This window comes from Rhinolophus hipposideros, assembly GCF_964194185.1.
Source record: "Rhinolophus hipposideros genome assembly, chromosome: 3".
Lineage (NCBI taxonomy): Eukaryota > Metazoa > Chordata > Mammalia > Chiroptera > Rhinolophidae > Rhinolophus > Rhinolophus hipposideros.
The window spans coordinates 829229-900468 of record NC_138049.1 but is presented as its reverse complement, the minus strand read 5'-3'; the positions used below and the strand labels follow the sequence as shown (position 1 = coordinate 900468).

Genomic DNA, 71240 nt, shown 5'->3' with positions numbered 1-71240 from the left:
GACAAAAGTGTGCAGCTGACAGAAATTACAGAGGACAGGTAGAGTTTCTGCTCAGGGTCTTAAAGGATTAACAAGAAGCATCGCACATGGTGAGCATGTGGGTACCAGGAGTCAGAAAATGTGATGGATGAGAGCTTAACATGTGGGGCGGGGAGAAAACCGGAAGGAAACTCCCAGCTGTCTCCAATTACTGACAGGGAGAAAGGGACACAGAATGACTGCAAAACCGAGGTTTGTTCACCAGGTTTCAGGTTCCTCCCAAGCTCCCCTTTCCATCTGTCCTCTTCTCTCACACCCCACACAATACCTAGGGAAAGTGACATTCCATTAAGTGGAAAAACAAACAAAGGAAAGAAAACGTTCTGGGGAATGGAAAAGGGACAGAATTGAAATATTCCTTCGCATGGTCCCCAGTGAATCTGAAGCAAGGAATTTCCGCTGGAATGTCAGTATTCCAGATCTTTCCAAACCAGCATTTTTGGTGGAATTACTGTGTAATTCCACTTTTTTCTACGGCCCCGTGACAAGGTCTTATTTCCATATAAAAGCATGACTATAGAGAGAAGGTTTGTTTTAATGTATAAATTCCAGGTCTCCCGAGAATTGTTAAAAATTCATTTAAAGAGATGAATGGTAAATAAGCTCCTAAAAGTAGTTTTAGGGAATAGATTTTTATTTGTTTGTAATGGATTGTCAAAAAGAAATGAGTAGCTGTTTTTTTGTTGTTATTGTTCTTTTTCTTTTTGGGGCATTTATTTAAATTTCCTAGCACCATAATCTTCTGAAAATTTTGCATAGCAAATAATAAATAAATATGTATTCTTTCAACATTAAAATTATTTCTTAGACTAAATTTAAGTTCTGCAGCAAAAATAAATTCTGGAGGTTGCTCATTTTAGGAGTGGAACTGTTAAGAGTCCTGACATTACACAATGATCCTTCTATCATAAACTTGATTATAACTTAAATAAGATGATACAATCTGGGGATTAGAGATGCTGGGAGATTGCAGCATTCTCCAGGGAGCAAACACACCCCCTCCTCCAGACCCAGGTGAGGAGATGCCGGCCAGGTGGTGCTATACGCAGACATGGCAGACAGTAGGATAGGTCGAGTCAGATAAAGAACAAAAATGAGAACTGGCGTAGTTGTAAGCACAAGTGTACGTGGTCAGACAATTAAGTTCGCGAACTTATTGCAAATATGTTGCTAACTTTTTTTGATATCAAACGGATTATTCATTATGAATTTGTACCAACTGAACAAACAGTTAACCAAGCTGACTATTTGGAAGTGCTGAAAAGGCTGCGTGAGAAAGTTAGAAGACCTGAACTTTTCGCCAACAATGCATGGCTCTTGCATCACAACAATGCACCAGCTCAGACGGCACCGTCTGTGAGGGAGGTTTTAGCCAGTAAACAAATAACTGTACTGGCACACCCTCCCTACAGTGTCTCCCCAAAAAAGACACCTAGCCGGGCCATCAGTTCTAATGCATCTTGGAGCAAAAATTAATATAAGACCTGGTATTATATTATATTATATTATTATATTATAATTATATTAATTATATTATGTTATATTATAATGTTATGACCCAGTCTTATTTGTATTATATTGTATTATGTTATGTTGTTATGTTATGTTATGTTATGTTATGTTATATTGTATTATACCCGGTCTTATATTAAAATAAAACCAGGTCTTATACTAATTTTTGCTTCAAAAGATGCATTAGAGCTGATGATCTGGCTAACTCAGAGGAAACATGATACTCACCTAATCCAGCCCCCAGTGACTTCTGTCTTTACCCGAAGATAAGGGAAATATTGAAAGGAAGACATTTTGATGACCTTCAGGACATCAAAGGTAATACAATGACAGCTGAGGGCCATTCCAGAAAAAGAGTTCCAAAATTGCTTTGACGGGTGGACTAGGTGTTGGTGTCAGTGCATAGCTTCCCAAGGGGAGGACTTCGAAGGTGACCATAGTGACATTCAGCAATGATGTATGTAGCACTTTTTCTAGGATAAGTTCATGAACTTAATTATCCAACCTTTGTATATTCAAGAATAACTTATAAGTATAATAATAATGGATAGTCTTTCCAATAAATTAAACAAAGCTGTACATTCAAGAATATACAAGGTCTGACAATTAAGTTAACAAACTCATCTGAAAAAGAGTGCTCCATACCTCATTGCTGAATGTCACTATGGTCACCTTTGAAGTACTCCCCTTGGGAAGCTATGCACCTACACCAGTGCCTAGTCCATCCTTCAAAGCAATTTTGGAACTCTTTCTGGAATGGCCATCAGACCAGTCATCGTATTACCCTTGATGCCCTGAATGTCATCAAAATGTCTTCCTTTCAATATTTCCTTTATCTTCGGGTGAAAAAAAAAGTCATTGGGGGCCAGATCAGGTGAGTAGGGAGGGTGTTCCGAAACAGTGATTTGTTTACTGGCTGAAAACTCCCTCACAATCAATTGCAAATATCTGAGGTAAGCAAAAGTCAGTTTCCTGAATGATTCTTAGAAAAATAATCTGGTCTGACTGACTATGCACACATTTTATCACTTCGATGGTTACTATTCAGATTTTGCGGGGACACGTGGTGAGTAGGGACTCCATGACTTCACATGTAACTCGTTAGGGTGCCATTCTTTTCTCATCGAGGTAAAGGGTGTTTCTCTTCAGCTTCCATGTGTCAGAACAAGTTGCCCCCCAAAGAGCACAGCAGACATGCTCCCTACCTCACTCCAAACGCCCCGTATGTGGATGTCTGTCACCCTGACCCCATGATGACTCCTCTTTGAAACAAAGCATCTTTATTTCCATCTGTTGCAAGATTCTTCATTACTCTGGTGAGTTTTTTTGAACCATGCTTTAGTTTATTAAATTTTAAAAAGTTGTTGGACACTTGGTTTGAATACTCAGGACAGGAAATAGTGGAACATTGCATCTGGCTTGCCTTTGTATCTCCAGCACCTGACTCAGTGCCTGGCAGACAGAAAGGGTTCAGACAAGAAAGAGCCATGGCCCTGTGTCTCCTGTACGCAGCTTTGCACTTGGGAGATCACATCACTGTGCGGAATTCCAGCTCACAGGCACCCCAAATCCTCTGCCCTTTCCCACGCTTCCTGCTAAGGGAGAGCCCCACCAGGTGGCTGGAGTCTCCTGCTGCTCTTTCTGTGAAACGGCTCAAGGCAAAATTCACTGCTGTCCTTTAAGAAGAGACAATGAGAAATCCTGGAGATCCAAAGTGTAATTCATCACAGAAAAGCTGGGAGCCCTCACCCCAACAATAATGGATTTGAAGGCTCAGGATAGTGTTGCTGAAAACATTCCAAAAGGATCGAAACTTTCGATATTCCTAACCCATGGAAAGCTCAGACACAAACAAAAACCCTGCTTCTTTCTATATTTTCCAAACACTATTCATTTCAGCTTTTCCAAAATGCTAGCTGAAGGGCAAAATAAAACAAAGGAAATGTGTTTCTCTTCAAGAGATGTTAAAATAAATACGTAATGATTTCTTGGTCAAAGTTTTCCTTTCCCAAGACAAAAATAATTTGAAGTCACATATGATAACGATTAGCGTTGCCTTTCCAGATTGTGAAGCGTGGTATCCCTACAAGTTTACAAACTGGAGAGTGAGATTGATCACTCAGAGATCAGGAGGAGGAAGCCAGCAGAAGTCGCTTAAATGGTCTGTACTTGGTATGATTCTGGACAGGGAACCACGCCTCCCTTTGTACCAGGCTGCACATGGGTCCCTCTACCAGCCTCTCCAAGCTTCACGCTTTCCTTCAGATGCGCTTTCTTCCTCTTAATCTGGCCTGTCCCTGCTGCTACCTCTGTGACTGCTGATGGAGTGGGACAGTGTGGTTCTGACATCCCTGTGGACCCGCTTTTTTTGTACCATTTGTCCATCGTTTTCAAAATGATCTCCTCAGTGCTCACTCTCTAGCCCTCACCATGAAATATGGACTTCATATTTTGTCTGGTATAGTCACCATTTTCCACCGACTATACCTGGAAATGGCTGTTTGTGCTCACTCGTCGCAGGCCTACTGTGACCCCACCTCTGCAGGTGTAACCAGGGACAAGGCAGATGGAGCCGTTATTTTCAGGGCGCTCAACAGTCTAACAGAGGGGACAGGCAGCCACACAGGAAATGTGAAATGTGTAGTAGGGAAGCACATGGCACACCCCCAAACACCTCCCCCAGTTCCATGGATCGGGATTCCCCTCTGAGGGGACGTGCTGCTGATCCGGAAGCTCAATGTCCTAAGAGAGGGCAGAGGATTCAAAGCACCAGCACCCACCACCACCGAGCTCCGGAGACAGTTCTTGCCAGAAGACTTGTTCTGGGACCTGTACTAATATACATTTAATTTACGTATTCAGATTTTTTAAAATGTGAGGTTTTAAAGAACTATGTGTAAAAGTTATATATGTGACTAGAGTGATTATCAAGTCTTGCTGTCTTTCTAAGGGCAAAGTAACATTGGGTAAAACTTTGACCTTAATCTAAACCAAACTGTAAAATTTGTATTTCACACTTTTTCTTAATTTACCAAATTGCCCAAAGGCCAGTGCACCTGTCCCTTCTCGGGGGCTTTGCTCCCCAAGCAAGGGAAGCTGTGTCCACCTCAGGCCTTCATGCTGCCTCTCCCTCTGCAGTCATGCCAGCTCCTGGGCCTCCCCTGACCTCATCCGGGACCTTCCGCAGCTTCTCTTCCTAGTGGCCATGCCCTCTCCACCTCAGGAGGTCCTGACGCTGCAGGAGATGTGGAAGGTACCAGTACCCACCCCACCTCACTGTTTCGGATTCAGTTTTCTGGGCCTATTTCATCGCTAACTTATCTTTTGCAGCACTCTCCACCATCTGAAATTATTTATAATAATTCCAAGAAAGCAGAAAATGTGTCTGTCTTATTTACCCCTGGACCCCACCCCCCCTCAAGGGGAGTTGACGTAAAGTGCACACTTGGTGGAATCTGCTAAATAGACGGCATGTTTCTCCAAACAGAACCCTTGACTGCAGGGCCGTCTGCACAGAAACAGACGTGGGCTCTGCAGACGCCTTCCCCCCACGGCAGCTGTTGCATACCCAGCAGCACGTTACCATGGTTACTCACGTGTGTTTGGCGGCTTTCTGCTCTCCTGAGATGCTCCCAGAAACCCATGTCTAATGGTAAAATATGTGCAGATTGGGTCAAATTATATCTCCCTTGCTCTCTGCAAGGAGTGAGTGAAAACACAAAACAAAGCAAAACAAAACCTCTGTTAGACTTATTTTAACTTATTTCAAACACAGGAGTCCTTTTGATATAATATCTCTTAACAATCAACAGAATTAGAACGCTGAGAAAGTACATTTTCAAAGGCACCATTAAAGACTGGATTGTGGAAGATGGTCAAGGTGTACGAGGAACAGTGGAAAGTCGCCACTGAGTTTTGTTGTTTCTTGGGGAGCAGTGTTCCTACACCAGCCTTGTCAGCGCTTGGTGCGGTGGCTCTGTTTAATTTCAGCCACTTGGTAGGGGTGCAGTGTTGTCTCCTAGTAGTTTTATTCTCATTTCCTGGGTGGCAAACGATGTTGACCATCATTCAGGCTCTTATTTGAAATCCACATATCTTATCTGGTGAGGTGTCTGCTCAAATATTTGCTTACTTTTTTATTGTTGTTGCTGTGATTGTTTTTCTAAATAATGAGTTTTTAGTGTTCTATATTTTCTGGATACAAGTGCTTATCAAAATATGATTTCCAGATAGTTTATCTTGTCGTTTCATTTGTTTAATTTTTCAAAAAAACAGAAGTTTTAATTTTGATGGAGTCTATTTTTTTATGTTGCGTGTAAAAAAATGTTTTTTAACCCAAAGTTTTAATGGTTTTCTCCTACATTTTCTTCAAGGAGATTTATACTTACAGTTCTAACACTGAGTTTTAACCAAAATGGCAACAGTATTTTCCTCTCATAAATAACTGTTTGAGGCAGTCTTACTGGTAACGTTTGCTTTTTTCTAAACTTAAAACAGAATATTAGTTAAAGATATTTGAGATTTAGCATTAGCTTTTGGAAACATAAAATGCCGCTGTTTTCACCAGTCTGGTTCCCAGAACCTTTTTCTCTTCAGTTTTTCATGGTAGGACAACCCAAAGCCCTGCCGCCGTCCTGCCTCACTATCTGGGTCTTCGTCCCCCACCACGTCGCCACCCTCACACACGCATGCTTGGGCCGTCCTATGGATTTCCAGGGCCTGTCTTTTCCTCTATTCCAGCACTTGGAATTGGGGGCATATTAGAGTCCTTGCCAGCCTGTGGCGCAGCGGCGACCAACTGGCAGGCTCACGTTGGCTGTGGGGACAGTGTGGTCCCACTGCTGACGGCTGGCTCAGCTCCAGCCTGCTAAGTGTGAATCAAACAGGGCCAGTGAGTCCCAGAGAGCAGACACAGAAGCGTCTCTTCTTCCTGTCTGTCACGCTGCAGCAATCTAAAATGTGGCAGGTACTCAGTAGGTGCTGAACAAGTGAGTCCATAAGTGCCATGCTTCCACGTGGTCAGACTTGATTTCATCCTTTTGAGATTACTCCTCAAAAACTCTCCAATACTGAAATGTTTAAGCCTTTTTGTTCACTCACTAGCTGACTAGGCAGCTATATTTATTTTGAAACTATCTCTTCATTCAGCAACTACGTTATCAGGAATAATGACCAATTCAAATTCATCACAGCTCTGTCTCCATCCTCGAAGAGAGGAACGCTGTCCCTGGAGACATTTCATCTTAGAATAAAACACCAAACAACTTTATCTTAAACCAGAAATTCTAAACTGTGTGCAATGAGGACATGACATAGTTGATAGGTGTGCCAGTTCACTCCTCCCTGTCACCTTGCAGGGTGGCCAGAAGGGCACGGGGGAGCCAGAACCCCCAGGATGGTGTCCTGACAGTTACCATCAACTTCAATGACACTGTTAAAGTATCATCCCTCCACAGGTGGCATGGCCTGGAAAAGCAGGGGACACCGCCACTCACAACGTAAGCCCAGATATCGTTCGTGTGACAATCCTGTACAAGATGAAAGCAACAGAAACGGACTCCTTTAATTTACAAAGATGGTGCATTTGTAGAATGTCAGGAGCTCATAGCATAGGAATGATTCCACAGGAATCAAAAAAGTTCAAACTTTCTATGAAGGAGAAGCCACAAGGAGAAATGCGTGGCGGAGGCAGTGGATTGAGAGGGGCAGCAACAACACAGGTGTCCACACCACTTCGTTGTCCTGGGGTCTTGGGGTCTTCCTGCTTGCGATTCTAAGTCCCGAGACAACATCCACCATGCTGACCGCAGGTCACATCCAGTTTCCTTAAAGTCACCGCCAAAGAACTGATCCGAGTGAAGGAGCGTCCGTGGAAGCTTCCAGCTTCTCTAGATTCTCTAGAGGGCAATCACCTGGATCTCCTCAGTCTAGACACCCAAGTGCTGAGGGACAAAGTAAATGCTGAGTGACAGAAGAGCAAGGTTCATGGCAAAAGGAAGTGTCAGCCACACATCTTTGAATATACAAGGGGTGGGTCCCTGTGACTTACAGACACGAACCAGGACTTGATGACAAGCATGACAGCGTGTCACCCCGGGGGTGACAAAGCATGAACAAGACACAGGAGTGCCCAATGCAAGGGTGATGTCCAATGACATCATCCTGCCTCTGATCGCTGGGCTTGCTGTGACTGCTCTGGTACGTTAAGGGGCCTCCCCCTCGTCCCTTACCATTCCACAGGTGCCCTTCCAGAAGCTGCATGCTCCAATCCAAAGGAAAGAATTCCCGAGACAAGAAATGACCCACCGCCCACAGAGACGCATGTTCAAAAGCAGTACGTGGGGAGCACTAAACATTCACGTCGGAAAGTAGTAGCTAGAAGGCTTTCATGAAAACTAAGTGGGACACGTAGAGTGGAACATCAATCACCTGTGGTATGTTGGTTGAGTCGAGCTGTGTGACCGTCCATTTCAGAAATGCAGCTGGGGCGGTCCATAAAAATATCGAAAGCACTGTCACTTTCCCAAACGCTCTCCATAAATCAATAGCATATTCTTCAGTCACCTTTCATGGATGTTCTAAGTTTTAGAGAATTGTAAGGACTTTGAGCAACTTTTTTTTATATTTTAGTATCTTGGTGTAGAATAACAATTTGTTTTTTCTCGTAAGATCATATACAGTGTAAAGCAATATTAATGCACACATAGAGAATGGGAATAAATTTAAAATTAGCATTATGTGCAAAAAAACTGGCAAACATATTGAGATTTCCCCTCTTTCATTAGCTGATATAATTGTAAGAAATACTAGGTGTGAGTAGCCGTAACTCATGTGGTCTTGTTTCTTTCTTTATAACATAGAATGTAAAAACTTCTTTTCTCTGTGAGAGAAAAAAGTGGAAGTTGTTATTTCCCATCACACACACGTAAGTACATGTCACTCAGAATTTGGAAGCATTTCATAGGATGCTGTGCATTGGTGTGGCCAGTTAGGATGCGATGGCGTCTCGAGAGATCACACCAGACATGTCTCCTGTACCCCTTGTGTTCCCTGGGTTCAGAATAAATTAAGGAGAATACTATTCTGAGGAGACTGTGCAAGATTGTTTTATCAAATCATAGCAGGACTTTTTCTCACTGACGTGAGCTTCGAAATTGAAAACAGGTCCCTGTGGCATGAAGAGTTATTTCTCCCTACAATGAAGTATGTGACAATGCACAAAGGCTAAAACCCCAAACTTTTAACCAAAGGAGGAGAAAAAGGTGTGGTTAGATATAAAGGCATGGGTTTTCATGTCTAGCACCAAATACATGATCCATGAAAGAAAAAATAATCAGTAAGTTGGCTCCATTAAAATTCAAAACCTTTGCAAAGACACAGTTAAGAAAATGTAAAGAGAAGGTAATGAAATACCTGCAATTCACTTATGTGACAAAGGACATATATTCTTATAATGAAGAACTTCCAAACTCAACAATGATGAAACAAACAATCCAATAAAAAAATTTGCAAATGATTGAAACAGAGGCTCCCATGAAGAAAACATCCAGTTGGAAAATAAGCACATGAAAGACACTAAATATAACTGGTCATAGGAAAAGTACAGGGAGATACCCCTACATGTCTACCACTCGCATGCACACGTGCACACAGAGACGCGTGTGTGCACATAGATAAGCATACGTGTGTGCACATACATGCACATGGCCCCCAACCCCCACTGCTGGTGAAGGTATTACTGTAAGAGGAAACGAATCTCCTCGCACACGACTGTGGGGCACAGCATGGCCCAGCCCCTCGGGAGAGGCTGTGGCTCCCCTCACTTAATAATAGATCACATGGTCTTTGTACGTGCTCTCTGGTCTACAGAGAACCTTCACAGACATCTCATCTGTCCTTCTCAGGAATGGCAAGTCTTTTTATCCACGTTTTACAGAAGAGGAAATTGAAGCTGTGAGGCTCATAGGGTCTGGGGGACCCCTGGCTGCAGGGGGCTGGGGCCAGGTCAGGGGGGCTGAGTGACTGGCTGATGGGGGGTCTGCTGCTAGAAAGGAAAGGGGGCTGGCCCTGGAATGTGGCTGGCTGCCTCCCCACAGAAGCTCGGCTTCCAGGAGCAGGAGCCCCTGAACAGAGGAGATGCCTAGGACATCAGGGCCCTAGGCCCTGAGCAGGTCCTTTCTGGAGTCTGAGACTCAATGTAGATGCCCGAAAGTGAGTGCCCCACACGGCAGCAGAGCCAGGGGCCTGAGGAGCATGGTCATGGGATCCCACGCAGAGCAAAGTGGAATTTGGCCTGTGGATTTGAAGGCAGGAGCTGCCTGTCACTGTGGGGCAGGCTTCGGGAGGTGGGGACGGTGGGGTAAGGCGGAGACTCAGGAACAGTCCCTCCCACAGCTGGACAGTGGGGATGATGGGGAAAGGCGGAGCCTTGAGGACCCTCCCCCCCACTCAGCGCTGGCGGCTCGTAGCATCCTGTCCCACCAGGCCAACCCAGTTTGCTCCTCCATGAAATGGACCTGATGACACCCACTTTATGCTGAGGGTGGGCCGTCACTGAAATGCTGAGTGACAGGGCACTGATGTCTGACACAAAGCAAACGGTCCGGAAATGAACAGCGGTTCTCCTTTCATATCCCCACTGCAGAACCCTGCCACGTCCGTACAAATATTGACTGGACATGTCCGTGTTTCCCTGGTGTGTGTGTGTGTGTGTGTGTGTGTGTGTGTGTGTGTGTGCATGCACAGACGTGTGTGCACGTGTGTCTGTGTGCGCACCTTGTCATTGAGTAGCAGGTTGGAGAACCCTGACGGAACACCTACAATCACTTTCTTGGAGCTCACTGACTTAGTGTGGTTTTTATAAAAGTCCCTGCTCTCTGTCCCTTCCTGGGTGTGCAGACAGCTGCATGGACTGTCCTGCAGACCCACAGGACCAGGTCCCGTAGCACTCTCTGTAAGTGGACGTGATACCATTTTCACCTGCATCACAGAGCTGTTGGTATCTGAGGGATATACCCAAACCAAAATGCTTAAGAACGCAGAAAGCACCCTGCAAATGTAAGGACGACCCCTGAGCTGGGTGCCTTGTTATGACATTCCCTGCAGGGTGTTAGCCCACCTGAAGGTAGGCAACCTAGCCTCTTGCTGGTGCTGGTCTGCAGGGAAACCAAGCAACCTGTGGACAAGAGACTGGAATGCTTTGGGAAATCTGCGTGCCTGGCATGTCCGCCTCAGCTAAGGTGACGTCTCAGGTGACTTGGACCCGCACTGCAGTTGCTTCTCTGATCATGGAGGCAGTCCCAAGACAGGCCACCATTTCCTCCACACTCCCCAGCTCTAAGGTGCCATCATTACAGCATCATGCAAGTGGCTCATAACCAATAGTAGATTCCAGGCTCATAACCAATAGCAGCACCGAGACGGCATTTAGTGTGTTTCCTGGAGGCCTCGTTCCACGTGCCGTGGGCAGGGCTGCAGAGTGGGGCCGCTCTCCAGTGGGGATATGGCTCTAGGAGCAGGTAGACAGTGGGCAGCAGAGGTCACGTGTGATGGGTTAGAACACCCACTTCAGGTTAGGGGCTCGTTTTAGCCCCATCCTCACCTCTCAGTCCGGCCAAAGTGCTTGGTTGCAGGACTCCATGTCAGCTGACCCTTGTGTCGCACAGACTTGAGTGATTCTTCTGTGGCTTCTCTTTCACAAGATGAGAGATCAGGATAAGAAGGACGCTGGTTGGGGGCCCTGCATTCCACATGACACCTGTCATAGTTCTGGTACTTTTCCCTTTTGAAATGCTGCTGATGTCAGTGCAGTCTTGGGTTACTTAGAAAAATAACCTTGCATGCTTTTCAGCTGAGCTTTCTCTTGTCTGTGCGGAATTAAAATGATGACCAACATCTGCTCTTGAAACGGGCTGTGATGGCCCTCTGTGTAATGCACGGTGACACTCCAACGAGGACAAGCAGTGACGTGACGCATCATAGATTGGGATTGGTGAGAGGCCAGGAGCACTCTGACCCCTCACTAGGACGGGTTGCTCACTTTCAGAACTTTGTCCAAACTCAAGAGCACTGACGGAGGCCAGTTGTCCTCTGCAGGGGGACCCGGCCTGCTTTGGTTGACCTCCTGTCTGAGCCAGTGTGGCACGGCAACATTGGGGTGTCACAGGGTGGGTGGGCCACAGCCAGACACTGACACATGTGAACCTGAGCACAAATCCATGACAGGCGGCACAGCAGGAGTCATTACTCAAGAGCTACTTGTGAGGCTTGCGGGGAGATAATGAGGCTAAGAGAGTCAGGCGGCTTGAGAAAGGTGGGTGCTTTATTCTGCGCCCCCGGGTGGCGTTCACCTGTCCGCAGAAGGGGCCGGTGAAGTCGCGCCCAGGGCAGAGGAGGGAGGCATGTATGCGAATTTTGGGGAGGGGGTTGGCTGAGTGAGGTGGCAGATGGGCAGACCCCCCCCAGCGCAGATCAGGCGTGACCGGCTGCATCCGGAGTTGTTTGTCGCAACAGCTGTTTGCCGCCTTTTCGGGGAAACGCCAGGGGCCCCAGTTTCCGTCATGCGAGAAGGGGTCTGACTTGGCAGAGGGGTCTGACTTGGCTCCTGGCCGCTGTGACCATGCCCGTAGCTGACCTAACACTACTTAACCAACGCAACTCAATACGTGTTGACAACAGTCTGCTTCCGTTTCCACCGGCCCAACTTCCCAGAGAAGCAGTTTGCCAGGTGTGCACGTCCCCAGCCGAGTTTGGCATGTGTGCACTCCCTCCCCTTTTTAAGCATTTGTTGTAGCAACTGTGTCTCATGCACCTGCAGAGGCACAAGCGTGAGGGGAAAAGGCAGTTTCTGGAAAGAATTAAAGGGGCCTGCTGCATGCATGCTGTGACTGGATCTGACGCTGACAGGGGCCCCGGCATGGAGAGTGGGGCTCCGGGAAGTGACACGAGTCCATCGCTGAAGGGCGGCATGAGCCCCGTTCACCCTACACTCGGAGCTCTCGCCAAAGACCTGCCCAAGTAGAGCATCACCTGTGATGAACCGCACACACCAAGCCCCTCATCTGACCTTGGCCTAGAATGCCAGCAACTCCTCCGTTTTCCTTGGTTCCTTCTCTACCCCGACCCCACCGACATACACACACATGCTGCTCTGAGCCCTCAGGGAGACTCGCCCGGTGGACAAAGGGCAACAGCTGCCAGGTGAGGATCTGCGGGATGCTGGCGCTGAACGGCGGGGTGGTGGATGGAGATGACAGTGTTTTCATCTAAAGGTCACTATAAACCTACGCTGCGGCCGGATAAAGCAGAAGCCCGGGGCCGAATCTAACGGACCAGCTGATCTGTGGTGACCGCTTCCAGCCCAACACGGTCGTGCGTTTATCCTACCCAAGGCTCTCAAACATCCTGCCGACATGCTACAAACTACAAAAGCTGGTGCGGTAGAGCCAACCACAAAACTGTTTTACACAGAAATGTAAATTTTGAATAAAATGCAATCATTCCTAGAGCACTCACCTTAAATAAATGTTTGTGAGGCAAAGCAGGTTCACTGTAAAATTACATTTTAATTGAGGAAAACATTTTCGCAATTTGTCTTGCTGTGTACTGTGGAGAGGCCACAGCAACCACCAAGCATGACTTGTTTACTTTTTCTTTTCTCTTATTAACGGGGCTCAGAATGTGTGGGGGATAAAATTGATTATATTTCCATAAGAACTTCTTTCATTCAGGTCTGTCATGATTTCCTTTCTCTGCTATACTGATATTATGCCATACAAATTAACTTCACAATCTTTTGTAACAGTTTAAATACTTTACATTTTGTTTGATTCACATTTTGCAAAGGTAGGAGTCAATCAGCTGACCAGAACAAACACATTTGAATTGGCAACCGTCTTTTTCATTATTAAATAAACTTTAAGAAGACACCTGAAGGGCTGACAAAGGTGCTAGAACCAGCGAGGAAAGTAAGCGAACATGACAGAGAGGGACCAGCACAGCAATGCAGCCGGGCCTGCCAAGGTCATTTGCTCTCTTTAAGGTATTTCAATCTTGAAGATGACAAAGGAAATTAAGACAAGATCTAAGTCACCTTCTACATAACAAAGAATCAAAACATCTTGAAAACAATGGACAACTTCTCTAAAATCCCTCTGCATGCTGCCTTTCAGAGCCGGCTCTCCTGGGAAAGAATTCTGGACCTCGGCCACTGGAAGCATTGGGTGTGGGTTCTCCGTGCCCAGCTGCACAGCTTTCCTCTGGTGTCCGCTGCCCACCAGCCAGGGCCAGCCATGGCGATGGGACAGACGTGCCCGGGGCGGCCCGAGGACTCCTGGGGGTCCTGCTCCCTCTCAGTGACGTCCCTCGACGCTCCGTGTCCCTGGGGTCAGCTCATGGCCATCGACAGAACACTGAAGCCGTGTAGTGCAGATATTTCCAAACACGATTATGCATTTTTCATTTATTGACAAAAATAAATTTATTCCCAGCCTTGGGGTCCATTTTGCATCTAATTTAAAAGCTGAGAATTCGCCTTTTGAGGAGAGTCATTGCGGTATATTTAGGAAGGAATAAGGGGCTGTCTTCTGGAATTTGTTTTTATGAAGATATCAGTTGAGAACTTATTTTCTTTGTATTTAATAGGAAATGGAAACTACATCTTATGGTAGAACATCAAGAGAGCTCATGCAGACACCCAGTTAGAAATAAGGCACTCTTTATATCTCTGACTCTCATTCGGGCTCCTTCCGCTCCTTCCGGAAGCTCGCTCGGCCCCAGCAATCTGTGGCTCTGGGACACGTGTCCCTAGGTGGCTGGTCTCTCCTTTGCTGTGGTCCAGGCCGCCAGGGGCCACTCACCCTCCTTTTCTGTTGTCTCCGACCACCCCTAGGTTTCTGTCTTTACTGTAGCACCTGATATGTCCTGTGTTTTTATTATCATCCCCTACTAGGAAGTAAACTGCATGGTAACAGGATTGTGCCTGTTTTGTTTATTGTTAGGGCCCCATTTCTAAAATAAATAGATGCTAATTTAAAAGCTGAAGCAATACGTGCTGAGCAAACAAATTAATAAACGCAGCCGAGCCACACAAGTAAGCAACCGGCACTCTAAAAATGCACATTGTGCACGTCCCATTTTCAGGTGACATGCACGCTCAAGGTAAAGAAGAAACCTTAACCTACGCCAGTGGGAGCAAGGATCACAGGCGATACTTTATGGCAATTGTGGTCCCTGAAATACTTCAGAATAGCTGAAACAAAAGCAGAAACAAGACTTCAATCAGAAGAGCAGGTTTCCCATAAACACTGACATTCTGTGCTGTCCCCACACGCAGTCATGGCTGGCGGTGTTCGTGAGTCCCACAGCCCCCACGGGTCAGGGGGGGCCCTCTGATGCTGGACTGCATCCTGCATCCAGGCAGCCGACCGGTGTGTTTTGCATGACCGCCGGGCACAGAAACACCGTGGGCAGCTCAGCCCCCAGGGTCCTCGGCAGAAAGCGACCTCTAAGCAGGAAAACATTTTAAGTAACAAGCCTCAAAATGGTTACTTTATTCTCATAAAAAGTGGAAGGACCATCTGTCTTGGCAAACACGAGGGAGTGGTTTTCTCCTTCAGAGAAGAAATGACAAAGACACATCCACTGTTTGCTGTACAAGCCATCTTTCCCTGTCTCAGCATCGGCCACCTTCCTTGCATGTGGCTGCCACAAGTCTCTGTGCCGCGTGTGGGAGTCAGGACTCATCAGAAGTGTCTCCTTGAAAGTGGCCAGGAAGGAGCAGATGTCAGCTTACCAGACAAGTGGCCAAGAGACTAAAATTAAGTCTCCCGTGGAAGCCCAACCATGTGCGCCCTCACCATCAACAAAAACACAGCAGCCATCAAAGTGTCCATGTGTTCCTCTCCGGCGACCCCATATGTCCCTTGGGTCTTCGCTGCGCCTGTGTCTACCACCAACGTTTCTTCTTGGTGGTCAGCAGTTGTGTATCCTTCCTGTACAAACATGCCCTAAGCTGCCCTGTCACACGCAGGGGACACCCGCCATCCCTCTCAGGTTGGAGCTCATGCTAACCCTGCCTTTTTCTGCCTGTACAGCTTCGAACAACAGTCACCTGTCCTAGCCTTTCTGCCATTTCTCTCAAAACCAGCCCGATCTTTCCATGATCATATCTGCCATGCAGCGCAGGCCACAGGGCCCAAGAGAGCCGAGGGTGTGTGTCCCCAGGGCCATTCGGAGATGGTGGGTGAGTGCTGAGGGTGCATGTCCAGACAGAGGTCCTGAAGCTCCGGCATCTAAAGAAGCAGATGGAACAGGCCACAAAGAGGCACATCGCGCTGCAGCCAACACTGTGGCAGCGGAGACACAGCCCCTGGGCTAAACTGTCATAGCTTCTCCAGTGTAAGAAGGTGTTAACATTGGAGCAAGGCCTAACAGAAGGCCCATGTCAGAGAAAGTCAGAACACGACACTGAGAAAGTGACAGGACACTGTCCGGGGAACTTCGGGTAGAAAGCTTTTCGCTAACCCTACATAATATGAAACATCCTTCTGTTTATTCATTTCACAAGTATCCACTGAGTGTGTCCTGTAAACCAAGAGCACTACTCCATCTGGAACCCATTTGTGAGCTGGCCCCACGTGATCCCTGTGTTCATGGAGCTTGGGGGGTGGGGAGATGGAGGGCAGGAGAAAGAGGGGGGAGAGACAGAGACAGAACTAGCCACACAGGGAGAGAGACATTTCCTTGATGCTACATGATGTGGAGATTCTTTTTACGATCTTGTTTTCCATCCGTTAAGGTCTTTGGTCCTTTTTGGTCAGGATGTTTGATTTCTTATTGTTGAGCTCTAAGAACCTTTTATCTATATTTTTCAGCTTTTTGGGAGTATTGTTGCCAATACAATTGTAAGATATTTAGAATGTATGACGTGATGATTTGATATATGTGTGCACTGTGAGAGGATCTCCCCTGACAGGTTTACTTTGTGTGTGTGTGTGACAGCATTTGGGTTCTACTGTCTTGGCAAATGTCAATGGCACGACAGAGGGGTATCAGCCGCAGTCAGCACACCATACATTACGTCCTCAGACCTCATTCGTCTTACAGCTCAGTTTCTACTCTTTTCTCCTGCTCCCTTGTGAATATTGTTAAATTACAGTTGCCTTCACTATTACATTCGCTCGGGGGGCAGCATGGTGGTGAGACCCTGAGTACTGTTTCTGTGTCCGCACCTGAAGGTAGTGTGACTGGCGTGGACTTCTAGGCTCACAGTCACTGCCCCCAGAACTCTGAAAGTGTTAGGACCCTTTCCTCAAACAAATGTTACCAATAGGAAGTCTGATTGTATCCTCTTAGGACATTTTTTTCCTCATTCTCAGTTCTGAGGACCCTCTCTTTTCTCTTGTTGCTACGACAATTCAGCGATGTATCTAGAGTTGTGTACATTTTGATTTGCTCTGATTAGCACTGATGGCTAAGGTTAAATACTTTGTAGTTCTTCAGTTTCATAAATCTTTTTCCTATATTTCACCACTGTGCATTTTCTCTGTTCTCCCTCTAAGACTCCCATTAGAAAGATGATAAACTACCTAAATTGAATCCCTTAGACTGTTATCTTTGTCTAAACATTTTTATGCAGTTTTTTTTCCTATGTCTTTGAAATGTTTCTCTCAATTTATCTTCTGATTCTTCCAGTTAATTTTTTCTTTGATAAAAATCCCGAAGAACTATTTTATCTTTTTAGAGTATTATTTTAATGGCATTCTTAGTCCCTCTAAAAATAATAATTACATTATTTATTTTAAATCATCTTCTCTCAACTCTGTGTTATTTTTCTGGGTCATTAATTCTCTTTCCTCATCTTGATTTCTTTCTTTTATTCTACTTGTTTTATGTATATGTGTAATATTGCACAATGTTTATATTTACAAATGGGACAGTGAGACAATTTTTATAGGTATGTAACGTGACCTGTTTTATAGCATGTCTGTTCCCACAATTGCATACTACTAAGTCCTTGTAACAAACAGGAAAATAATAGAAATATAAAGATAAAGACACATAGAGTTATATTAAAACAGATAGTCTCTCTGTGGATCTGTTTCTCTGATTACACAGCCTGCTATACCTTTCTCGTTGGTAAAGGAGTAATTAAGAATTTGATAAACTTGTGGGAGTTGATAACTGATGAACAGATGGGAAACCAATCTTTTGGCTTTGGGGCCTCAGGTCCTGGAAAGTAGGGAGTAAATAACTGGATGGGGGGACCAGGTGCGTGGAAATGGGAGGTAGCAAGATATGAGGGATGAATGTGGAGGCAAGCGCAGCCTTCTTCTCAGACACCCACTTCTTGCTCCATGTTCTGTGCCCACCTGGGTGCACTTGCTAAAGCCTCCGAAAAATGGAGTTCTTCTCTTCTGCACTCTGTGTTTCAGTATTTGAGGACACTCCTTCTCGCTCTTTTATCTGTCAACAAGCCGCCATTCCCTTACTACCTTCTGCGAGTTTGCTGGAATTTCAGTAGATAAGTCCTCTTTCCTTCTTTTCGCTGTTTTGGGTACGTGCTTTCCCTGGCATTACATGACACACTCAGGATGGAGGGGAGACACATGTGTGTGGGGACGCCTGCCTCCTGAGTTGGCATCTCCCTGGGCTGAAATGGTGATGATTAGTGGTGGTTCTGTTGCAAACAATCGCAAAGTGAGCGAGAGGGGAGAACACGCAAACAAAATTGTGGAGTATTCTTTTTCAAGATCAGGTGAAGAAAAACATTAGATGGTAGAAAGGTGTGTAATTAGGAGAGATTTTATTTTATTTGTTCTTTTTTAATGTTAATGAGTTCAATGTTTCCGATAGACCAATAGGAAGAAACTCACCAACTAGATAGCAAAGACTTTGTTACGATTTCATACCAGGGTTTAAGGGCTTCAGCTGGATTCCTGGAATTAGAACCATGGCTGGGCCAAATAAGACTTGTTTGGGCACCTAACTTACTATGTTTCTGTTTCCTTATTTGTGGGGCAATAAGGAGAGTGTGCAGGCCATGACGTTGGTGGGAGAGTAGATGAGTTGATTCATGCTAAACCCTTGGGATCGCGCAGGATAAGCTATCAATTAGAGTTAGTTGTTATACTTTTGCAAAGAGAAAGGGTTGAAAAGATGATTATTCAAATGAAAGTTTAAGAGCAGAAAATCAATTTTTTGTTCTGTTTTTCCGTTGTGTTTTTTCAACACCTTGAACTATTTCTGTGCATTTTAACAACCGTGTTAGCACATTTCAGGATGCCCCATTCTTTATGAGTTACGGATGTGGGCCAGAGAATATCTAATTATGAAAAATACATGTTCTTCAATTTAAAAACAAAGTTTACATTGGCAGTGAGCTAGAAATATAAGAATGGGGATGTGAATTTTGACCAGAAAACAAACCCATTACTTTCATTTATCAACATTTAAAATGATCTTCAGAATGAACTTATAAATAAACTCATACATTTCGTGAAGTCAAATTGTGATGTGAAAACTTACCCACTGAGTACGGAGCTCTGCAGTGTTCATAAGTGAAGCCATAAATGCCTGTTTCTTCTACACAATCCAAAACATCATCTTTGAACATGGGGTTTAACCAAATTCATGTTTCTATAAACCAAAAAATCCACTAAAACCTATAACTGAATGTTGCACCACAATGATCAGTGATTACACTTCCACTGAAACCTATTGGTTCATAGAAGGGAGGCCTAACTGTTGTGCGTGGCAGGCTCCTCCCTCTGTGTAACAGCACAAGTGACCGAGGCCCCACCAGCACCCTCTCGGGGATAATTAGACCGTTTGGAAACAGTGTCATCTGCTGTGGACAAGGGATAGCCTTGTGGAGAGCTACAGGGACAAGCTCCGCCGGTTTGGAAGTTTGCTGATGGAATAGGCCAGCGCAGGAAGTGGGTGCATTCCGGATGCATTACGGCCGAAACGTATCCTGTGCAGACTGGCATCTGGCAGTTGACGCATGGTGACCTGGTGACGAGGACAGAGGGCCAGCTGGGGTGAGAAGCACATGTTGACCTTCATAAGAAGGGTCTCGATTAAGTGGACAGAGCCAGTGCTGTGTTGTTTCTCTTTAAGAAGACACAAATAACATCCTGTGTGTCTGCTGCTGGGGATGGTCCATCAAGGATTCATTTCCGTTTCTGGTGACAGAGTCACCACAAGCCATAAACGCACTCCTCTGACATGGCATCTCTCACATCAGAGGCTCCTCGCAGGGCTCATGGCCCCAATGAGTGAAGCAGGAAGGACATGCCCACAATTGCCTTGCTGTCCAGGGTGACAGCCAGGCCCCAACGGGGTCACCAAGATTCTGATGTCCTCACCCTTTACCATTACTCCAGGGCGGGCCTATGTGACCAGCAAACTGTGGCAAAAACGATGGCACCTCTCTTTCAAGATTAGGTTACAGAAGACCTCACCTTCCATCTCACTCTTGGATGTCTCTCTGGAGGACAGCTGCCGTGTCACAGGGTAGTTCTGTGAGAGGCATGTGGACATGGCGAGGAGCTGAGGCTGTCCAGCGGCCATGCCATGAACTAGCTGGCCAGACCACCAGTCCAGCCGGGTCTGCAGATAACTGCAGTTCCAGCCAACACTCACCGCTGCCTGTGACAGACCCTGGCCATATTACCAGCCAAGCTGTCATCCATCCCGGCCCCGCAGACTGTGTGCTTCAGCAAACGTGTGCTTAAGCTGCTCAGTGTGGAGGCAAATTGCTCCATGACAACCCAGACATAAACAGACTCAGCAGCCTGGAGATGTTGCAAACTCGAAGTATATGTTTTCTGTTGAGATTTAGCTACTACCAAGGAAAGAAAGAGACAGAAGAGTCTAAGAGTAGTCCATCCATTTTTTTAAGTATATTTCACTCCTGTGTCCTTGATAAGGGGGCACTTATGCAAAAGTTCAGCCTTCGATGGCCTTTGGCCGTGTGAAGCGTCGTGTTTATTATGCATTTCGTTCAGTCTCTATGATTTCCCCCTGTGGCTGCGACTGGTAATCACGTATGTTGCCGCTATACAGTGAAGGGACAGGAGCACATGGCTTCCATCTGTACAGCCAGTCACCCCAGGCTGCTGGCTTCTCATCCCGTCCATGAGGGAGCAGAGATGACTTAAGGGAAAGTAACACTAACAACTGCCAGCTGCGGAGCCCTTTGCGCCTCACAAGCGTTGCCCTCCCAGCTGACCTTCTGTAGGCACAGAGTCACATCAAACCAGCGAGCCCGTGCATTTGCCCAGGAGGGCACCCCACCCATGCAAAGTCACGGTCACCGACAGAAGGAGCCACCGGCTGTGCTCCTCTAATCCACATCAGTGCCACGCAGGGTATCAGAGATGGAAACATGAGAGAGGAGACAGCACCAAGGTCCATGCCTCCTCCGAGCCTGGCACCATGGAGACAGCCGCTGGCACCACTCACTTTCTGATCCAGTCATCACAGAAGCCTTTCCCCCAAGTCTGACGGCTTCCTGAGCCTTCCCCTTGCCTTCACTGAGTGAGGAGTGTGAACTCAAGAAAGAGGAGAAGGCAGATACACGTACCGGGGAATGTCCAGAACCTTCCACCAGCAAAGCTCTGGGAGGAAGGAAGAAGGAAGAACAATTACAGCTTTTCCCAGGGCCTCGCTGCTCCTCTACTCCCAGCGGAACCCTTTCTCCTTGAGCGCCTTCCAGAGGAAAAGCCATTAAACCGATACTGTCTATCTGAGCTAGGCAAAGAAGAACACTCATCTTTTGTTACAAAGTGGGATGTGCCCATGTGCGGAGACTCCATGGGTTTCTTCTGCTTTGGTTGCATTTTTATTTTTTTAAGACAAAATAAAAATATCTCATACTAAGTTCTCATACTGTAATTACTGGAAATCATTCTGCAGCCAAGATTTTTTTGTCTATTAAGAAAAGAAAAAAAAAGAACATTGAGACTTCCTGCAGCTCTGGGAGCCGCACCAGCAGACGGGGGTTTCAGCCTCCTCCTGCCAAAAGTTTCAGCAACGTGGCAGCTGCTGGAGACCAGCGCGATGTGGGCTCGGACAGCCATGTTCCCAGCTGACTTGGGGCCTCTAAAAAGAAAGGGGACAAACACAGCCATCAGCTTTGACAACGTGAGACTAAATACATTAAAACACAGATGAGGGACCATTAACATCACAACCTAAAAGAAAAGGGTGTGGGTTGTAACATTCCTAACCAGTGTGAACCCAGAGCGATTGTTCTGCCGACCCTCTTATCACAGGACAACTGGGAATGTTCTTCTGGGGCCACTGCCAAGGGGGACAGAGTGTTCAGTAATGTCATGCTCTCTGGGAAGAGTTTGGTTTCTATGCTGAAGTCAGAGAAGAGGTCGGGGATTCTTTCCTCCTGCTGGGCTTCTAGGACTTTGCAGACTCTGCCTAAAAGGGCACAGGCACCAGGGAACCGCAGAATCGCAAAGGTCAAGTGGCTCAGCCAAACTGCGAAAGCCATTAACTAGTCCCCGTTCAAAGGCGTGATGGGTAGGAGACTCTCCTCCATCCATCACTGTTCATCTGTCTGCTGGAAGGAATGCGTGGCTGATGCAAGTTTTCAAAGAGAGAATTCTACCAGATTCTCATAACGGGCCCTGGAAATTCAGAGCTGATCATGCTACCAAAGTTTGAAAGTTGTTTATCAGTTAACATTATTATTTCTTCCTTGGAAAATAATACAGCAATATAGATTATTTTTCAGAAGCCCATAATGTCGCTACAAGGTGAGGTCCTGGGTGTTAGTCCTGTCCTTTCCTTCAGCTTCTCTCCAGTACTGCACAGGAGCCATTTCTCAGCTGCATTTTTTCCACGCAGGCCCTGCAAGCAGGAGCAGGCCACTACCCACAGCAGTGTTTCCGTGGGACAGTGCATACACATCTGTGAAAAGATGGTCACTGTCCCAGAAAACCATCCCTCCTGGTAGCAGCCAGGCCCAGCCGGAAGTGGGCAGAGAGGTGACCACCACCTGAGCCACACCACAGCCACCCTTGAGGCTCAGTGAGACCATGGATTGCTTCCTTCCAAATGAAGTTGGAGCAGAAGTGTGTGTCATGTCCACACGCCTAAAAGGCACGAGTTTTCCTTGTGCTCTGGGCTCAGCTTATGTCCTTGTCCCCTCTAGGTGTGAATTCAGACATGTTGCTGATAAGTGGTGCTGTGGGACATCACAGTAAAAGGAACCCGGTAGCCTGGTGACCCAGTGAAGCAGAGCTGTCTGCCCTCTCAGGACCAGCTGTCTTTCTGGGGACAATGATGTGGAAGACAGCCAACCGTCCACGTTGGTTATGAACCTGCATTTTTGGTGCCTTTGTTGTGCCAGTTGAGCCTGCATCTCCGCTAAACAAGGGTTTGCAGTGTTCTCAGCCCTCATGTGACAAGAAGGCAGCCCCACCATCTCTCCTTGTCTCCTAGCAGGTGAATGAGGCACACACTTCTAGTTCCAAGGTCTTAAATTTGAGAGAGGATAGACATGTTCTCAAAAGCCACAGGAAAGGAAGGTGAGAATGGGGATAAAAAATGCAGCCTGGTTTGTTGGCACTGAAGCAGTTGGCATTTGCAGTGTCCTATCTCTGCATGGCACTGGGGACAGAACTCTTCCTGTTTCAATAGCGAGAGACGTTATGAGGTGCCTCACACCATCCGGGGGTCTGGCAGTACCTAGAGAGCTGGAGGACGATTGTTTCACTGTTTGGGGAGAATTTGAGGATTTCCCTTTATCCAAACCCAGGGTCATCTGAACACTGTGGTCTGATTACACGCTCACAGTAGTCAGTCATCCACACTGAACAGAGAGCCCAGATCGGTTACCCTGAAGAAGTGGTCGCAGAGAGGTGCTGTGTTAGTCAGCATGAGCTCTCACAGCAAAGCACCACGCTCGGGGGTTTCTACAACAGACACTCATTCCTCACACTCTGGAGCCTGCAAGTCCAGGATCAGGGTGTCGGTGGACAGGCTTCTGGTGAGGACTCACGTCCTGCCTTGCAGACAGTCACCTTCTCTCTGTGCCCTCACATGGCCTTTCCTCTGCACATGGGTGAAAGGAGGGAGAGCTCTGGTGTGTCTTCCTCTTCTTATAAGGACACCAGTCCTATTGGATCAGGGCCACACCCTCATGACCTGACCCTTTATTACCTCCTCAAATGCCCCATCACCAAATCCAGTCATAATGGGAGTTACGGCTTCAACCTATGAATTCTGGGGAGACACCATTCAGTCCATACAAATATTGATCTTGGGACGACGCTATCTTCCTCTCTGTGACCCTGTGGGATTCACTGTGAGGGAAGGGGGTTTCACTTCTGCTGAAGCAATAAACTAGAAATAAGGACGACTCATGTGACCATCCCTATACTGACTCGTAAAATTTCTCGGCAGTTTCACAAACCACATGCCTCGTCTTTCTCAGCCCTTGGCTCCCAATTCCTTGGAGTCGGCATCTTCCCTCCAGCTGCGTCAGTGCTCTGCTGCCTGGTCAGGTCTTTGTTGTGACCAGCAGCTACATTCCCTCGCAATCTCAATTTCTGCACCCCACTGGTCAACCACACCCTCCTACCCCTTCTAGCTCTTTCCTTCTGGTAAGGATGCCAAAAACCCTTTGACTTATTGAGAGCTCGATCTTTTTAACTTTACCTCTTTTAGGATCAGGCTCTCGCACCCTTAATGTCTGGTCTCCCCATTTTACCCCATTCCAATTCCATGAAAAACCTTCTTTCTTGTAATCTCAACATTTTTGGACCTTTCTTGCTTTATTGACTTTCTTGGTTAGACCACAACTCTGATTAAATTACACTGTCTTCCAACTCCATGTCTGCAATTATGCAACTGGCCATAGCCAATGAGAAGCTCAGAAAACCATGCATTATAGACACGAACCCCAGCAGAGCGCTCTATGCTATCCATGGGCCAAACTCTGAGTCCCATGTCCACTCACCCTTCCAGTTGCTTAGATGACTATTTTATACCTTCTCTCTCTTCAACCTACACCAATTCTGACTCTCAGCTGCTAGTTGTGTTCTCCTGTTGTCTGAGAAAGTGGACGTCATCTGAAGAGCCTCACGTGTCCCCACGTCCCATCCGTATACCTGCAGCATCTGTACTGTGGATCTGCCTTCCATCCTGATAACCGGGATTGGCCTTCCTTGCCCCTATCAAAACCAGAGCCCTCTACTTGCACACTAGACCCCATTTCTTCTTGCCTACTCAGCAGTGTTCTGCCAACAAGTCTCAGCTTCTTTGCCTGGCATCTTTGTTTTTCTACTGGCTATTTTCCATCAGCAAACACACATGCTGTTATCTGCCCCATTGTAAAACCCTAGCAAAACAAAACAGAACAGAACACTTCTTGGGGCCACACTTTCCTGGCAGCTACCTCCCCATTTCTCATTTACCCTCTGCAGCAAATCTCCTTGAGCCATCTGTCCACTTCCAGCCACCAGTTTCTCTCCTCACATTTTCTCTTCTTCCCGGGCCACACTTCCATCCTCAATGCCCCACTGAACTTGCTCTTCTCACTGGCGCCAATGCCCCAACCTTGTTGAATGTGATGGTTAGAGTCAGTCTTCCTCTTTCTTGACCTACAGGCAGCATTTATATATCTGATCACTTCCTCCTGTCTGACAGCTCCTTCCTCTAGGTGTCCACATGGCTTCCCCTCACATCCTCATGTCACCTGCTCAATGAGGAGTCTCCTGCCCACACATTTAATATCCTCAACACTCCTCAAGCCCTTTCTGTCCTCCATACCCCAGAACGGGCTTCCCGTAGCATCGTCACCTCCTAACATACCATGTGATTTGCTTATCCAAGCTTACGCCTCATTGGCTATTCCTGTTTGTAGAATGTAAGCTGTGCAGTGAATTCTGCAGGATCTTAATTTATGTTTTAATGGGTAAATTCTCAGCACTGAGAAAAATGTATACACTCCATAGAAGTGGGGAAACAGAAGTCCGTGGTTGATGAGGGAATGACAGCTATCACCTACAGATCGTTGAAGGGCCACTATCTTGCAGGCACTGTGTTTCCCATTCATCCCCTGTTGAGTCCTTACACTCAGCAGCCAGTGGGCTTTGGTAGTTCTGTCCACAGATGAAGACCTTGGGGTTACATAGCCATTAACCAAAACCCAGGCGAATCCCATGCATGTGACTCTGTGGTCCCCACTCATGCATGATTCTATGCTCTACTCCCCTTTGCTTCAAACAGACTTATCCCATCATTCTTGCCAGTTTCTAAACCAGTTCTGCAACCCTCTTTCCTGAGTGTCTACCTCACCCTCCATTAAGACAAGCTTTGTGTCACACGTTGCTTCTGGTACAAACATTTCTGTCAAATAAAAACATGACGGTGTGTCCTCATCCACCTTATTCAGTGAATCTGGCACCGTGCAACTTCTGACTCTTCCCCAAAGTCAAAATGACCATGAAAGGAAAATGTTTTTAATCAATTCAGGATATCGAGGCAGTTACAACAGCACAATTAAAGACACTCAAAAAAGAGGACTTCCAGAACTGCTTCAGAAAGTGGCAAGAACGATGGGATAAGCATGTTTGAAGCAAGGAGGAGTATTTTGAGGGGGGTTAATGTCAATGTGTCTTTTATGGTAATAAATTATTTTATATTTAAACATTCACTGTATTTTTCTATCACACTTTGTATAAGTAGCTCTCCCTAGTAGTAGATACTACAATATGCATTTTTTAATTTTGATTTTTCTGCTTCTAATAATTTGCATAGTTTAATAAGTACTACGAACCACAGATATTAATAGTTACTGGGCATGCTCTCCATAGAGAGCAGCATAAAACATTGATACCAGTAAGTCAATATGTGTTTGCTAAAGCGGTCAGACTGTAAGATCTCAATTCCAAAGCTGTGGTGACCTTCCCAGTTGGGGAAGCAGCAGACCTTGATCTGCAGGCTCATGAGCACGCAGAGGCCGTGGCTCGTGTCCTACACGCTGAGACCTGCACTCGGCCTGAGAGGCAGCGGCCATGTGCTTATGGCCCGGGTCCTTCTCGTCCTTGCCAGAGAGGAAGAAGAACATAGACAGATGACGTAATGAAGGGCAACCTCATGAGTTAAGGTCATGTGAGCTTTCAGAGACACTGGCTCCATTTTAATTTGAGGATCTTTAAAAATCATATTTTAGCCAACAGATTTATCTCACAGAAGATAATTTCCAAGCCAGCCAAAAGCAGCAAATGCTTGCTTACTCTGGAAAGAATGCATCACGTGCAGAAGTGATAGCGTAGTTTTAGAGCACGTCCATGTCACAGAGCCCGGCACTTACCGGACGTAAGTTCAGGACATCAGCCGAGTGGGTGGGAAGCCAGAAGGTACAGTTCACAAGGCGCTGACCAGTCAGGTGGGTGGGCTGCTCCCCTAACACGCACCCAGGAAGAATTACATATATAATTTGTCCATTTCCTAACAGCGGTGCCTGGCATTATCCATGCCTTATCACTAGAGCAATAAGAAAGTACGCACAAGTGCAAATATGCAGCGACAGGCACAGCGCTTTTGCATGACTATTGCTTCGGGACAATCTACCAACTCGTTGACACCCTTTTATCAGTCTATCATTTTGTGTGATTTAGTTATATAAGAAATTGCCATGGGAACGGAGAGGGATTTTTCAGATCTATCAAAACCTGAAGATTACCAGTGGCGTTTCTTTACGTGAGCTCACCCACGCAGGCCTCAGCCCCAGGACGGTCCTCTGGCTGTGCAGCTAGGTCCTGAGCACATGCGGAAATTCACGGAGAGACCAAGGGAGCCACTGAGTTTATCAGTCGTACTTCAGCAGCGAGAATGTGTAAATCCCTTCCCACATTAGTGAGCAACTCCAACCTCTCAGAAATCAAGACGCATTTCCCCTTGCCTTTCACTCACATGTTTTGTCTTTTAAAGCATGAAGGCATCTTAGTCTATTTTAAGGTAGCCACTCGCCTGGAAACAGGCATGTTTCTACACATGCACTGACGATTTCGTGTAGGTGTGCTCTTTTCCTACTGTGTGTGTATGTGTGTGAGTGTGTTTGCTGTGAGTGAGGAAATACTCATAGCAGTAAATACTGCTCCCATGCCCCGGAAATATGTCAACCTACAAATATCAGTACACTGTCCTTTATTCAAAGCAGGTATTTGAAAGAGAAACCAAAATTTAAGTCTCATCAAGTGACTTGCTTCAAATCTGTAGTTATCTGAAAGAAAGCATGGTGCACTGGGGTCAAAAGTAAACAAAACTGTTTTGCTGTGTAAGTTTAGTTTTCAGGAAAATCGGGATGAATACAGGTTGGTATGATATCATAGAAAATACACACATATTTAGACAACGTAATGTATATGAAAGGTATACATGAGTTCGAGGAGCAGTCTTGATAGTTAAAACAAGAAGAATCCTGGGTTTCATTTAACACCTGCTTATTTTCTGTCATGTACTTCTGTTTTGTGTTTGTCTCTGTCACCATCAAAAGGATCGCCATCTGATATTTTGCTATGGCAGGAGACCGTCAGGCTTGGGAACTCTGATGCTGGACAGAGGTCCCTCGTGCCCTCCGCTGTTCAGCTTCCTTCAGAATGGAGGAAACGCTTCCCTGACCTGCTCATCACATAGGGGCGCCATTCCCACACGCAGAGCTGGACGCAGCTGGGCCTTGGTCAGCGTCTCAGGAGAGTACACGGGTCCTGCTGCCACAGCCCTGTGTTCCATGGTGGTGTACAGGCCGGGAGGACCCGGGCGAGGCGTGGCGTCGAGGACCCAGGGGCAGAGGCCCCAAACCCCATGCAAGGGCCAGGCCTTCAGGCCATGGAGTGACATTCAGGGTAGGCTAAGCTCTCAACAAGAAACTGGCAGGGAGATGCTAACCGACTTGTTGGTCTTCGGGGAAACCCCAGTGGTTACCCCAGTGGTCACTGACTGGGCTCGGGGTGGGCTCAGCAGGAGACTGCCTCCCGGCCCCGGAGCACCTGACACTGGGCTGGAGTCACAGCCACCGAGCCGATGTGGGCAGCCCAGGCCCTGGGTCAGGGCACGATGGAGCTGTGTCGGGCTCTCCAATTGGTGCAGGCTGAAGGGAGCCGGGCGCAGGGCTGATGGGGAATCAGTGCCCAATGTGATACACTTGGTAAACTGCAAAGAGAAGTTATTTCTAAGGTGGGACCACTGACTCCTTTTACTTTCCTGCACTCGTGTCCAAATGATGACTTAAGACCATCAAAATACGTGTTTGATACCTAGCACCTCAGACAGTACCCTGGTTTTCAGGGGCAAACCAGACACATGAGCACATCCACTGCTAACAAGAGCTTCGCAGGACATCTTACGTGTACACAGCTCTCTGCCGCAGCCTGTCCTGGCTTTTCCTCGGAGTCATCAAACGCTGTCGTTTGTCACGTGCTGGGTCCTTTCATATGAAAGTGTCTGTGCAGTAGGTGTCCACTTGTGAGGCGCCAGAGTCGTCTTGCTCCGCTGGGTCCTCTTCTCTCGCTGCCCCCGGGGTAGGAGGACCCGGCGGCTTAGCTTGCACCCTCACCACCTTGTCCAAGTGTGTGGACGGTGTCTGGAACAGTCGGCCTCAACAAGACACTGCTGACTTTTGAGGACTGAATTAGCACATTTCCGTTTATTATTCGAGAGCAGAAGCTTTTCTAAGACCACGCTTGGCCCGTCCTCTGTGGGACGCGGTTGCCCTGCAATGCTACGACCCCACACTCACGCACACAAGTTAAGCATCCCCCCATGCCCACGTTCACAGCCCTGGCGTGCAGACGCAGACATTTCCAGGGAGTTTGGCAATCGTTGGCGCTGCCCAGTCTCACAGCCCCTGACCACAGCCAGGAATGTCTCCCCAGCCAGCCCTGGTGGGTCAGCTCTCTCTCCCACATCAGCAGACCAAGACGAGGCAGGGTCTGGGAGCCTGTGGAGAGGTCTGTGTGCAGCCAGAGCCCACTGGCCCAGGACTCTGGGTCCTTCCCACCTTGGAACGTCATGACTGCACTTTTCTGGGAAACTTGGAATTCCGCTGTCTGACCACATTTATGTTTCTTACTTAAGGTAAGTGTTGAAACTTTCCATTGCATAACGAAGAAAAGGCTAGATATATTCTCACTAGCCATTAAGAGAACCACAAATGATTTGCTGACTTTCTTTTTTTTTTCAAAAAAATACTTTTTAAGTCATGTTTTGACAAGCTAAGTATTAGCTATTTCTGGGTTTTGAGCTTTTCTTGAATAAGAATCTGGACTTAAAATGTTGAGGACTATTTCAATTTACAAACCAAAAAATATACAAACACCGTGGAAAGATTCATACTGTGTAGCTGTTAAAAATATACAAAACTCGCAACCTACGAAGCTGCAAGGAAAACCCAAACTCAAAATAAGCTCAAAATAGGGGCTGCAATGACTGAAGTGGGTCTCAGAAAGAAAAAACAAACAGCAAAATGTAAAACCTTCAAATCCTGACTGCAGACAATGCTGTGTGGTCTCTGAAGCCCCAATGTGCCCAGTTCATGAGGTTTTGAGCTCGCAGAGAGGAGTTGGGTGCAGGAAGGAGAGCGGAGGCCTCCTGGGGGTCTCTGAGCGCCTCTGCTGGCTGGGGGTCCCCCACCTCACAGATGAGAAAGCTGAATGATTCAGCCAGCTGCACAGACCTACAGTCTGTGTCCAAAAGCTGCACTTCTTATCACAGAACAGGGCCTGCCTTTGACAAAAGTTAACCTTCTGTTCATGCATGGAAGATTTTTAAAGGAAAAGATTTACAGATGAGTATCAGGGACCCTGGTCCCCTCACTATTTTGCTTTGCAATTTACAGCTATGAGTACTTACCACCTCCTTTTCAGATCTTCATTTGCAAAAAAAAAGGGTAGTGTCACCTACCTGGACCAGGTCCTTTGTTATTAGAACTGAGAACATAAAGTATGAAAACGTGTTTTCCCCTTTTATAACAGAATCACGGTTTAAATGCAGCTTTACTCCACCTGGAATATTCTTGGACAGGAAGCTCCTTTTTGTCCTCACGTTACTGCTCACCACCACGAGGGAACAAGCACATGAGGCAGGGACGTCCAGAATGACAGAGTCCTGTCCACTAACCACCCTGAGCAGCTCTGGAATCCGGCTTCTGTTCGTCCTGAAAGTCCAGCTGGGACCTCCATCTGCCCTCTGGCTTTATTTTACGTGTAGGTCTACCATGCCCTCCAGCCCCGACATATTCCTAGGATGAGGCCACAAGCACAGCGCGTCACAATGCCCCTTTTCCAGCTGAGATGTGACAGGGTGGATTACATACTTTGCCTGGTGACACTCATGTCTGGGAATGTCCTTGTGTTGTTGCCCTTCTTAGCAACCCTGGCAGGGACTCCCATTTACCCTACAGGGACATGCTGGTTGCAATGAGGACCAAGGGCCAGGAGTCCATTGGAACCCTCCTCCGTTCAGCCCAACACAGACCCCATTCTGGGTACTGGTGAGTGAGGGTGTCCTGTGACTTTCTCATCCAGCTGCTGCGTCCACAGAGTGTTTGTGCCACGAGGACACCTGGCTCATCAGCCCGGGGCCTTCGGTCTAGCTTCCACCACGTGTCGACCAAGCTTACAGAGTCTGGCAACCACAGCCCCTGCAGCACATGGCTCCAAACACCCGCGTGTCAGAGCCCTGCCGGAAGGAAGTTCGCACTCCAGGAACCCTGTGTCCCTGCACTCCTGTGTCAGCTCACAGACACCAAAGACGAGTCCTGGGAGACAGCGTCTGAGGGGATCGGACCGTGGCAGGGGGCACAGTACTGTCAGAGAACTTACATTGCCTGATCAATGACCCAAAAACCCAAATGTGTGGAGAAATGTATCTCATTTTCATGCCTCACGTCTAAACATCTTTATTACACATATTACATATTTTTTGTTTCATGAGTAAAGTGTACATTTAGCTCCCTCCAACCAAAATTACTTGTCTGAGTATTTTGTTTCTAAATTTTTCAAAATCTTCTTGATTTGTGTATGTAGGTCCAGTCTTTTCCTCCATGTTTGTTCATAAAACCCAGCCATCCCCACAACCCAAGTCAAATCCAGGGCCCCCGGTCTCCATCCTGTCACCTCAAACAGCCTTTCTTATATCTCACTACTTCACTGTCTGACTCACTCCAGCTTATTTCAGGCAAATATGCTTGCTTTCCCTCAACCCCCTTCTCTCCCTGCATTTCTTTCTCATTTTCCCCCATAAGTGATTCTACCATACTCCTCAGAAATCCCACAGAGCAGTTGGAATTGCCAGAAAAACCCCAAACAATTGTGTTTTCACTGTCCCGATGAGCCAGCTTATTCTTCCTGCCCTGTGACAATTTCCTGTGTGTCCTTCTTGCATCTCCTCTCCTCTATGGAGACCTGAGAACGGGACAGGGGACATGCAGTGGGTACCAATGAAAGGCTCCTTGAGTTGCTGCCTTTTTCTGAATCATTTTAGAGGTGCCAAAACTCATTGCCTAGTCCTGTCCTGTTTGACACTACGAAGTGGCAGGAGAGCGGGATCACCCAACGACTGTGTCATCCATAATGGGTGTTCGACATATTGACACCTGCCGTGAAAAGAGCTCCCTTCTCCCCGAGGACCCCAAACTCCTCTCAGCTAACAGTGGACCAGAGCAACCTGTGGCCCAGCGTCCACGTTACCAGAAGGGAACTGGGCTCTTCCCTTTGGGGTTTCTCCCTTCCCCCCACAGGAACTTTTCTCATTCTTTTTAAAAAAGGGAGAGAGATTCATTTATAGAAAACCTTTTTACAATTTATTTTCTGTTATTAATCTTTAAAGCATAAAAATGAGGCTCTAGCTAAATGCAGGGTTTCAGTGGTGAAATGTTGACCATGTGAACAAATAAATAAATATTTACAGTCTCCGGCAAAACAAATGAAGTTTCATCAATCTGTACGAGAAGTTCGTTTAAAAAAAAACATAAATAATTTACAAAAAACTATGGCACATTGTAAATATTCACATCATCATCCCACACCACTGTGTCCTTCGGCCAATGCACAGAAACTACACAGTCCTCACGGTTTGTAGTCAATGCCTTCTCCCAACCCGGGTCGTCCTAGGAATGCAGTTCACAGAAAAGGAGAGAGTGTAGCAACACCAAAGAAAATCAGCCTCAAAGGAAGCAACAAACACAACTTTATCAAATGAAACATGGGCATTAAAACGAAGTTGCATATTCCATTTGACAACAAAATGAAATCACTATTAATAGGGAGGGAAGATTTGCTCACATCAGACAGACAAGACGAAATCGTCTGCTTAAACCCCTTATGTGGAGTGATAGTGATATTTCCTGCAGAAAGATCACACAACTTACTGCAAAATATAAATCAAACCTGTGTCTGTGACCGTGTGACTGACTGATGGGTGGGTCTGGCAGGACAGCACTGACTTTTCATCAACCAAGTTTTTAAAACCCTGTGTACAGCAGATACATAACAGTAAAAAGTGTGGGATTAAAGTCACTGGCAACAGCATATATTAAGGTTCCGTTATAAACTCTTCATTATTATTTATTTATTCTCTTACATTTTACAGCATGCTTTGTCATGACAACATAAATTATAAAGCTTTATATTTTGACAAGAAGATATTTTGCTGTTACTGTATCTTTATATTATATACTAGTTATGTGTATTTCTAGAAATTATACTACACGTGTTCCTTGGCATTTTTAAAATAAATTATTGTTGAATGGAACTGCATTCTGTATTCATTTAATAAATATTAACACATTTATAACTGGAACCTTAATGAAAGATGTCACCACATCAGGCGGAAGCCATTTCCCACACTTTCAAAGCCCAGACAGGGACTCAGATGCCAAAGTGTTTGCCGGCTCGTCCATCTGCTTGTCTGTTCTCCAGGAGCAGACACTGGGAAAGAAGCGCAAGCACAGATCTGGCGACCGGATGCAGAATCGAGTGACAAGTGGCAGGAGTTCTGTCAGCTCTACAACAGCACCAAACAGCACGTGAGGCCAACTGCAGTGACGGCACTTCGCTCTGCTAACCTGTCACACGTGAGGCTTCACCAGGCCCGCGTCTGAGCCACGTGGGAGCTGTTTAGCAGGGATATGCCTCCTCTGATAGAAACACATTTCTGCTGAGGGGGAGGGTCTTCAGTGGACAAGGGGTGAGAGAGGGGTCCTCATTTATTCTCAGAATCGTTTTTAATGTTCCAAGTAGTTAAGGGACATCCTCCATCACGTGACTGCTACCTCCTACCTCCTCCTGACTCTGAAAAGTCACTTCTCCCTTGAGTTGACCTCACAGGATTGTTATAGAACAGCTGTGACCCAAGATCAGAAACAACTGTGAGCAGTGGCAGCAGTGTGGTGACATGTTCCTGCTTAACTTATGAGAATGGTCACGCACAATATTCCCTTCAACTCCATATACACATAAATACAATAAGTAATTACAATTTATATGTAAATGTCTTTCTTTTTACAGAAACAAGAAACAATGTCATGCCATGTCAATCGTCACTCCACATAAAAGCTCATGTATCAGCAAACTTTTTTCCTGCAGTGTGTTGGATGTTTATCTCTGCGTCCCATTGATATTTATCCTCTGAAGGCACTTGGGCTTGGGGTGGATGACAGGAGGTGAAGAACCACTGGAAGTTAAGTTCAAGAACAGGAGGTGCTGCTAGAGAGAGAGAAGCTGGAAGTACCAGGGTGGACTGAGGTGTCTAGGTAACAGCATCTACAGTACGTGGCTGGAAATGCAGCAAATCTTGTTTACACATCTGCAAAACAGTAAACAGAATTAGGACAATGGGGCCATGGGTTCGGTTTCATTGTTTTACATACAACCATTATAAAGTAATTAAAATATTATTTTAATTGAAAAACAACAACAATATGGTTGAATGGATGCATGGAAGGAAGGAAGGAAGGAAGGAAGGAAGGAAGGAAGGAAGGAAGGAAGGAAGGAAGGAAGGAAGGAAGGAAGGAAGGAAGGAAAGATAGATGAAGGGATGGGAGGAAAGAAAGAAGGAAGGAAGGGAGGGAGGGAGGGAGGGAGGGAGGGAGGGAGGGAGGGAGGGAGGAAGGAAGGAAGGAAGGAAGGAAGGAAGGAAGGAAGGAAGGAAGGAAGGAAGGAAGGAAGGAAAGAAGTTATGAAAGGTCACCTAACAGGGGGAAAAGAAAATATCACCAGACACGATAAATCAATGTTCTGTGTTCCCTGCATCTCTACTTGATGCATGATTTTCAATGTTTGATTTTTGAGAAACATATTTGAGCTTTAATTACCTCATCTGCACAAGGGGGATACTTTCATGTCTACCAGAGGTTACGGAATTAGACCAGATGGGAACCAAGTTCCCTTCCAGGTCTATGATGCTTTGACATAAAAAGATAACTAGGGGCCAGCCCGGTGGCTCAGGCGGTTAGAGCTCCGTGCTCCTAACTCCGCAGGCTGCCGGTTCGATTCCCACATGGGCAGTGGACTCTCAAACACAAGGTTGCCAGTTCGATTCCTCGACTCCCACAAGAGATGTTGGGCAGCGCCCCCTGCAACTAAGATTGAACACGGCACCTTGAGCTGAGCTGCCACTGAGCTCCCAGATGGCTCAGTTGGTTGGAGCGCGTCCTCTCAACCACAAGGTTGCCAGTTCGACTCCCGCAAGGGATGGTGGGCTGCGCCCCCTGCAACTAGAAATGGCAACTGGACCTGGAGCTGAGCTGCGCCCTCCACAGCTAAGACTGAAAGGACAACAACTTGAAGCCGAACAGCACCCTCCACAAATAAGATCGAAAGGACAACAACGTGACTTGGAAAAGAAAAGTCCTGGAAGTACACACTGTTCCCCAATAAAGTCCTGTTCCCCTTCCCTAATAAAATCTTAAAAAGAAAAAGAAAAAGAAAAAAAAAGATAACTAAAGAGAACCAACCTATCTACCTACTTTTCTTTCCCTCCCTCCCTCCCTCCCTCCCTCCCTTCCTTCCATTTTTTGCAAGGCTAACAATCTAAAATTTCATTACGGCCCTGAAAGTCTAGAAAATACAGGAAGCTATAGGGCAGAGTGCAGAGAAGATGGGTGGGGACTGAATAACTGGAAAGTGTTTGTTCTACCAAAGGCATCCACAATTTACAACAAACAAACCAAAAGCAACTTGAGCTGACCAAACAAAACATCTGCCATGGATGGGCCACCAGCTTATTGCCCTAAAGTACAGCTTTTGTGAAGGGAAAGGAGCATGTGTGCCAGCCCCATTCTGAACTGCCAGCTGCCCCTGGACACTGTTCCCACACTCACCTCTGCATTCATATTTGAGGTCCGAGAAATAGACCATTTCTTGCGAGAAGACAAACAGACCCAGCCGCCCGCCAGCGTAGGTGTGGTCATAGATGGGTCCTGAGTCCGCCATGACCTGTTTCCCCTCGTGCACCAACACGCTGTGGACAAGGAGAGGAGGAAGCGGAGAAGGTGACGCCTGTGAAGCCCACTCAGCAGCAGCAAGAGGTCAGCTTTCTCCTTGCAATGCCACCAACAGTGACACTGCCTCGTCCCCAAGTCCCCTTCCTCCCGTAACCCCACCCGTGTGGGGTTCACCACTGAATCTGCCTGTGACAGCCAAAGAGCGACATTTTCTAGTCCCCTTTCCTGGCCCTCCCTCGGCCTGGGCACCAGGCTCCCCCCACGGTGTCCTCCATGTCATGGGCATGACAGCCACGTGCCCACCCACCACCTGAGCTGCGTGATGGCCAGGGAGGGAGCGCATGCCTGCGGCTGCCCGCACAGGAGGGAACATACACTCCAACAGGTGCGCTCCCCGTGGAAACGTCGCGCTGGCCACCAGTTAGCATCCCGCTCAGACCTGCCAGGACACACTACACACCCACCTATGGCCCACTCTTACTAACTAAGTTTAATGCTGCAAGAAAACTTAAATTTAAATCGTCCATATTTTTTTATCCAAAATCCACCACAAGTGCTGTCATGCTAAGAGAACAAGATTCTGTCGGACCAATGACACTTGTGAGTTTTCTTCCAAGATGCATTTTAAAGTCAGCCATCCACGTGTCAGAAACAACATGACCCTGTTCTCCAAATGCAGCAGTCGCTATTTTGGCAAGAATGAGGTCATTTTAACAGCTCCCTGTCCCCCAGGCCTGGGGCATCCATAGGGAGGACACGCTGTCCTCCTCCAAGTTATTTTACTAGGACGAGTTTGATTTTCTCCTCTTCAATAGTTTTGGTTTTGTTTTTTATAAACCAAGTGCTTTGCAATAGAAGATGCGGGGCAGAAGAGACAAGGCACTTAAAAACCCCCAAAACATGCTAATGGAGTTCACTCTGGCTTATCAGTCTGTTTGTGTTCAAACTGGCCATGCACGGCAAAGGCGTCCTAATGTGACAACCGCCTGTTAGAAATGTTGGTGGCTAGAGCTGCCCTCACCGTATGTAACCAGTCTTCGGCCTGTGGGTCAGGTGCCACCTGTATGCAGTGTAGTCTTTCCAGCCAATATTTTTGGGGTCGTGCCATAATGTACGGACCTGAGGGAAAAGCATCATTCTTGAGAACGATTGGCACCCGAAGTCTTAAACCCAGTTTGACAACACCAAATGGGAAATGACACATGACTGCAAATCAGCCCGTATGACTCGTGCATATAGTATAAACGCCGAGTGTTGATAAAAACCAGCGACAGGGAACTAGCAGCTCGGTGCCAAGGGCACAGGAACCAGAGCCAGACTCATGGGTTCCCATGCTGGATCCTCTGCTTGCTCAGCTTGCAACCTCAGACAATCCCAAAGCTTCTGCCATGCAGTTCTCCTTAGCGCTACAGGAGGACAGAAATGTCTTCCATTTGGAAGGGGATCGCCTACTGTGTTTCTACAAGCACCAGGCCTGCTGTCTTTCATGGGGGATGGTCTCAGGAAAAGATCATCCCAAGCACTGTGATGAGCTGCAGTTAACAGAAGCCAGGTGGGGGTGTCTTCAGAAGGGCTGGGACTGCTCCCCTGACAAAGCCTGGTGGCTGCAAAGCTACACCAACGGCACCGCCGCCCGCTCGCCTGGCCTCACCTGTCCCGCCGTGTTCCCGGTGTGCCACAGAGCGTTCCTCAGGTGCTCGCCCGTCCCTGTGGTGGAGTTGACCACCTTGAGGGACACGCCTGAGTAGCCGTAGGCCCGGGTGGGCTGGTCTTCCCAGTAGGTCTGAGTCACCTGCTTCCACATGACCACGTAGAAGCGGCTGCTGGACTGGTAGCCAAAGACAAAGCCCGCATAGTCGTCATCCCGGTCGGTGTTGACGTAAAACGTGCCGCTGAAGTCCACGGACCCAAACTCATCGAAGCCTGGATGCCAGAGGGAACATTCAGCCGTAAGTCCCAACCAGCCTTTACGGGACACCCAGGACACCAAACGGAGCTCAGCAGTGGGGGGGTCGCTCTCCTCCTCCACCCCACTCAGGTCCTGTTACTGTGGGATCAATGAAATGCACAGGATGGGATTTCAACTTTCCGGTCCTCATTGACTGAGTTACTGCAGAGCTTTCCTGTATCACGTATGTTTATAGACCAAGTTCAAACGGTAAGATGGCTCCCTGAAAATGAAATTCCTGGGACGTTGGTGAGCACACGTGCTCCCCCAAGTTCTGTCAAGCATATCTGGGCAGATGGTTTCACAGACCAAGGGAGGAAGGGGGTTCCCGGAAGGACAGAGCCGTGCCAGCCCCATGGCTTTAGAGAGCAGCCACATGCTCTGTGTGCTCAAGCGTGTAGCTGAAGGCTCACCAACAGCGATGCCAGGGTCCGAGTTAGCCGTCTGCACCAGCTCCTTGCCCTGATGGCGGATCACCCAGTTGGGGTCGATTTGTGTGGTGCCCTTGGGATCCAGGTGCACCATCTGGAAGTTCCTGAAGTCGGTCTCACTGATGGCGCTGTTTTCAGGGCACACGTCATCGATATCCAGGACACTGTCATTGTCAAAGTCATCTTTACAAGCATCGCCTCGCCCATCACCTGTCACCAAGGGCAAGAGGAGAAACGAGAGAACAGAGGAGATGGCTTGCCATTGGCCATTCTGTGTCTGAGAAAAGTTAGCACCTGATTCTCTGAAAACCCACGGGCAAGTGCCTTGCCGTGCTGGGCGGACTGATGCCTACAAGCCCTAGAACTCTTGGCTTCAATGCGCAAGGAGTCCTGACTCTTCACATCACCGCTGACAAATACTGCAGGAAGCCTGCCATCGTCACCGTCCCCTGGGAGCCATTTCCCACCGCGCTCTGAACTCACGGCGGGGGTACTGGACCTGAGTGGCTGCCAAACAATCCAGAAGGACCTCCGGCTTTTCCCATGTTTTCAGAATGTCTGTCTTTCCCTTTCGGACTCAGCCCTGCCTGTAGTCTATCTGGTGTTTCAAGCAGCACTCTCACACTAGCAAGGATGTCCACTAGGGAGATCTGGGCGCCCTTTTTGGAAGCTTCCTGTCCGATTCTCCAGCGAGGTGGTGGGAGTGGGGGGAGGGGCTGGGAGTGGGGGGAGGGGCTGGGATGTGGGGGAGGGGCTGGGATGTGGGGGAGGGGCTGGGATGTGGGGGAGGGGCTGGGATGTGGGGGAGGGGCTGGGGTGTGGGGGAGGGGCTGGGATGTGGGGGAGGGGCTGGGGTGTGGGGGAGGGGCTGGGATGTGGGGGAGGGGCTGGGATGTGGGGGAGGGGCTGGGGTGTGGGGGAGGGGCTGGGATGTGGGGGAGGGGCTGGGATGTGGGGGAGGGGCTGGGATGTGGGGGAGGGGCTGGGATGTGGGGGAGGGGCTGGGGTGTGGGGGAGGGGCTGGGGTGTGGGGGAGGGGCCCACTGCGCCCTCATTCACAGCAGCCCTCCCACAGCGGGCTATCTGAGGGCCTAGCACCTTAGGAGGAGGAGGAGATCTGACGTGCAACCGGGTCTCCCCTCAGTCCGCCGCTACCTGTCCCTCTGTTCAGTGAGACACATTCCAGTCTCTTCGCTCATTTGTAAGGAAATGAAACCATCCAGACGCCGCTGTGTGTCTGCCTGTCCTTCCCCAGGTTCCGCTAGGCCCCGGCCCCGCCCACGCCGGCCCCGCCCCACGCCGGCCCCGCCCCCAAGCAGGCCCCGCCCCCACGCCGGCCCCGCCCCCACGCCGGCCCCGCCCCGGCCCAGACCCACCCAGGCCCACCTACCGTCCGAGTCCTCCTGGTCAGGGTTAAAGACCAGCCGGCAGTTGTCCCTGTCGTCAGGCACCCCGTCATTGTCGTCGTCCGAGTCGCAGGCATCACCCTTGCCGTCGCTGTCATGGTCAGCCTGGTTGGCGTTGGGAATGTAAGGACAGTTGTCCTGGTTGTTCTGGTGGCCGTCCTCATCGATGTCCTCATTGTTGTCACACTGGTCACCCACGAGGTCATTGTCCATGTCGGTCTGGAGAGAGAGCATGGGGACGGCAGCGTTGAGCACTCATCCAGTGGAATGGGCGCCGCACAGCAAGTCACCTGTGGACGTTTGCACTGCCCCACATGTGAGTGGCCGGGTCGCCGAGCAAAAGGTGCCCCCTGAGGCCACAGCGCACTCTGTGCACGACAGGGGTGGGACTGGCATCTCCACCCCAGCTCCGCTCCACAGGGGCTGGCTTTACGCAGGGGAGACGGGCAGCATGAGCTCCAGAATCCAGTTCCTTTGACGTCATCTGCTGAGGCATGTCCTGAGCACTGTATCAGTGCTATGTTCTCGCTGCATCTCCCGAAGACACATCAGGGAATAAAGTCATTCCTCAGATGGCGTCAGGGAAAGACAGAGGCAACTATCAGGAGACACAGTCGCCCTTCAGACCGTGAGACGAAGGCCGCTGCTCGCTTGGCCTGTGGCCACTGAGATGGAGTCCTGCTTAGAGCTGAGATCAGTGAAAATTACTGGAAAGCCTATGTGGTCACGTCTTGGCACAGCTAACGGAAAGCCGGAGAGACATATGTATCTGTGGCCGGTCAGGCCCCCTGAGCCCTCCTCCTGCTCAGACACACCCGCCCGGCGCCTCGCCCGTTACCTGGTCAGGGTTATGCTCTAGAGGGCAGTTGTCACAATGGTCTCCCACGCCGTCGCCATCAGTGTCTCTCTGGTCAGTATTGTACACATAGGGACAATTGTCTCGCTCATTGAAGACATCTGCAGGCATCCAGGGAACACAGGGAAATGTGCTGAGTTTGGAAAAGCACATCGCCTTTCTTACCACATCAAATAACTTACAGCCAAGCTTTTATTAAAAGAAAATGATCTAAGAATATGATAAAATGGGAAAAGTGTTAGATTCATGAAAGAACATGTATCAGATTTCTCATTAACTTTAAATTTCCTTAGTTTAAACCAGAACCAGCTCATGGAGGTTTCTGGGTAATGCCACCCACGGGGAGTTTTTGAATGGTCATCACAGGGTCACTCTGAGCCTACCACGCTGAGTGTGTCCCCTAAGACCCATTCAGAAGATATGCACCGAGCGCCGGGCACTGCTGGGCTGCGGGTTATGCAGCCCGTCACCCATTCCCCACACTAGAGGAAAGGAACAAGGGCAGAGATCGACTGCGTTTTTAGGTGTGATATCCTATTTTAAGAAACCTGAAAATAAATCATGAATTCCATCAAGATTAGAATTATGAAAAAACATGACTGAACCCTGGACCTCAGTGCCACGGCTGTCAGTGACCAGGCACACGTGGCAACATCCCACAGTAGGGAGTCAAGGGAAAGTACGGAGGTGAGGCCGGACATCTGTCTTGTCCTGGCCAGGCTGGTCTTGGGGGCAGGGGCAGCCTGGGTCCAGAGCAGGTGAGAAAGGACCCTGAAGAAACGCAGGGCATTGGCACGTCACGGACGCTGGGTCTACAGGAAAAGCCCAGCGGCCAAAGCCCCAGGGACCAGCATGCTGGCCGCTGTCCTGGGGGCACTGGGATCTCAGGTTAAAGAGGGGGCCTATTGGGGCCGGACGTTCCTGTCTGTGGGTACCTGGAACTTGGGGAGCTTTGCAACGCATGACTCAGTGAATGGAGAGAAATAAGGGCCTGAACGTGTACACCCCAGGACAGAAGCAAATGTGGACATCGGACCTTTCTCAGAAGAAGCTGGGTGAGGAGAGAGGCCTGGGATGGGTGGTTCCTTAAGGAAGATGCCATGCTGGGCCCTGGGGGCTGTGCTAAGAGCCGGCCAGAGAAAGGAACATGACAAATCTGCACCTTCCTAAGGGTGGCCGTGAGGCTGGCCACCCCCTCCACTGCCCTCGGAGAGGCCAGGCTCCTGGGAGTGCGGCATGAGCCACGTCATCTTACGTCATGGCCCAGATGAAGCTGAGCCTGCACAGGCAGCCCTGAGGGGGACACACAGCTGCAGGCCCGCCTGACCGTGACCACAAACCCTCCTGTCACTGACCGTCCCCATCGATGTCGACAGAGCACGCGTCACCCTCGCCGTTGTGGTCTGTGTCGATCTGGGCGGGGTTGTGCACGTACGGGCAGTTATCACAGCGGTCCCCAACCTCGTCTTTGTCGTAGTCGAACTGACGGGGGTTGAAGAGAAGCTGGCAGTTGTCCTAGCAAGAAGCAGGGAGAATGTGAGCACGCCCAGGGAGCCCCACCGGACACCCGGCTCAACTCATTGTAAGTCACACAGGCACCTGCCCCGTCAGGACACTCCTACAGCTGACATGACGTTCCCTGCACCTCGTGGTGAAGACAGACATGGAAATGTCGAGTGAACGCATCAATCAGCAGATCAGTGAAAGTCAGAGGTGGCAAAGCTGTGAGTAAAGTGCGCGTGGTGTGTCTCGCCGGTGCTGATTGTGCACGGACGGCAAGTCATTTGTCCCGCATCGTCTCAGGAAATGGCGACGCAAGTGCCCCGCTCCTGCAGGCACAGTCCTGCCCATCCCAAGCGGGGCAGACACGTCCCTTTTAGGCAATTAACATACACTAAACTATTAAACATGTTTCTAGCGGAGCACCCAGACAGCTGCACATGCTACTTGGTCCACTTGCTTTTGTCAACAACAGGCATGTCTGTCAGTGACTGAATTACTGAGGCAGGAGTGCTGCCCCCGACACTCTGTGGGGACCGCTCAGCACCTTCCGCCCTTTCCAGTCCCGAAGCCCAGAGCAGGGGCTCCAACGGCTCAGCCGCTGACCTTCTCATCGCTGACGCCATCATTGTCGTCGTCGCTGTCACAAGCATCGCCAATGCCATCCTTGTCAAAGTCCTCTTGCCCGGAATTGGGCAACAGGGGGCAGTTGTCCTGTAAGCAGAGGAAGTGGCAAGTGACAAAGACGCCTCAAAGAGTCTGCGTTCTGGAAGGCAGGCAGTGAAGCCTGGGGACGGGCTGAGACATCGGGCTCACGCATCCGTCCCCAATAGGGCGCAGGAAAGGAAGAGACTCACAGCAACGCCACAGGCACCTGCTTTCCTTTCGAGGGCAGCCATGGAAATCACGTCACCACTCCCAGGGCACCGAGACAAAAGAAGCGTGTCCCGAGCCCAGGATCCCTGGGAGCTGCCCAACAGGGAGCACGCAGGAGAGAAAGGGACCGCTGCCAGGGACATGGGCAGACACAGCCTCTGTGCCCCCTCCCTCCAGGTTCACATCAGCAGCCAGGGCTCCTGCACCAGTGACCTCGTCAGCAGGAGGGGCAGCAACCTGCTCAGAAACTGCGTCAGGCCCCACGTCGCCTCCCCCGGCTCAGCTCTTCCTGGTAAGCAGACCACTTGCCTCTCAGTCCAACTCAGTTATAACTCAGACACGAGCGGCGGGAGGGAGCTGGAAGTACCAGAAGCAGGAGACGGGAAAGCGGGTGTTCCAGGCACGGGGACATGGGCACCGCAGGAGCTGGCCGGTGGCCTCTGGATGCACTCGGCACGGCCCACGGCCCCTCAGAAGCTGGTGCTGAGGCCACACGTGGGGCTGTTTCAGCAGCAGCACATGAGGATGTAGGGACAGGCCCTGAGGACACCTCTGCAGCACATACGTAAGAACCCTCTCAGTCCAGGGGTCACTTTCGCATCTAATTGGCCTCATAAATTGCATGTATAGATGGGAATTGTGAAATGCTGTTTTTCAAGTTATTAAATTCCTATATGAAATCGCACAAAAACGAAACATATCAGCGGTCCTTATAGCAGTGCAGTCCTAGTGTCACGGACAATCCTGTCATTGCCACCGTGGCCGGTGGCATCTGGCCCCTAACGGAAACCTGTCCACAGTCCCACCAACCAGTACCCTTCCTGGGGGCCTCCAGGCTGACGCCTGGCAGGCTTCTATCGCCCTGGAGATGGAAGCCCATCAGGGAAGCTGGCGGACGGCCCGGGGGAGCCACACCCAGGCCCCCTCATCCCCGAGTGTGTGTATTGCCTCCAGAAAGGAAACCGGCCTGGAGCTCCCCACGCCACGCCAATCAACCACCTCTGCACGGCCACTGGCCCTGAATGGAGCTGCACGCCTGCCTCACCTTGATGCAGTGGTAGGTGGCATTGGTGGCACACACCAGGTTCTTGTTGGGCCAGCCGTCCAGGTCCGAGTCCTCCCCACAGATGAGCCCGTCGCCCGCGTAGCCCGTCTGGCACTCACACTTGTACATGGGGTCGCTGAAGTGGCCCAGGTAGATGCAGTGTGCGTGCTTGTGGCAGCTGTGGGTCTTGTCCTTGCACGGGTTCTCAGGCTCACACAGCTAGGCATGGACGAAGGGCCGGTTAGGACGCATACCGAGACCCCAGCATCTCAGGAGGGCCCAGGCAGGGCTGCAGGGTCCCCTCCCTAGGGCTGCTGCAGAGATGGCAGCTGCCGAGCCAGCCTCCAGAAGCTCCGGACTTCGTCCCTCAGGAAGCGGCCTGAGGTCCCTTTCAGTGGCTTCACTGAAAGCTGCCCACATGCGTCTGAGCCTGCAGGTGCCTGTGATGCTGCCAACCCTGGTCCCCATGGGCCCTTCGCAGGGACACTCAGCTCCAGTTCTCTGTCCTAAATCCTGTGTGTGGGGCCACCGCCCGTGGGAGGGCTGGTGGCAGGGAGGCCAGGCCCCCAGCTGCCCCAATGGGAAGCAGCTCCTGCCGTCTTCCCAGGGTGTGGCCCTTTCTCCTCTCCCGCATCCCATTTTCCCAGGTCCTGGCCAGACTGCGTGAAAGCCGAAAAGCCTCACAGGAACACCAAGAGCAGCTCACCTGCTTTTCCGTCCTGGCCGCCTCCAGGCCCACGCCGAAGGGTTGGCTCCCTTTGTAGCGAGGTGGGCACGGCAGGCAGTGGAACCCAGGGTTGGTGTTGACACAGCGGCTTAACTTGCTGGTCGAGAAGCAGACGTCGGTGACCACGGCACACTGTGGGGACACGCAGAGGTGAGCCTGTGCCCACCCCCACACCTCCTCGGGCGCCCTCGCCCAGACAAAGCACCCACCTCGTCCAGGTCCTGGCAGTGGGTGCCGTTGCCCAGGAAGCCCAGCGGGCAGGAGCCACAGGACCAGGAGCCATCGGGGAAGCTGCTGCACTGGGCTCCGGGGAAGCAGGGGTTGGACAGGCAGCCGTCTGCAGGGAGGGAGCAGAGGGGGTCAGGACTAAGCGGGTAGAAGTGGGCTCGCAGGGCAGACACGCGTGCGTGCTGTCAGACACCTGCTTCCGTGCAGTGAGGCGGAGCTAGCCAGGCTATGCCGGTGACGGGTGTGTAGTGGCACACTGCACAGCCCCCTAAAGCTGCCATCCCCGAGAACACGCTGCGAGGTGGTGAAAACTTGGCAGCGGGCCCGTTCAGTAACGACCGTTGTTACGTCCAGGGCTCCACACTGCACTGCGCATCTGTTTTTACATGAAAATGCTGGCGGAACACAGCACAAATGTTAAAAGCAGGTACCGCTGTGTGCCCAGAACTGGTTTTTCTTTGCTGTGTTTTCTGTATATTTTGTATTTTCAATCAGAATAGAGAGCCAGCGGTTACGGCCAAGGCAGCTTGGCTGTGGCCTCAAGCACAGTGGCACGTGCCGCGTGCACACCCACCGATGGGGCAGCTTCTCCTGTTGCACATCTGATGCTCTGTGACGTCCCCCACGCAGGCCTTCCCTCCGTACTGCGGCTCGGGGCTGTTGCAGACACGCGTCCGCTCTCGGATCCCTCCAGCACAGGTGACCGTGCAGGCCGACCACGGGGACCAGGGGCTCCAGCGACCATCGACTGCAGGGAGAGAGAGGGAACGTGAAACAGGACAGCACTGCTGCGCTGGGGGCTTGAGGGGGAAGAGCAGGGGAGGGAGGCGGTCTCCAACATGGCAGGAAAGTGGGTAAGAAAACCCCTCCGTGACCTGAGACCTGGAGGTGAGGTACATGCGGAACCTTGGCTGGTCATTTTTACGTCTGGGACCAGCGGTCACACCACCTGTGTGTCCAGAGGCTGAGAACCGCTAACAGGGCTGCTGGCTGCTGGTGCACCTGTCACGTGCACACGGCACTCGCTCCGAGCGGTACTGTGATGGCAAGGTCCGTTGCCATGGGCACCAGGAGTGGCAGGACCGGCCTGCACACCTGTGCTCCGAGCCTTGGCACAGCCCAGGACCCAGGGCCCCACGGACGGCCTGGCAAGACACCCCCGTATGTTCTGCAGAGCTGCACTTGCTCGCCTGAGCGTGGGGAGGCCGCCCCGAGATACCTCCTCTGGCTCAGGCACTGCTCCCACCGTCCAGGTGCACTCCCAGCATCCCCAGGGCGCTGCCTCCAGTGCCCTGACTGTTGTTGGTCCTTGTGGAGCTGAGCTGACTCAGGCGGAGCCGTGCCCAGTGCAGGCGGTCTGCTCTGACACAGCAGCCTCGGGGACTGGCCACTCCCCAGGCTCGGCCCCACCCAGGTGAGTGGCCCAGCTGCCTGCACGCACCCGCCCCCACCGTGCCTGGGCCCCACTCACTCGGGCAGGGGACGCCCTGGCAGCCTCTGGTCTCGCGGCCGCTGCCCTTGCAGCTCTTGCCCCCGAGCTGGGGCACCGGCGAGTTGCAGAGTCGGATGCGTGTGATGTTGCCGCCTCCACAGGTAACGGAGCAGGAGGACCAAGGTGACCAGTGGCTCCAGCCGCCGTCCTGCCGGACTAGCACGTGGGAAGAGCACAGGGTGTCAGCCGCGGGGCCAGTGGGGGGGGGGAGGGCGCCAGCCAGCCAGAGCCTCCCGGGAAGGGCAGTGCGCAGCCCAGCCTCGTAAACCCAAATACCAAGAGCCGGGCGATGCAGGCCCACCCGCCCGGGGACGGCCGAGTGGCCTCACTCACTGCGGTTGTCACATTTGCCCAGGCTGCATGCCCGTGTCTGGATGGACGGCCCCAAGCAGGTGTTGCTGGTGACGTCACAGGACCGCCCTCTCTGCTGGGTGCCAGGCCCACAGGTGGCAGAGCACTCCGTCCACTCTGCCCACGGGGACCAGCCTTCCTCACTGTCCACTGCTGTAGAAGGGGACACGGGCCCCGTCAAGACTCTACCAGTGATGGGCGCAGGACGGAGCCACGCCACACCACAGGACCCATGCCCTTGGGACACTGGGTGTCAGCTTCCGAGGGAGGAGACGCCCTCGTGGTGGGCACTGGCCCCAAGGGCAAACAGCAGGAATTCCCGATGTCTGCGCCCAGGCCAGAGCTCAGGGGCTGCTCCCCAGGAGGGCCCTGTGCTGGACGCAGCTGGGCCTCAGTGGGAGGCGCGTGCGACGACCCCAGATGTCACAGTGGCCATGTCCCCGCTGGTGTCGGGAGTGTGGGTGGGGTCCATGTCAGGGCTGCACGAGGTTTACTGGAGTTGTCAAGATTTCCATTTAACCTCCATTGGCTGATTTATACATGGTAACGACACTTGTCCATTTTTACTAGGAATTACAGGTCACTAAATTCAGTTTCAAATAATTTAAATTGGGACAAGTTACATAGAAAGCAATTGCCTGCGAGTAAGATTTTCACAGTTAATTAATTCAGTCCCTACATGAGAGAAAGGACAGTGACTTTAATGCAGAACTCTCTGGTAAATAGTAAAAGGTGCTGCACTGTCACGCTTGATAATAAACAGTGCTATTAATTTATTTCAATGATTAAACACCCCAGAAAGCAAGAAGAAAGAGAAGCATGGCTGAGGAGACCTGTCCTGTGCCACTCCGCCTCAGTGCCGTGCCACCCGTCCTAGGATCTAAGGGGGCTTCTTGGTGGCAGGGCCTGGGGCGCCCCGGCGGGGTCAGGCGCCCTGCCGGGAGCTGACCTCTGCCAGACTGAGCCGCCGCGGCAGGTGTGTGCCATGCAGACGCCCTGAGCAAAGCTTTCATGCCAGGTGGCTTCAGGATGCAGGAGCCTCTGCCATGTGGGGACCTGAGGCTCTGGGCGCGTGTCCTGCCCTCCCTGCGTCAGTGTCTGATCCCAGGAGCGAATTTCTATGACTAGAACGCACTGCTTGGATGATGATATCTGGCTTCCATTGGATTCTACACTATCGTCCTTCCGAAGGGTGTGTGTACAAGGCTCACGCTTCGTCCTAACACAGGCGAGCGCCAGCTGTGGCTGACTCACTGGTGGGTATTTTCTCAGGACAATATCAGAGCTGTGTGTGTGCCCCAGTGGCCCCCGGGGCTCAGCTTCCGCACTGAGGAGACGGGCCGGCCTGAGAACCCTGGCCCCGGAATCCAGGGCGGCCGGAGCTTCCGGGTGGTGCCCGGTGAGCAGTGAGGGGACAAGGTGGAATCCAGTGCTCTCCTGCCCCTCCCTATGTGCTCTCACTGGTCCAAGCCTCAGCCTGTCTGATGAAACAAGGAAGGTTGAAGCAATAAGCACTAAGTGGCAGGGATGCTGGGGACAGTGGCACTTACAGTGGAAGCAGGAGGGACAGCATTCACCCTCCACCAGAGACGGGTTGGCGCAGGTCACAGGCGGACAGGAGATTTGGTGACAAACAGTTTTAAATTTCTATAAGAAAAGAAAGGAATTCATGGAACACTCATTTTAAAAAATAAAGCTTGGTACCAGGCTAAATAGGAAACGGTCACCAGAATGTCCACAGCTCCCCACATCACAGAAGGCTCCGACCACGTCTCCCCTTAGAGCCCAAGCTGCCCTCCACGTCCTTTCCTCCTTCCGCCATCACTGAGCAATGAGAACACAACAGAGACCTTCTGGACAGGAGGGGAGAAGGGACGGCCCGGGGCCAACTGGTATTGTCTGATGTCTGAGGCCACCATCAATGGAGACCGAGTGACCGGAAATACAGAGAAGAAACCAGTGACCCGTCTGCCATGTGGTGGGCAGTGACATGCCGTCCCCAGGTCTCTGCTGAGTCTCAACTCACATCCCTCAAAGAATTGAATGGCACTAAACACAAACTAGCGGGATACCCGGCCAGCTCTGTCCCAGCTGTGACCACCTGGGTGACCCTGGCGTGTCTCTTCACCTCCCTGGATGTGGGTTTATGTGCAAAACAGTGAGGCTCCTACACTGGGGTTTCCCTACATTCCTTACGGTCAGCCATGGACCACACGGTCTCCTGGTCACTGCGACATGCTGGAAGCTCGATGGCGGCTGAGGGACAATGACGTCTGCAGAGAGCAGGGTTGCTGGGTCTCACCTTGCAGGTACACTTGGTACAGCTGTCCACCACCCAGGTTTCGTTTTCCGCAAAGAACCGGCCATCCTGCCAGCAAGCTGACACGTTCCTCGTCTTCGGAGGGCCACCGATGAGCTCCCACAGAAACTGGTTATCATTCGACTGGAAAATCGAGGTGGGGTAAGTTCAGACAAGAACACCACGTGTTCGGTCACCATGCTCACGATGAAAACGTCCCTTCTTCCACTCAGCCCTGAACACCGCATGCACACATGCTCTGAATGTTCGCTGCCTTTGCGTGTTTGCTTAATGCATCCCATCCCTGAGGTCCGTCCTGTGTCAGTGAACGAAGCCGCCTGGTAGTGCTAGACGGTGGGACGGGAGGACCACCCCCCACCAGCCAACTGCAGCTGAAAACTAAACTTCCACTCATGAGTTCATCCCGTTGATAAATGGCAAGGACAAGCACAGACGTGATTCTTGCTGTTTTGTGGGGGAAAGATACAAAGTTTTAAAAAATCAAATACATGAAAATTAGAGAGATCATCCCCTAAACACGTGTGCTGTTCAGCTCCCTGCTCCTGCTCATGTTAAGTGGGTACATTTCCCCTACTGTGTTTCCCTGAAAATAAGACCCAGGCAGACCATCAGCTCTAATGCGTCTCTTGGAGCAAAAATTAATATAAAACCCAGTCTTATTTTAATATAAGACCCGGAATATAATATATATAACGTAATATAACATAATACAATATAAATTACCGAGTCTTATATTAATTCTTGCTCCAAGAGACACATTAGAGCTGATGGTCTGGCTGGGTCTTATTTTCAGGGCAACAGGGTAGTGGCAACTTCTGATTTGGGGGTAACAAGCCCTCTGAGAATCGGGTGGAAGACACGGACCGTCTCTTGCAAAAACCACTCAGAAACACACCCATCTGCTTTTCTGTGCAACTGCAGGGAGTCACAAATTCCCTTAAGCCCTGAGTCCAGGTTAAGGAAACGTGTCCCGAAGCTCATCTCAGTCTGAGGGTGAGAAGCTGCGGCGCCTGAGGTCCCTGTCCCTCCCACTGCTCTGTCCTGCGCTGGCTGCAAGACCGCCAGGGACTGCCAGGGCCATGCCAGCCAGGCCGAGGCAGCCCAGCGGGGGACATGCCACCTGATCAGCTGTCAGGAGGAAGCCTTCGTCCCGTGTGAAGGTCGTCCCCAAAAAAGAGGACGCTGCTATCAGACCTGAGGATTTGGGAGTCCCTCCTCCCCCGCAGACACGGGCACCCCACAGGGGTCACTGAGCACTGGGCACCGAGCGGCACTGCCCTCACGCCTGCCCCCATCCCTGACCCAGTGCCATGCACATGGTGCAACCACAGCTGCAGTCACTTCCTACATGGAGGTTGCAGGAAAACACAGCTAGAGGACGTCCGTATTGTTGGAAACCTCTCTCTAAACTTTCAATCACAAGTTCTACAGCGTTTGAGACGCTGTTCTCTCGGCCTTGACATGCTGTGAAGATGAAGTCACACGTGGCTGTGGTCATGTCACACCTTTAGGTACAGGACAGGCCACTGTGGCTCTCCCTCACCACACTTCAGCCTCTAGATAGAAGCATCTCCCCCTGTGTGTATGACCCTGACTTACTGCAGAGACGAATGTCCCCAAGCCATGACCACATCTGTCACTCTGAATCCCTCCTCCGTGTACCCACCCTGCACTTTGAACAAACGTCCCGAGACCTGCCATTTGAACAAAAGTCATCCTCCCGCGTGTCTCAGCCCAGCCAGTGGTTGGCGAGGTGGGATGCGAGTTGGGGGGTGGGATGCGAGTTGGGGGGTGGGACACGCGTGTGGGCCACCTCGCCCTGGCACCCACCACTTTCCTCAGGTTGTCATGCAGCTGGTTGACGATGACACGCAGCCCCGACAGCTCGCTGACCATGCTGCCCAGCTCCTCGCAGGAACGCTCGCACACGCCCGGCCTCTGGTCTGCGCCCTGGCCCACATGCCCGGTGACAACGGTGACAGGTGGGCTGAGATGCAGGGTGTCCGTGTCTTCACTGATGGCGTTGGCTTCGGCTGAGGGGAAGCAGAGGGCAGCAATCAGACGTGGCCCCTGGGCACAGCCCGGCCATGCCCGTTGCCCAAAGGGAAGGCGGGTCTGCTTGTGTCCTCGCTGTGGCAGGCTGGGTCCTGTGACCCAGGAGTCACAGGGACAGTTGGGTCCTGTGTGTTTAGCAAGGGGCTCTTCCCCACTCATGACCCCACTCTAAGTCAGCGTTCACGGCAGACCACGGGAGACAGAGCTGTGGCCTAGGAGCAGGCACACGTGGCGGCCCGGGCAGCGTGTCCCTCGTCATACGTCCCTTGTCTGTCCCTTGGGGCCTAGCAGCTGCTTCCTGTGCAAAGGGAGCAGAGGAGAACACCCCCTTCCCTGGCAGCTCCTGCCTTCCCCCAAATGCTTTCCAAGCCTAAGTTCTGACAGCACCTCTCAACTCCTCACCCATCTCATTTTCCACCAGAAACACCTTTTCTTTCATCTGCTTCTTCTGCATTAAGTCCAATTCAGATGTCCACATGCTAAATAAGTGATGCTATCCTGACTCCACATTCCTTTTCCCTGACACTCTAGTCACCTGTCTGCCGTGACCCTGGAGGGAAAGGCAGACTCCCTCCCACAGGGTCCCAACCCAGAGACTCTATTCTCAGCCCTGGAAATAGCAGTCGCTCTGAGGTCCTCATCCCCAGGGCTTGTGTGTCTATGACACAAAATACAAAACCAATCTGAGCAAGTGCCGAAGCAGGGCCACCCGCAGATGATGCTGGCGCAGGCATGGCTGTGCCCAGGCCCAGCGTCTCTGCAGCCACAGCCCAGCCCAGCGTCCGCTCTGCGGTGGCGTCACGTTTCAAATGCCTCATTTCTCTCCCATTCCATGGTTGACCTGTGACTTGTAAATGTGTAATTCTGTCTGCCGTGCCGTTATTGAGCTGCTAGTACTTGGTTCTAAATCCTTGTCACACGTCTCTCTGATCCGGGGGCTTGCTCACACCCACTAGACCTATCACCTCACAAAACCATAAAACTCACACCTACTGGTAACCGTATATACAGACTGAAGGCAATACTGGCTTCCGCCAGCCACCAGGACTTCAGTGCCTGGTTCAGGATGGGCCTGCACCCCACCCCCCCTGGACAGGCACTGTCACTGTGGCACCAGCGCCCCCAGGGAAGGCACAGTGGGGGCTGGGATTGGGGCTTGCGTTAGAGCAACTGCCATTCTCCTTCCTTTGAGGGTGAAACGTCTCCCTGTCCTTTCCTTTGTCACAGTGACGTGCCGCCTACCAGAGGGGACGGCTCGAATGAGGGTCGGCTTTCATTTCCATCCAGCAAGGCTGTCTTCTGTCAGGGACCCCACAAGCCGCCCCCTCCATTCTGTGTCCTTGTGAGCCTGCATGGCGGGATTAATGTCGGGTCTTAGCCGCGTCAGAACTTTTGCTCCTTTAATGACCGCACCCCCAAAAAAGAGGCCGAATGTTGGCACGTTAGCCAGAGCTGGACACACAGGAGGAGATTTGGTCGTGAGCCACAGGGACCCGGCCCACGAGAGTTCGGAATTGAGGATAAGTGTCACAGGAATCACTAAAAACCTCTCTTCCCTCCAGAGTGGCCAAAAATTGTGTTTGCTTCCTTGTCACCCTGCCTGGTACTTCAACATCTGAGAACTGTCCAGGGGGACAGGTGGGTGGCCTTAGACTGAAAGACACCTCGGTCGTCACTCTGGGCAGAGTGAGGCCGAGGGGCTGGACACCTGCCCAGTGTGTCTGCAGTCTGGACGTTTCCATCCAGAAAGAACAACTTATATTTGTCACGACTTAGGACTGACCTGAAGACGTGGTCTTAGTGAGAATAAGGCACGTAGCAGATAAGAGACTTTTCTTTGGGGACTGTCAGAGCAGGTGGGTAGCAGCTTGGCTGCTCGCAGGTGGTTACACCTGCGATTAATGGGGCCTCCCTGCACCTCAGCTCCTTCATCTCTCAGATGAGCAACGGCAAGCACCCAAGACATACAGGTATTTAGAAGATCAAAGGACATGGGAAGAACCCGGCCACTCAGTCAACTAAATTCTCAAGAAAAAGTTGCCAAATCCTCACTGGACGTGAATTTAAAATGTACCTAACGGACCGTGTGGATCCGGAAGCCCCATAACAGGTCTGCACGAACACTGCAGATGGGGTGAGAAATCGTCCACAGACCAGCCCGACGGATGCGTGGGCTGTTAGCTTAGTAAGAAGACGGGCGTGTGGGTGTTCACACAGTAACAGACTAGAAAACTGGCATGTGTTAAAATCACGTGAAATGCCAGTGATTTGGTTTGGGGCTTGTAAATGGATTTACTTGGACTAAAATTTATTCAAAATTAATCCTTCAACCCATTTATCATTTTAAGATATCAATAGGTTTAAATTGACGCGCCGACTCGCAGACAATGGTGGCACTTGATTCAAATACTTCTATTTAAATCCCCACTCGCCCACATTCTCACACACGCGCACACATGCGCACAGACCCCACGGCACAAATCTACCCAACACAGGAAATGAACCAGGAAAACCGTCATTCAAAACACACCTACCTCCCTGGTTTTGCTGGCAACCTATCTTGCTTAGAACGTCTTCCACTGCATTTTCAAAAACTAGGTAGACATTCTGAAGCAAGCCCTGTAAAGAGACACGAGGAGAGAATCAGAGCGATGGGTCAACATCTAACATTTGACGCGAAGCTCAGTGACATTTTAAAGATACAAGATGTAATCCTGAAATGGTGGCGACGTCTTCTGCTACGGTTTTATACTCAGTAGGCTTGAAATCTCTTGAAAATGGCTTGTCCTGTACATGCCTCTTCTGAGACGTTCTTAGGCATGACACAGACAGTGGGAGCTCACATAAGAAGCAAGTGCCGCACACAGAAGAATGAGGGTGGCCCCAAAAGAGGGTAAATCTGCCTGCAGAACACTCAGGTGGGTATTCCAGGTGGTGCTTTCCTCACAGGGGACCCTGGTGGTTGCCAGTGTTCTGGTATTTGGGCCCAGGTCTTGGAAACATGCATTGGTCCAACCCTAGGTGCAGACAACAGGCTGAAAGAGCCGTTCTTCCCCAGCATGCGTGGAATGCAGGTCACAGAGGGCCGCTCGCCAGCATCTGTGGCCACCGGAGTTTCTGGGGGGCCCTCAGAGAGTCATCCGATAACAAGTCAGGTATCTCCAGGCCTTTTACGCAAATAAAACATATGCTTATTTCCCAAGACTACCCACATATCTGGGAGAGAACGCTGTATCCACACTCCATTGTAGCTTCTTAACTGGCTGGTATGGAAAGATCCTCCTCTAGAAAATATTTTAATAAGATGAAGATGGAACTATTCCCTCCTAAATCAATAAATAGCCTTTCCTTAGAAATAGCATTGTTCGTTTGTTCTCCCATCATCTCAATAAGAAGCTGGAATCTGGGAGTGGGTTCTGCGTCCTAAGTCAGTCTGGGGTTGCCAGAAACATCAGAATGGGGTTCGCACCCTGATCATCAAATTGACCTCGATCTGGTAATGGGTGACTGTGCAGGTAAGAAGGTGCAGCTGTCACGACTCGCTCTGCCTACTCCCGGTTTAGAAAAGTGTGTGCTGTGTGTGCATGTGTGTGCATGTGCCCTGTGACATTGGTGGCGTGAGCGGCTGTGTGTGCCTAACCCAGCACAGGGGCAGCCCCCCGCAGGACACCCCAGTCGCCCTGCCGCCCGAGGAGCTCCTTCCCAGGCCTTGCCGGGTCCCTGGTCTACGTACCCGGAAGTGACTGTCTCGAGCAGAGCCCTTGGCCACGTACATCCGGCTCTTCTCCGTTTCCAGCTGCTCATAGAAGGGCTCGTCCAGAGTGAAGCTGTCGATCAGGTCGCAGCCCACGTACAAGCTGAAGGTCTCGCCTGTCACCTGCACGGTGACATTCTTCCACTGGGCGTCAGCCAGACCCACGTCCTCCAGGGAGACGACGTGCTGGGCGCCGTCGATCCAGTAGGTGAGGTCCAGCGTGTCCGCCAGACCGTTGGACACAATCTCGAACTGCCTGTGGGCGGCACCGGGGCCGTCCAGGGCCAGCAGCGTGCCCCGGGACTTGCGGTCCTGCTTGAGGCTGGCCGTCAGGAAGAAGCCCTCCTTCTCCCGCATGGCCCGGGCGATCTGGCTGAGAGCGTCGGCGCTCACTGGCGGGATGTAGTCAAAGCGCAGGAAGCGGTAAGCCGGGGAGCCAGGGTCAGGCCCGCGGAACTGCTTGGCCCCGATGGTCCTCCGGTTTATGTTGCTGATGCTGAAAAGGTCGAAGGCAGTGTCCTCGTCCTGCTGCCCAGCTGCGTGACAGAGCAGAGCAGGGCGGTTGCCAACGTGCAGGGCCAGGAGCCAGGAGAGGCTTCTCACAGTCCCCGCGAACGTGATTCTTGTGCTGGTGGATTAATGAGGCCGCCCCATAGCCCACTACCCCTCCCTTCCCCACAGCTGGGGCACTGCAATATTCTAGGTGAAAACACCATCCTCTCCCCCCAGGCTGCAACCCCAAGTGTGGTCCCCAAAACAGCGGCTGGCTGGGGAGCTTAGGCTACAAGCAGGTAACCAACTGCATCACCCTGCGCTGTGTCAGGTCAGCTGACCCTTCCCACCGCGAGACTTCCGGGCAGGAAGCAGGGCCCTGAGTGACATCCTGCCACCCGTCCCAGATCTGGTCCCCGAGCAGGACTCTGAGCCTGCTGCGCACGCCTGCTCTTCTACCCCAGCCCTGGGCTTACGAGTGACCCTGTCTCCACCATTCGACTGCCAGAAAAAAATTCCTGGAAAAGAAATACATCTTAACCTTGCTAGCCACGCGTTTTCAGAAAGTAGCTGAATTACACGCTGCTTTCTTATTGAGACCATCTGGGTTAAGCAAAGCATGTCGGTATATTTTATTTTGTAGAAACGCATTCTCCCACTTGTAACAGACGCTACAGACAAGGCCCTGGGATGGTGATGGGTTTCGAGCCTACAAATGAATGGCTTTAAGTCACCATCTAAACTGCTGGGGACAAAAGTGATCAGACCTCACCAAAATCATAACATATTTGGCAAAATAAAACATTATGACACAGTGTTGCTGAGGGAACTCTGAATGCCACCACCTTCGACAGAGCCATTTGGCAATGGACCCCAAATCCTTAAAATAATTGCAACCTTTGACTCAGCAATTTTACTTTTGGAACTCATCCTGAAGATGTCATCAGAAATGCTAGTGAAGATCTATTTACAGTCATATTCCTTGTGGCATCATTTACACTATGAAAATAAAGTCATAACGTAAGTGGGAAGTGGCCTAGAAAAGTAGAGCTTCTCTTCTGATGGACTATTGTATGGTCATTAAACATGCTATAAAAGAATAAACACATGGAAAAATACTGATGCTATATTTTTAAGTAGGAAAAAAGTGGAAAGAAACAAAGTTATACGGGTGCTGGAGATACAGCATGTAGTAAAAAGGCCAAAATGTGCCCGGAAAAATGTGGTATCTCTAGGTGGGAAGGTATTTTCCTCTAATACCTGGATTTTCTAAAAGAAATCATTTCCTGTTACATAGACTCAGATATAAACAAATATTTATTTAAAACAAGTTAAGGGGGGGCTCAGAGGTGAGAACCTCCAGCCACCAACATCACCGTGGCCCTTCATCCTTCATGCGACCCACGCCCCAAAGCCAGGTGGCCGGAGGCCTTGTCCACTCACCATGAGCGGCACAGGAGGCCACCAGGACCGGCAGGACCAGCGACCAGAACATCCCGCCTCTCAGCCCTGACGCCTGTGAACAAAGTGGAGACTGTCAGTCACCAGCACACTGCAGCTCCGGTGGAGACCAGAGCTTTTACTCACATGACTATTTAAAAGCATTTGTATATCAAGCTATAACAGATGGATTTGGGGGAAATAAAAGCTGCATAAGCAATGTGCTTTTCAAATGGGATGCTTCTAACTATTTTTTAATACTTTCAACGAGTATTTGTTGACGAGCTCTGTGCCAATCACACGCTAAATATTCATGTGACTGGCCCTTCAGCATAACCCAGGAGGTAATTCTGTTCTTATCATCTCCACTTTGCAGGTGGCCAGTGGAGGACTGCAGAGGTCACGTGCTCTCCCCAAGCAAAGCTAAGGAGAAGTGTGGCACGACCTGAACCCAGGAAACTGGAATGTAAAGAAACACCAGCATGTTGAAACTAACCTGGGAAGGTTTTTTGTGTAAACAGCCAAGAAAAGAAGTTGTGCATAACGTAACTAAATAGAATAAGAAGGACATATACGTGAGAGAAATAAACTTCGTTTGGTTCCATAACCACAGAGAGCCTCGCATTGTATTTAGATGTCATCTTCACTCAGCTGGGCTCCTCCCGCAGGCCTGCTTTCCGTTCTGGGGAAAGCAGTTGGCTCGCCTCAGCACAGGCTAGACCCAGCCAGCAGACCTGGCCGGCAGCTGCTCACGGCTAACCGCTGCGGGGCCAGAGCCATCCTGGGGTCTCCGCTTCCTCAGCCCCACTGAGCATGTGGTCAGCCAGCCCCTCCCTGCCACGTGCTGTCCCCAGCCCTGCTTCCTGCCCCATTTAGGAGATCACAGCTCCTTGGGGTCTCAGTGTGGAAGAAGCGCAAGGACTCTGCCTCTCCAGAAGTCTCTGGTACTCCACATCCTGTGGATGTGAATATCTTCAATTATACTTGACATGCAGTGCTGTTCAGCTTCAGGTGGGTACACGGCAGTGGTCAGGAATTATAACAGCTACGTGTATAAGGTGTCGAGGGGTAGCAGATTGGGGGGTTATCACTTTGTGAGGGGTGTAAATGTCTAACTAGTACATTGTTTTGTACTTCTGAAACTAATTAAAAAGAAGTATTTGGTAAACTGGAAAAGTCCCCTTCCCGGGGGAGAGACACCCTGCAGAGGAAGAGAAGGGCAGTGCAGGACCCCTGGCTTCCCTCTGGGTCCAGAGGCCGCCTTGCAGTCTGCCCCCAATCCATCCAGCACTTGGCTGTTTTCTGGCCGCCCAGGGAGCCCCGGGCCCGTGGGACGTGAGGCGGCTCTCTGGGAATGGCCTCTGTGCAGCCTGAGGCACCCGTGGAACCTCTCTGTGCTGGTCTCCCCATCTGCCGAGCAGAAAGGACTCCTTTAAGTACCTCCCTCAGGGGCGCTGTGAGGAGTAAGGCAGCCAGTTAGTACCAGTAGGCGGAGGACTCATCAGCACAGTGAGTGCACACACTGGGCAGGGCTCCCCTCGGGAGCACCTCCCCCGTGACTGCAGTGTCCTGGCAGTGACAGCAGTGTGGATGGTAACAGGAGCCTTCAAAGGGTTAAGGGACACGCCGGGACACGTGTTAGGTACTTACAGTGCCTGGCACTCAGGGAGCAGTGGGCAAGCACCTCTGGGTCCCTTTCCCTGCGTCTGTCCCCTAAGGGCAGCAGGACGGCTGGCTCTGGCCAAGGCGGGCTCCATCCCCACTACAAGTTTGACCTTTCTGGATGCCCAGCTTCCTCAGTCGGCTTGCACAGAGTAAATGGGCTCTGTTCTAACCAAAGCAAACCGTCTGGCCCCACAAGCAGAGGCCTCACAGAGCGTCAGTGCCCTGCCACTCGCCAAACGAGCCTGAGGGTCCCCTCTAACCTCACCGGCTGATGACCACCAGGAAGAAACGGCAGGACCAAGCGTCCGGGATGGTGGGTACAGCGTCACCACACCCGGCCGTCAGACTGCAGCACTTCTCCGGTGTCCTGTCATGGAGCACACTCCGGTACCCTGGGCTAGTGTCACACAGTGAGAGCGGCACTTACGGCTGTATTTGTTCCCTCCAAGGAGCTATTTCCAAAGACTGAGCCACAGGATGTCTGAGAACGTCTAGTCACAGCAGCAGTCACAGCAAAAACCACTTTCCCTCCACCAGGTGACATGACAAGGCTGCGCTGCTCCAACTGCCCCCGGGGCCCAGACAAAGCGGCTTCCACGGGCAACCCCCACCGTGCGGGCGGCGCCCTCCGGGCAGCGGGGCCCCGGACCTGCTCCTGCCGCCCACGGGCCGCGTCCACAGCACTCCCCGGCTCAGGGCCACGCGGCGTCTGCACCGCGCGCTCTGTCCCACCCTCGGGAGCCGTGTCCCTGATTCCCCTCCCACGGCTCCTCAATAACAACCGCGTGCAGGCTGTTTACCCGGCAGTGGGCACGGCCGGGGCAGGAGCCCGGAATCCACGGACCCTCAGCCACGCAGGCGCCCGGCGCTCTCCGCGCGCGGCTCTGCAGCCCGCGCGTGGGACGGACGGGTCGCGGGCAGGTGGCCGCCGCCGTCCCCACGGCCCATTATAAACCTGCGGGGCGTCTCGGCGGGTCCTGGGAGTCCGAGCGGCCGCCCCGGGCACCGAACCTCGCGAGTCCTTACCGCGCGTGAGAAGCCGGGCGACGCAGCGCAGCGGACTCGGCCTCGGCGGGGCGGGCGCAGGGGCCGCGCGCGCTTTATAGGCGCGGGCGGGCGGCCGTCACGCCCCCACGCGCGGCCCCTCCGAGGGTGACACAGCCCCTCCGGCCGCACCCGCGCGGCACCTGGCGGGGCCACGCCTCCCTCGTGCGGACGCGGGCGGGGGGGGGGCGGGGGGGCGGGGGGGCGGGGGGGGGCGGCCCGACGGGGGGGAAGCGCGAGGCTGGCTCCCGCCCTCCAGGACGCGAAATGCCCGCGCTATAAATACCCGGCGCTGGCGGCGGCCGCTTCTGCCCGAGACAAAGACGGCACGTTGCGCGCTTTAAACCCGACGGGCGCTGCAGGGAGCCAGCGGCTGCTGGGACCCAGGGGGCACTGGGGGGGGGGCGCACAGAAGCGCCTGCGGCGCACACAATCAATTAGCCTGGGGCTGATGGGTTCATGTACACGGAAACTAATGTATCACGTGCAAAATAATAATCCAACAGGCAGCTGACACGCTGTAGTTGGTGCAGCTACAGCCCAGTAGGTCTGGGAGACTTTCTTTCTCTCCGAATGGGGCTTCTCTTGCTCAGTCTGGCTCTACAGGGCGGCCTCTCCAGGTGGACACCCAGCCCTGGATGAGTCCACTTAGCACACACTTTCCCACTGGCACCAGGCGTCCTAAAAACCCCCAGGGGCTCAGCCAGGGTGCTGTGCAGAATAAAGATTCCAGAAGTAAAATAAGCAGCAGCAACCAGACAGATTCCCCGCCACTTTCCAGAGGTCACACACCACCAAGGCCAGGGTGGGCTGTGACCACAGGGAGGATGTGAGCAGAGGGAGGGGTGGACAGAGGGATGGGGAGGGAGACACAGGCAGGGGACACAGGGAGGGGGAAGGGGACAGAGGGAGGGGACAAGGGACACAGGGAGGAGAGGACAGTGTGTGCCAAGTGCGCGTGCCCGGTCTGTCCTCGCCTCCCTCTGCCTGAGGTCCTTGGCGTTCCCTGTCCTGGGTCCCTATCAGGTGGCTGCCGACCAGCTCTGGAGTCTTTGTGGGTGTGCAAGGACTTGGCCGGGAGGGGTCGTAACTGGATGACAATCCTACTCCCTGTTCACATTTTGGACAACATCAGTTTCTGATGTACAGAAAGAAAAGAAACTTGACTCAAAGAAAGCCTGTCTCATTTAGGGTCAGACAGATTCTTTTTGGTCAGCTAGTTGGTGATAAAGTCATTTGAAAAATAAAATAAAAAAATCTGGACTCTGTAACTAAGTTGATTTATCTCAAATTCCAAAGAAAATTATATTAAAGTCTAACTACTATGCTGTACACCTGAAACTAACATAAAATAATATTGATATCAAAAAAAAATGTTGATATCAACTGTAACTGAAAATAAATAAATAATATAAAAATAAATAAATAAAATGTTCTTCAGAACATCAAAAAAAGAAAGAAAGAAAAAAGAAAAAAATGCATAACCCAGTCTCCCTAAAACACTTTCCAGTGGCTAATTGTCAGATTGCCTGCTTTACTTTCTTCGTTTGCTTATAGGTGGATTGTCCCTGTATCCCTTGCAGGGTTTCTGAAAGCATCTCCTCTTCTCCTCATCCATTTCACGTGCATTTCATTCCCGAAGCTGTGCCACAGGGTCCTGCCTGCCTGGCATCTCAGAAATGTCCGGGTTGGGGAATGTGGCTCCAGAATGTGACAGCAAAACCGCCTGCATATCCATTGGGAAAGATGAACCCTGAGGAATGACGCTGGATGTCAGAGGAGCCCCTGGCGACGAAGGACAGACATGCTGGGGTTCAACAGGCAGAGTTTCTTCCTCTGATCTCCATAGGGCAGAGTCAGGGAGGGCCCCTGGAGGAGACAGAATATGAGCCAACTGGACCGTTACATGTGCCAGGTGGATGTCCCAGGAAGGACACCAGGCAGAAGCTGCCGGTGTGAGAGAGACAGACAGGGCACCCGTCCAGCAGAAGCCGCTCACAGGAGGGGCAGGACACAGCCCCAGGAGCTGCAATGGGGTCCATAGGAAATGGAAGCAGAGATGCCCAGGCTGGGACAAGGCTGGTCTCTGTGGCCCCACTGTGCACCGGCACGGAGGGTGGGTCCTGGAGGGAGGATCTTGGGGGGAGGGTTCTGGAGGGAGGATTCTGGAGGGAGGGTCCTGGGGGAAGGGTTCTGGAGGGAGGGTCCTGGGGGAAGGGTTCTGGAGGGAGGGTCCTGGGGGGAGAGTCCTGGGTGAAGGGTCAATGGGGGATGGTCCTGGGGGAAGGATCCTGGGGGGAGGGTTCTGGAGGAAGGGCCCTGGCCAGCTTCTCCTGGATGAGGCAGATGTGTGATCTAAAATCAGAAAGCAAAGTCAGGGTGGTGGTGGGAGTGTCTGGGATTCTGTGGAAGTCCGCAGACATTTGAGTAAAATACCGGTTTTCAGGGCTGGGTTAAGTGTATGTAAAGAAGAGGAGTGCCCACAGCTCGGCCATGCGAGGCAGCCATTCTGTGGGTGAAATCCTATGCTCCCCAAATCCACGACCCACAGAAGCTGAGAGCGTGAACGTACTGGAAGCGGGGTCTGTGCTGATGTGCTCACGTGAAGACGAGCTCATCCGGGAGCAGGGTGTGGTGTCTGTAGGAGACAGTGCACGTCAGGCACACAGGGAAAGACGGTGTGAGGCCGCCAGCAGAAGTGGGAGCAACGTGGTCACAGGCCAGAGACCAGCAAAGGCTTTGGCAGCACCAGAAGCCAGAAGAGGCAGGAAGGAGCCTCCCTCGAGGCTTTGGAGGGAGTGTGGGCTGCAAGTCCTGAGCTCAGATTGGTGGCTTCAGAATGTGACACCATACATTTCTGATTTTCAATCCATCTCTCATTGTGTGCTTCATTCCTGCAGCCCTAGGACACTCACACAGTTGCATGCAAGGTTCCGGAAAGTTCCATCATCAAGGACTTCATTTCTAAAGTGGTCAGTGCAGTGCTACTGGACACTCCCGTGACAACGCCACCTGACTGGTGGTCAGAGGTGAGGTCTGGGGAGGGGAGCAGGCTGACCTCTGCCATCCAGGACAAGCAAGGAGGGAGACTGGAGATTGTCAGGACTAGGGCAGTGCAGGCTGTCACCAGCCCTGACCCGTGAGTGTTTCCATCAGTGACTGATGCCACCCAGAGGGGACCCCCAACTGTGGTGGAGCTGGGACCTGGGACAGTTAACACATCAGATAATGACAGCCTGAAATGGCCTAATCTAATCACCGAAAAGGAGTCAAGGTCAGAACCAGTGGTCGGCTTGCTGTGCACAGACACCTGCCTGGACCCAACCAACATTCCTAGAACCTGGAAATCCAACATCCACACTGGCTTGGAAAATAAGGCGTAATAAGCAAGAGACATGGGGTGGCCACTGCCCAGCCCTCACCGGGAGCCAAGGACAGGCCACGGCCACCCGGGGTGGGTAGGGTCCAGATGGAACAGCTGGAAGCACCCGAGGTGGCCGGGCTGGGCCGAGGGCATGAGGCGAGGGGCCAGGTCGGGAGGGGTGGGCCGTGGAGGTGACTGCGGGGGGGACAGGTGGGCCGTGTGTGTCCTTGTGGTGCAGGCCGTGCCTTTACCAAGCTCCCAGTTTGTCCCGCCCCCACCTGATGTGTGACCCCAGCCACATCCCACACTAGTGTCATCGTCTGATATGCCCATGTTTCTGTGAGCGAAAGCTGCTGTGCCCACAGAGCAGGTAGGACATTCACAGTCTGAACCGTGAGTGTCAGACTCAGGAACCATCTGAATGTGGGTCGGCACCAAGTGCTGGAATGGATGAGCTCCACGCCAAGACTGGGGACGCCAGGAGAGAGGGGACAGGGAAGGAGGAACTTAGGGTGTGGCTCTGAACACCACAGAGTCTAGCTCCGGCCGGTTCTGGAATAAGCACCCAGGCCTGCGGCATGGGGTGCCCCGGAGTGGGGTACTCAGCTACTGCCTGGAGCAGGGCAGCCTGGGGACTTGTCTGAGCTGCAGTTTGGGAACCATGGGCTTTGGTGGTGGGGAGGACAGACGGGGTCGAGCCACTCATTCCCACAGGATAAAACGGAAAGCCTGCACTGGCGCTCACACATCAACTTAGCAGGTCATCCTGTGCAGAGGGAGGGGGGACCGACCCCGCCCTGAGACGTGGGTGTGGCTGTCTCCCCACAGAAGTGCTCCCAGCACTGACAGCATAACCCCCAATATCTGATGTCCGAGCCCCCGGGTGCAGGAGGAAGGAAGGCAGGATGGAGAGGGACTCGACTCCTGGCAGGCCAAGGCCACTGGCTTCAGACGCCTCAAGGAGCATGGGGAGAAGGGTCTTTATGGCTTTTGGGGCTCATTCAGAGCTCATGCAGGAGGGAGATGGAGCAAGAGTCCTGCTCACTCCCGGGAGCAGCCTGCGGGGCAGCGGCTTCCAGTCACAAGACACACGTGAGCGTCAACCAGCGACCACGGGCCAGTCAGGGACTCGGGCAGCCTGTGGGTGGGACTCAAGGTGACACCGAAAGGCAGGGACCGCTTACAGCACCCATGCTGCCAGCTTAGGACAGCTGTTAGGTGTCAATTGTGACAGACGCTCCATAAACCTCTTTTGAGTTAAAGAATGAACAAGTTGGTTCATAAATGAACCAAATGACCCCTCCGCCCTTCCCATGCAAAAGCTGTGAGTGGGCCAAGCCTGATGGAAGAGAAACGATGGGCAGCCCAGTGCTCGCCAGAGGGGGAGGGTCCCGGGTCCCTGTGGCGCCTTCACGCTGCTGTGCTGGGCCCAGGGAGGAGCCGCAGGGGGCACAGGACCGATGGCTGGGGCTCTGTGACACCCAGGGCTGGGAGCAGAGAGCTAGGAGCTGCTGGGACGTGAGATGTCAGGTTGTGGATATCTGTTTCCTCTTAGTCTCCTCGGCCATGAAAAAGCAGCGGGCTTCCTCAGGCATCCTCTGGGCGGGGGTTTCGGGAACTGGGCTGTCATAACCAACACCAGACGACACAGCAGTCTTTGTGAGTGTGCCCCGGGCTGGTAGCTGGAGGGGAAAATCCCTGAGGAATTCTCATGAGGATGGAGGCCAGGCAATGAGGTCGTGGGTTACTTCCATCCATGGTGTGAACTGGACACTCACACACAAAGGCCAGAGCTGGGGCTGGGGAGAGCAGAGGGAGCAGCCCCACCGGGTACACCGGAGGCAGGAGGGTGTGCCGACACCCCTGCAGGAGAGGCAATAAAGCATGGGGCGGAAGCCCAGGTCCCAGCCCTGAGCCAGCTGTGCAGTGCTGCCCAGTCCCCTCTCTGGGCCTCAACGTGCTCTCCTGTAAAATGGGCATAATCACAAAGCTTGCCTCGGAGCCAGGCCCAGGTGTGTGCCCTGCACCCAGGGAAACCTGTGCTGAAGGTGTGTCCCCTGCACCTCTGATAACTCAACAAGCTCAGGAAGGGCCAGCCTCTCAAGGGTCCCCTGGGACTTCTCATCTCTCCCTGGAGTCCTGGCCCAGCCACCTGCAAGGCCATGAGGCAGCCTCGCACCCCTGCCTGGCCATCACGTGCTGTCCACTAGTCTACAGCCATGGCAACCGACCTCCCCTATGCTGGCTGCTCTGGGACAGTCACTGGGACAGGAGGCTCCAGGGCCCACAACCAGGGCTCCTGTCCCTTGTCAGCACCCAAGGCCTCAGCAGACCACAGCAGGACGGGATGTGATAGCGCCCCTCCCCAGGTCCTGGTGAGTCCCCAACACCGAGCGCTGAGAGCGCTCTACTGGCAGGTGCTGACCCAGAGCTGCCCCTGCCTCACAGCTCCCAGTCGCGGCATCCTGCCCGCACACCCTCAGCCTGTCCCCAGAGGGACATGGCACCGGGAGTGCCATGCAGGCAGTCCCTGGGGATCTGCCATGGGCCTGAGAAGAAGCCACTCCCAGTGTCACTGCAGGCTTTCCCCTGTCCACCTGCCTGCCTCCCGCCGACTGTGTGCTGCCAACGCCGCCCCTAGGGACCTGAAACCTGCTACTCCTCTGCCAGAAACACTTTCCAGTCAGCTGCTCAGGCCGCTGCTTCTTTGCACTCATAGTTACTCAGGTCTCAGCTGCCCAGTCCCCTCCTGGATGAGCCAACTCAAGACCCCTGCCCACCCATCTGTCACTCCCACTGTCACCTTGTCCCCTCGCATCCATTCTCTCCCTGAATCCCCTGGCTTGTTTGCGTACTGACCAGCTCAGGTCCCGCTGTCCTCTCGCTGGGCTGCCCGGAGAACAGGAGCCCGGCCGCCTCACCGTGCTGCGGCCGGAGCCAGTACCACGCTCCTGGAACGGGCTGAGCTGATGCGTGAACGGGCGTCTGTGCAGACGACTCTTCTCGGCCACACGCGTGGGAAAGTTTCGTGGGAAGCGTGGAAGGCCACCTCGCTGCTCCATGCAGCGTCCAGTTCATCCTTGCCCTGTGCCCTCGGAGAACTTCTCTAATGGATGTCCCCTCCACTGGCTGTGTCAGTCAGCATGTGCCTGGGGCCATGCTGGTCCCTGAGCACACTCATGACACTCCGGTCGTAAGGGTGGCCATCCAGAGGATCACCACATGGGTGGGAGGCAGCGGGTCACCCCAGGCGCCACAGGCCTAGGAGCAGTGGGACCGAGGCAGTGGGGCCCAGAGCTGTGCCGTCAGCCAGGTCCGTCTCCTGGGAGGAAGGTCGTGGGTGGTGCCGGTGGTGAAGACCGCGTTTTTGTCAGGTACTGGACTGTGGGCGTCTGTCACCCTTGGGAGAGGAAGACGCTGCAGCCAACAGTCTGACAAGCCAACAGCAGTGGGGGCACTGGCCCCACAGACACCCCAAGTCCCGATGAACCCAGCCTCCTGCAAGCAGCTGGCGTGGGGCGGTAATTCAGCATCCAGGACCGGCAGTGAGGAAGTTAGGGCAGCCGGCAGGGCACGAGGTCCCATGAAGCCAGTGGGTTCAAAGAAGGGCCTTGGGTTTACCTTCACCAGGGAGAGAAGTTCAAGAGAAAAGTGGGCCGCGCTTGTAAGTGGGGTGTTGGGTGCAGTTTCTGGGTCCCCGGACCCCACAGGCTGGGGCTGAGGCCGGTTACCTGTGTCATACCAGCCAAGGGCAGTGGCGGGTACTAGGCTTTGGGCAGCCCCAGCTCTAAAAGGCTCTTGGAGCTGGGATAAAACAGAGATGGACTAATAAGCGGAGCCAGGATACAGTTGGGGGGCTTTCCTGTGATGGGGCCAGGATGAACACGTGGCTTTCGAAAGAAGGCAGGGTCTCCCTCAGGGAAACCAGGGCCCCCAGTGAGCACCTAATCCACTTCGCACAAGATGCCAAGATGCCTGGTGAGGAATCCCTGCAAGGTGGTTAGCGCCATCTCTGCTCTACCAGAACCTGTGCACACATAGATGGGCCTGTGCACACGCGGCTGGGTCTGTGCACACATAGATGGGCCTGTGCACACGCGGCTGGGCCTGTGCACACATAGATGGGCCTGTGCACACGCGGCTGGGCCTGTGCTTGGTTAGCACACTGCATCCGTAAAGAAGTGCGTCTGCAGGCTTTTGCTTGTGCTTGCTTAGCTTCAGGAGGGATTTACTCCACAGTGTCCTTTGGGCAGAAGGACTTGGTGCTGAGTCACTCTGCATGTGTCCAGGAGAAGGCACGCAGGGCAGTGGGCTCCACACGCAGACTCATGTGACTGATTTACACAGTATTGCTACAATTAGGCAGGAATGTGAGCAGGGGACAGTGGGAGGGTGCTCGGGCCTCCGGCTTTGTGCCCTGCTGCCCATGGGCCGTGCTCTTATGGGATGTGTCACTCAGTCAGAAGGGCAGAGGAATTCCCGTGACCATAACAGACTCCGGCTGGCAAGATTGATGTGTGTGTGATTCCCAACACTTAGAAAGTGTTTACAAGTAACCGAAACATTTACAAGTGTCATGTCTCTTATCAGCACCATTGCAGGGTAGTGGAAAGGCCAAACCTTGTGAGGCAGCCTAGGCGGCACGATCTCGTAGGAAGGTTCAGAGCCCCCGTTTTCTGCTCAGTTTCGGATTGCTTTGAAATGTACCTTGTTGAACCTTCTGTATCCATCAGGGTCCCGCAGAGAAAGAGAACCAATACAAGGTACACATATGCACGCAGCTTTGTTATAGGAATTGACTCCCGCAGCTGTGCTGGCTGACAAGTCTCCAGATCTGTGGTCAGTGAGCAGGGGGCCTGGGAGAGCTGATAATTGAGGTCCAGAGGCCTGAAGCAGGAGGTTTGATGGTATAGTTCCAGGAGGAAGGCTGGCAGGCTCAGGGTCCAGGCAGAGCTGATGTTTCAGATCAAGTCCAAAAGGTGGAGAAAAGCCGGTGTCCCAGTTCAGATAGTCAGGCAAGATCAAGGGAGAGTCAGCATTTTTCAGGCCTTCAACTGATTGGACAAGGCTTACCCACATTAGGTAGGGCAATCTGCTTCACTCAATCTACTGTTTTAAATGTTAATTTCCTCCAGAAGCACCTTCACAAACACCTCCAGCATAATGTTTGACCAAAAGTCTGGGCTCTACATGGCCCAGTCAAGTCGACACATAACACTAACCATCACAACCTAAATGGGCAAAATTAAAACACGAAAGAAGAGAAAGCAAAAGGATTCCTCTGATGAGTGGAGTTCCTCAATGATGCAGCTTAATCATGGGCTGTATACGTTGCCTCTCAGAGCCCGCTTCCAATCCTACCTTCCCACTTCTGAGTACTTGGTTCTCTACTCAGTTTGACTTAAGACCTTTCTGGCTTCCATTCAATCAAGAGGCTATAAAAAAATTATGGTTTGATTTTTTTTATCTGTTTATTAATTTTCAACTTCTTACGTGACCCCAAAATTGATGCTAGATCAAAACATAGTGAAATGACTTACTACTTTTACCAATTCTCATGAACCAAATGTCTAGAAATAAGTTTACATCAATTTCTTAAATCCCCACAATCACGTCATTTATAATTATTATTTCCCCAAAGATACGCTTTGGCCTTATTTATGTTCCTGATGCTAAAAATACATTTTTCATTCCAGATAAATAGGCGAAGACCCAAACAATTTTTCTGTTCTTTATTGCTTGAATAATAAGCAGTGAGAAGTATTGGATTGCTGCAGATCTGTGGGCCAGGGACCCAGGACTCACCCAGACCTCTGGACCAGCTCTGTGGTCTTGGGCAAGTTACACTCTTGGGTGTATTTAAATAAATTGATACATGTAGTAACTCTATCTAATAGCTATATTTTGAGGATTATATAAAATAATTTATATAAAACAAGCATGAGGCTTAGTAAGACTTCAATGAATGGTACTGTTGTAATCATCACAATTACATTGCATGAATGTGGTGTATTTATGGTAGAACATGGGATCTGAATGTCACTTCAGTGGTCCCCACTAAGTGCATGATGACAGCTGCAGGCCTGTGTAATGAGGTGGGATCCCCAACGTGACATGTCCGTCCCCTAAGCATACACTTTCTGTGACCTCGTCAGCCACTAGAGTTCCTCCTGTTAACACTTATGCTGAGTTCTGTCCCATGAGCGATAGCAAAACAGGTATGTCCAGGATCCTGCACATCCTGGTCAGGACGGACCACAACAAAGAAAGCAGGAGGACCCTGGACAGGTCGGAATTTTTCTGAGTTTGGAATTGTTTCCTTTGTTTGTTCCTTCTCATTAACATTAATGCCAGGTCCCTACGAAGGGGGCAGGAGGACTCAGGTGTGTCACAGCAGAAAGCCAGGTGGCCCTGTGTCCGCCCGCTCAGGAAGGAGAGCTGGTGCCCCTCTCAACAGCATGACGGAAGCACAAAGAAGTTGTTTGGATCTCCTGCATTTTAACCACAGTGGAAAGTACTATTTTCAATAATAGGGAGCCACGGTCGACATCAAGCTCATGGTAGACGCGGGCCTGGGATCAATACCTTACATGATGTGGTCGCTGAGTCCTGACAGTTAGGAGCACATGAGAAGCAAGCTAGACATCATCACTTTCAATTCTGTATGACCCACAAAGCTCTAGGACATAGCAAGTTTGAGGTGACAGAAGAAGGTGGCAGAGAAGCAAAAAGTCAGCTTGTGAGAAGTTGCGTCATGTCTCAAGCCCTCTCGTGGGGAAGAGGGTGTCCTGCTCCTGGGCTCTCTTTACTTCCCACTCAAACAGGGAGGAGAAGGCGACCCCCAAGGGGAGCAGAGTCCAGGGCTCGCCAGCATATAGATGCTGAGCTGGTCTCAGTATGTGACCCCTGGAGAAATCCACATCCTGCTTGTGGGTTTCCCTGTCATTGCATGGAACTGTTGTGACATTCCCTTCATTCTCTACAGCCTGGAAACAGTTTTTATCCTCACACAGCATGCTGTGTGTTTGTCACATTCGGTGTCCTATGAAACACAGCCAGCTGGAGGTAGCAAAACCCTGAGTCTGGCTGTGCACTGCAGGATCCACAGAGAGGCTCTTGAAAGCTCTTGGACCAGGGGCCATGCTGCAGTACTGTGTCCAGCAGAAAGGCCAGTGCTGGTGACAGACTCGACTGATAAAGTAAGATGACATCTGTACTCTTCATCTGTCATGTCTTCAGGCTCACAGCTCTTTTGTCATGTTTCAGGGCAGAACTGGGGACAAGAGGTGCAGGATTTGAGGACGTGTGGACCCCGGCCAAATTCAGGTCAAAAGTGGCCTTCTCAGTGAACATTTACCAGGGACCTTAACCGAAACATATGCCTTCCCTTTAAAGTCTCACATTTGTCTTCCATGTCCCACTGCAGTTGGAAGAGTTCATTCATTCATTCATTCATTCATTCATTTATTCTCTCTCTCTCTCTCACACACACACACACAAATGAGTATTTTCTGTGTTCTGAAGACATGAGTTGGCATCTCAGGTAGCACAAACCATTATGTCCCCCTACTTATTAGCAGAAATCTTGCCTGTGGTTTTGCTGATAGAATGGCCACACCTCAATGGATCCCTTTTCCCTGTTTAAAATGGAAAAGGAAGTCTCAGAACCCTTGCAAAGTAAACACACATGTGTAATGTACCTCAAGTTAGATATTACTTTTATTTTGTAAATGAAGTGTGCTCTGAAATGACATAAGACCACACTGTGCAAGTCCCACAGGTGCAATGTGATGCCTGGGAATTTCCCAGCATTCCCTTGGGCCCACCGTCAAAGACGGTAATGTAGAAGACGTTCTAAAAGCATGTGACCATCATTTTTTGTCAATGACTCTGTACAATCACTAGTCATTTAGTCTCTGTAGAAATCCTCAGTCCCTGCAGATCCCTGAGGAATGATAAGCCACTGCCACTGAGCAGAGATGGCAGTAATGGCTGTCATCTGTGACAATAATGGCTTCTTCTTCCACCAAGGTTAGGTCTCCCTCACCCACACCTCCATGACCACTTACCTGTTAACCACATGTCTAGCAGCAATGAGCTCTCTCTCACTGACAGAAACATCTCAACGGCTCTCACAGAATGGGTCATCCCAATAAAGCAATGCACAAAGGTCAATGGGTCCTTGACTGGGAGAGACGGGCCATGTCGGAACCTTCCCCTCGTC

The 71240-nt window shown here is 51.2% G+C and overlaps 1 protein-coding gene across 1 annotated transcript; it reads right to left on the bottom strand.

The window, feature by feature from the left end:
* Positions 1-32355: 32355 nt before the first annotated feature.
* Positions 32356-59756, bottom strand: THBS2 (thrombospondin 2). The gene is made up of 22 exons (XM_081042849.1): positions 59635-59756; positions 56947-57019; positions 54991-55547; positions 53792-53876; positions 51033-51235; positions 49185-49325; positions 48433-48529; positions 46865-47035; positions 46511-46687; positions 45614-45787; positions 45021-45148; positions 44791-44943; positions 44085-44303; positions 42770-42877; positions 42019-42178; positions 40646-40764; positions 39792-40026; positions 38384-38611; positions 37674-37945; positions 37044-37141; positions 35900-36039; positions 32356-34383 (listed from the first exon to the last, which is right to left on the bottom strand). The coding sequence occupies exons 2-22, from the start codon at positions 56996-56998 to the stop codon at positions 34376-34378; spliced, it is 3525 nt and encodes a 1174-aa protein (XP_080898975.1). The 5' UTR covers positions 56999-57019; positions 59635-59756; the 3' UTR covers positions 32356-34375.
* Between the last annotated feature and the right edge of the window lie 11484 nt (positions 59757-71240).

What these genes read in the sequence shown, in the direction of transcription:
- THBS2 (XM_081042849.1), bottom strand. Translation starts at nt 56,998, where the DNA reads ATGTTCTGGTCGCTGGTCCTGCCGGTCCTGGTGGCCTCCTGTGCCGCT. An exon ending in GGGCAAATGTGACAACCGCA is followed by an intron (nt 46,688 to 46,864) that starts GTGAGTGAGGCC and finishes CCCACGTGCTAG; the next exon opens with TCCGGCAGGACGGCGGCTGG. An exon ending in ATGGCGTCAGCGATGAGAAG is followed by an intron (nt 42,179 to 42,769) that starts GTCAGCGGCTGA and finishes GCTTCTTGCTAG; the next exon opens with GACAACTGCCAGCTTCTCTT.